The sequence below is a fragment of the Aplidium turbinatum genome, chromosome 6, assembly GCF_918807975.1.
Source record: "Aplidium turbinatum chromosome 6, kaAplTurb1.1, whole genome shotgun sequence".
Taxonomy (NCBI): domain Eukaryota; kingdom Metazoa; phylum Chordata; class Ascidiacea; order Aplousobranchia; family Polyclinidae; genus Aplidium; species Aplidium turbinatum.
In genome coordinates, this window is record NC_137477.1 from 35935687 (window position 1) to 36007775 (window position 72089).

Genomic DNA, 72089 nt, shown 5'->3' on the forward strand with positions numbered 1-72089 from the left:
GCCATTATTAATGAACATTAAAAAAAATTCAATGTGTGCAATTTGCAATGAAATGTCTCAGGAAAATTTTTTAGTGGTTTCCACATGACTGGCACCCTATTATTAATGAACAAAGAAAATTATTTTGCACTGTATGGAATGTCTTAGAAAAATTTTTGAAAATTTTTTTTGAAAAGACAATTTTTTTTAATAATGTTCACTTTTAGTACGTAAAACAACTTTCTTAGACAATTTTTAATGACATTAGTTTCAAACAAAAAGAATTGGAAAGCTTCGGAAAAAAATTTTTTTTCACTGTTTGAAATGACCATGTAATGTCTTGGAAAAGTTTTTGAAAAAGATTTTCGAAAAAAATTTTTTTTCTTGATAATCGAAACTTTTTTTGTAGGATAAAACATCTTAGGCCATTTACAATAACTTTAGTCAAAAAAAATAATGAGAGTGTGACTTTAACTTAAAATATACGCTATCTCCTTAAATAAAACAGCTGCACAGCTCTCAATGCAGGTATAACCAATTCAATGAACTTTTGTTCATTGAATACTTTTTAACTTGAAACCAAGTTTTAGCGGTGCTAACACGTTTTGGAATGATAAAACATTATTACTGAACATAAAAATAAACTTTTGCAGTATGAAAAAAATTTTGAAAAATTTTGAAAAATATTCTTGTTTAATGTGTGCAATGAGTTATGAAATGTCTTATAAAAAATTTTGCAAACAATTTTTGATTTTTTCAATAATGTTCACTTTTAGTACGTAAAACAACTTTCTTAGACAATTTTTTATGACGTTAGTTTCAAACAAAAAGAATTGGATACTTTAGCAAAAAAAAATTATTTTTCACTGTATGAAATGTCTTAGAAAAATTTTTGAAAATTTTTTTTGAAAACACAATTTTTTTCAATAATGTCCACTTTTTGTACGTAAAACAACTTTCTTAGACAATTTTTAATGACGTTAGTTTCAAACAAAAATAATTGGAAAGCTTCGGAATAAATTTTGTTTTCACTGTATGAAATGACAATGTAATGTCTTGAAAAAATTTTTGAAAAAGATTTTCGAAAAAATTTTTTTTCTTGATAATCGAAACTTTTTGTGTAGGATAAAATATCTTAGGCCATTTACAATAACTTTAGTCAAAAAAAATAATTAGAGTGTGACTTTAACTTAAAATATACGCTATCTCCTTAAATAAAGCAGCTGCACAGCTCTCAATGCAGGTATAAGCAATTCAATGAACTTTTGTTCATTGACAACTTTTTAACTTTAAACCAAGTTTTAGCGGTGCTAACACGTTTTGGAATAATAAAACAATATTACTGAACATCAAAATAAACTTTTGCAGTATGAAGGAAATTTTGAAAAATTTTCGTGTAAGTCGTCAGTTCGTGTAAGTCGTCACTTTTTCTGTTTCTCCTGGGGTGACGTTATCCAAGTTCTACTGTAGCTTTAGTGGTGCTAACATGTTTTGGAATGATAAAACAATATTACTGAACATAAAAATAAACTTTTGAAGTATGAAAAGAACTTTGAAATATTTTGAAAAAATTCTTGTTCAATGTGTGCATTTTGCAATAAAATGTCTCAGGAAAATTTTTCAGTGGTTTCCACATGACTGGCTACCATTATTAATGAACATAAAAAAAAAACTTTAATGTGTGCACTTTGCAATGAAATGTCTCTGTCTCAGGAAAATTTTTCAGTGGTTTCCAGATGACTGGCTGCCGTTATTAATGAACATATAAAAAAACTTTAATGTGTGCAATTTGCAATGAAATGTCTCAGGAAAATTTTTCAGTGGTTTCCACATGACTGGCTGCCATTATTAATGAACATAAAAAAAAACTTTAATGTGTGCAATTTGCAATGAAATGTCTCAGGAAAATTTTTCAGTGGTTTCCACATGACTGGCTGCCATTATTAATGAACATAAAAAATAACTTTAATGTGTGCAATTTGCAATGAAATGTCTCAGGAAATCTTTTCAGTGGTTTCCACATGACTGGCTGCCATTATTAATGAACATAAAAAAAAACTTTAATGTGTGCAATTTGCAATGAAATATCTCAGGAAAATTTTTCAGTGGTTTCCACATGACTGGCTGCCATTATTTATGAACATAAAAAAAAACTTTAATGTGTGCAATTTGCAATGAAATGTCTCAGGGAAATTTTTCAGTGGTTTCCACATGACTGGCTGCCATTATTAATGAACATAAAAAAAAACTTTAATGTGTGCAATTTGCAATGAAATGTCTCAGGAAAATTTTTCAGTGGTTTCCACATGACTGGCTGCCATTATTAATGAACATAAAAAAAAACTTTAATGTGTGCAATTTGCAATGAAATGTCTCAGGAAAATTTTTCAGTGGTTTCCACATGACTGGCTGCCATTATTAATGAAAATAAAAATTAACTTTAATGTGTGCAATTTGCAATGAAATGTCTCAGGAAATCTTTTCAGTGGTTTCCACATGACTGGCTGCCATTATTAATGAACATAAAAAAAAACTTTAATGTGTGCAATTTGCAATGAAATATCTCAGGAAAATTTTTCAGTGGTTTCCACATGACTGGCTGCCATTATTTATGAACATAAAAAAAAACTTTAATGTGTGCAATTTGCAATGAAATGTCTCAGGGAAATTTTTCAGTGGTTTCCACATGACTGGCTGCCATTATTAATGAACATAAAAAAAAGACTTTAATGTGTGCAATTTGCAATGAAATGTCTCAGCAAAATTTTTCAGTGGTTTCCACATGACTGGCTGCCATTATTAATGAACATAAAAAAAAAATTCAATGTGTGCAATTTGCAATGAAATGTCTCAGGAAAATTTTTTAGTGGTTTCCACATGACTGGCACCCTATTATTAATGAACAAAAAAAATTATTTTACACTGTATGAAATGTCTTAGAAAAATTTTTGAAAATTTTTTTTGAAAAGACAATTTTTTTTAATAATGTTCACTTTTAGTACGTAAAACAACTTTCTTAGACAATTTTTAATGACATTAGTTTCAAACAAAAAGAATTGGAAAGCTTCGGAAAAAAATTTTTTTTCACTGTTTGAAATGACCATGTAATGTCTTGGAAAAATTTTTGAAAAAGATTTTCGAAAAAAATTTTTTTTCTTGATAATCGAAACTTTTTTTGTAGGATAAAACATCTTAGGCCATTTACAATAACTTTAGTCAAAAAAAATAATTAGAGTGTGACTTTAACTTAAAATATACGCTATCTCCTTAAATAAAGCAGCTGCACAGCTCTCAATGCAGGTATAAGCAATTCAATGAACTTTTGTTCATTGACAACTTTTTAACTTTAAACCAAGTTTTAGCGGTGCTAACACGTTTTGGAATAATAAAACAATATTACTGAACATCAAAATAAACTTTTGCAGATTGAAGGAAATTTTGAAAAATTTTCGTGTAAGTCGTCAGTTCGTGTAAGTCGTCACTTTTTCTGTTTCTCCTGGGGTGACGTTTTCCAAGTTCTACTGCAGCTTTAGTGGTGCTAACATGTTTTGGAATGATAAAACAATATTACTGAACATAAAAATAAACTTTTGAAGTATGAAAAGAACTTTGAAAAATTTTGAAAAAATTCTTGTTCAATGTGTGCATTTTGCAATAAAATGTCTCAGGAAAATTTTTCAGTGGTTTCCACATGACTGGCTACCATTATTAATGAACATAAAAAAAAAACTTTAATGTGTGCACTTTGCAATGAAATGTCTCAGGAAATTTTTTCAGTGGTTTCCACATGACTGGCTGCCGTTATTAATGAACATAAAAACAAACTTTGATGTGTGCAATTTGCAATGAAATGTCTCAGGAAAATTTTTCAGTGGTTTCCACATGACTGGCTGCCATTATTAATGAACATAAAAAAAAACTTTAATGTGTGCAATTTGCAATGAAATGTCTCAGGAAAATTTTTCAGTGGTTTCCACATGACTGGCTGCCATTATTAATGAACATAAAAAATAACTTTAATGTGTGCAATTTGCAATGAAATGTCTCAGGAAATCTTTTCAGTGGTTTCCACATGACTGGCTGCCATTATTAATGAACATAAAAAAAAACTTTAATGTGTGCAATTTGCAATGAAATATCTCAGGAAAATTTTTCAGTGGTTTCCACATGACTGGCTGCCATTATTTATGAACATAAAAAAAAACTTTAATGTGTGCAATTTGCAATGAAATGTCTCAGGGAAATTTTTCAGTGGTTTCCACATGACTGGCTGCCATTATTAATGAACATAAAAAAAAACTTTAATGTGTGCAATTTGCAATGAAATGTCTCAGCAAAATTTTTCAGTGGTTTCCACATGACTGGCTGCCATTATTAATGAACATTAAAAAAAATTCAATGTGTGCAATTTGCAATGAAATGTCTCAGGAAAATTTTTTAGTGGTTTCCACATGACTGGCACCCTATTATTAATGAACAAAGAAAATTATTTTGCACTGTATGGAATGTCTTAGAAAAATTTTTGAAAATTTTTTTTGAAAAGACAATTTTTTTTAATAATGTTCACTTTTAGTACGTAAAACAACTTTCTTAGACAATTTTTAATGACATTAGTTTCAAACAAAAAGAATTGGAAAGCTTCGGAAAAAAATTTTTTTTCACTGTTTGAAATGACCATGTAATGTCTTGGAAAAGTTTTTGAAAAAGATTTTCGAAAAAAATTTTTTTTCTTGATAATCGAAACTTTTTTTGTAGGATAAAACATCTTAGGCCATTTACAATAACTTTAGTCAAAAAAAATAATGAGAGTGTGACTTTAACTTAAAATATACGCTATCTCCTTAAATAAAACAGCTGCACAGCTCTCAATGCAGGTATAACCAATTCAATGAACTTTTGTTCATTGAATACTTTTTAACTTGAAACCAAGTTTTAGCGGTGCTAACACGTTTTGGAATGATAAAACATTATTACTGAACATAAAAATAAACTTTTGCAGTATGAAAAAAATTTTGAAAAATTTTGAAAAATATTCTTGTTTAATGTGTGCAATGAGTTATGAAATGTCTTATAAAAAATTTTGCAAACAATTTTTGATTTTTTCAATAATGTTCACTTTTAGTACGTAAAACAACTTTCTTAGACAATTTTTTATGACGTTAGTTTCAAACAAAAAGAATTGGATACTTTAGCAAAAAAAAATTATTTTTCACTGTATGAAATGTCTTAGAAAAATTTTTGAAAATTTTTTTTGAAAACACAATTTTTTTCAATAATGTCCACTTTTTGTACGTAAAACAACTTTCTTAGACAATTTTTAATGACGTTAGTTTCAAACAAAAATAATTGGAAAGCTTCGGAATAAATTTTGTTTTCACTGTATGAAATGACAATGTAATGTCTTGAAAAAATTTTTGAAAAAGATTTTCGAAAAAATTTTTTTTCTTGATAATCGAAACTTTTTGTGTAGGATAAAATATCTTAGGCCATTTACAATAACTTTAGTCAAAAAAAATAATTAGAGTGTGACTTTAACTTAAAATATACGCTATCTCCTTAAATAAAGCAGCTGCACAGCTCTCAATGCAGGTATAAGCAATTCAATGAACTTTTGTTCATTGACAACTTTTTAACTTTAAACCAAGTTTTAGCGGTGCTAACACGTTTTGGAATAATAAAACAATATTACTGAACATCAAAATAAACTTTTGCAGTATGAAGGAAATTTTGAAAAATTTTCGTGTAAGTCGTCAGTTCGTGTAAGTCGTCACTTTTTCTGTTTCTCCTGGGGTGACGTTATCCAAGTTCTACTGTAGCTTTAGTGGTGCTAACATGTTTTGGAATGATAAAACAATATTACTGAACATAAAAATAAACTTTTGAAGTATGAAAAGAACTTTGAAAAATTTTGAAAAGATTCTTGTTCAATGTGTGCATTTTGCAATAAAATGTCTCAGGAAAATTTTTCAGTGGTTTCCACATGACTGGCTACCAGTATTAATGAACATAAAAAAAAAACTTTAATGTGTGCAGTTTGCAATGAAATGTCTCAGGAAAATTTTTCAGTGGTTTCCACATGACTGGCTGCCGTTATTAATGAACATAAAAAAAAACTTTAATGTGTGCAATTTGCAATGAAATGTCTCAGCAAAATTTTTCAGTGGTTTTCACATGACTGGCTGCCATTATTAATGAACATAAAAAAAAACTTTAATGTGTGCAATTTGCAATGAAATGTCTCAGGAAAATTTTTCAGTTGTTTCCACATGACTGGCTGCCATTATTAATGAACATAAAAAATAACTTTAATGTGTGCAATTTGCAATGAAATGTCTCAGGAAATCTTTTCAGTGGTTTCCACATGACTGGCTGCCATTATTAATGAACATAAAAAAAAACTTTAATGTGTGCAATTTGCAATGAAATGTCTCAGGGAAATTTTTCAATGGTTTCCACATGACTGGCTGCCATTATTTATGAACATAAAAAATAACTTTAATGTGTGCAATTTGCAATGAAATATCTCAGGAAAATTTTTCAGTGGTTTCCACATGACTGGCTGCCATTATTTATGAACATAAAAAAAAACTTTAATGTGTGCAATTTGCAATGAAATGTCTCAGGGAAATTTTTCAGTGGTTTCCACATGACTGGCTGCCATTATTAATGAACATAAAAAAAAAACTTTAATGTGTGCAATTTGCAATGAAATGTTTCAGCAAAATTTTTCAGTGGTTTCCACATGACTGGCTGCCATTATTAATGAACATAAAAAAAAAATTCAATGTGTGCAATTTGCAATGAAATGTCTCAGGAAAATTTTTTAGTGGTTTCCACTTGACTGGCACCCTATTATTAATGAACAAAAAAAATTATTTTGCACTGTATGAAATGTCTTAGAAAAATTTTTGAAAATTTTTTTTGAAAAGACAATTTTTTTCAATAATTGTCACTTTTAGTACGTAAAACAACTTTCTTAGACAATTTTTAATGACGTTAGTTTCAAACAAAAAGAATTGGAAAGCTTCGAAAAAAATTTTTTTTTTCACTGTATGAAATGACAATGTAATGTCTTGGAAAAATTTTTGAAAAAGATTTTCGAAAAAAATTTTTTTTCTTGATAATCGAAACTTTTTTTGTAGGATAAAACATCTTAGGCCATTTACAATAACTTTAGTCAAAAAAAATAATTAGAGTGCGACTTTAATTTAAAATATACGCTACCCAGCTAGAAAGCTACGTATATTACACGTTGATTTTTGGTTGATTTTAGGTAGTATGGTATCTTAGGTAGAATTCAGGTGTTATTAAGGAGTTTGTGTACACCAACACAAATTCACTTGTTTAAAAAACATTTTTTTAAAGACATATTTTAGCTATCATTTAGTATGACTAGTTTGTAAATATGATTCTAGAAGTTTTATCAGGGATTATTTTTTGAATATAACGCTTGCAAAAATAACACGTGTTTTCCACGTATATTACACGTGTTCAAAATCCTATGATTATTTGACTAATTTTTAAGGTATATAAGGTAAAATCACACCCAGAAGAGGGCATACAAAAGAGAAAAAATGTTTACCCGAGCAGAAGGATGTTTTACCGGGATTTTTTGTATTTTGATTATATGTTGTTTCCACGTGTATTGCACGTTTCCATCTGTTGAAAAGTAACACGTATTTTCCATGTATATTAAACGTGTTGAAGTTCTTTCGTTCATTTGGGCAATTTTTAATCTGTGTTAGGTAAAACTACCTCCCAAGGACGGTATAAACAGAAAGAATTCTCCACTCAAGTGGATTGGTGTCAACCACGCTCCTCCGCATTTTTTAGGATATAAGTTAGATTATGTGTTTTTGTAGGTGTCTTTACACGTTTTTATTACGTTATGTAAAAAGGAAACTTCATGACATTTTTTAGTCGCAAATTAATGTGATCTTTTAACGATAGTTCTTAGTGTAAATTTAAGTGGTCTCGCTTACTGATATTAAACAATTACTTACTAAGGTTTGGTACGGTAGCCACTTTAACAAGTCGAAATTCTGCCACTAAAAATGACTAGAATGAAACCGCCAACCAATCATAAGCCCGGTTTAAGTGACGTAAAAATGACGAAAAGAAGATGATAGAAAGCAAATTAAGTGATGGATTTTTTGTCAGCTGGTTGGTTTAGGGGTTTTGTCAGCTGGTTGGCTTTCATTGACGCGGGTTCGATTCCCACCACTGCTATTGCTCTTTTTCTTCTCTAATTCCAAATAAAGTTCAAAACAAGCGTTAACTCTCCGAATGAGTGCTAGAAGGGTCACAATTGGACAGTAGCCTCTTATACCAATATGTGTTATACAAATGTGTTAAATAAATACAAATGTGTTAAATTGTTGATTTCAGATACGGTACGCGGAAATTAGGTAGAATGTGGGTGTAAAAACACGTAAAATCCACCACCAAATATACGAGTAATACACGTGAAATAGTGTCAACACTTATACGTGTATTATACGTGAAAATTAACGTATAATACACGACCCAAGGAACATAGAATCTACGTGTCAGATACGAGGAAATTAGGTGTAATGCGGGTGTAAAACACGTAAAATCCACCACCAGATATACGTGTAATACACGTGAAATAGTGTCTACACATATGCGTGTAGTATACGTGAAAATTAACGTATAATACACGACCCAAGGTACATAGAATCTACGTGTCAGATACGAGGAAATTAGGTGTAATGCGGGTGTACAACACGTAGAATCCACCACCAAATATACGTGGAAAACACGTGTATTAGTGTTGTCAGATACGAGGAAATTAGGTGTAATGCGGGCGTAAAACACGTAAAATCCACCACCAAATATACGTGTAATGCACGTGAAATAGTGTCTACACATATGCGTGTATTATACGTGAAAATTAACGTATAATACACGACCCAAGGTACGTAGAATCTACGTGTCAGATATGAGGAAATTAGGTGTAATGCGGGTGTAAAACACGTAAAATCCACCACCAAATATACGTGGAAAACACGTGTATTAGTGTTGTCAGATACGAGGAAATTAGGTGTAATGCGGGCGTAAAACACGTAAAATCCACCACCAAATACACGTGTAATGCACGTGAAATAGTGTCTACACATATGCGTGTATTATACGTGAAAATTAACGTATAATACACGACCCAAGGTACGTAGAATCTACGTGTAATACACGTGAAATTTCTAGCTGGGTAATGTCTTGGAAAAATTTTTGAAAAAGATTTTCGAAAAAATTTTTTTTCTTGATAATAGAAATTTTTTTTGTAGGATAAAACATCTTAGGCCATTTACAATAACTTTAGTCAAAAAAAATAATTAGAGTGCGACTTTAACTTAAAATATACGCTATCTCCTTAAATAAAGCTAGCTCTCAATGCAGGTATAAGCAATTCAATGAATTTTTGGTAATTGACAACTTTTTAACTTGAAACTAAGTTTTAGTGGTGCTAACATGTTTTGGAATGATAAAACAATATTACTGAACATAAAAATAAACTTTTGCAGTAGGAAAAAAATTTTGAAAAACTTTGAAAAAAATTCTTGTTCAATGTGTGCAATGAGTTATGAAATGTCTTATAAAAAATTTTGCAAACAATTTTTGATTTTTTCAATAATGTTCACATTTAGTACGTAAAACAACTTTCTTAGACAATTTTTTATGACGTTAGTTTCAAACAAAAAGAATTGGATACTTTCGCAAAAAAATTTATTTTTCACTGTATGAAATAACTAAGAAAAATTTTTGAAAATTTTTTTTGAAAAGACAATTTTTTTCAATAATTGTCACTTTTAGTACGTAAAACAACTTTCTTAGACAATTTTTAATGACGTTAGTTTCAAACAAAAATAATTGGAAAGCTTCGGAATAAATTTTTTTTTCACTGCATGAAATGACAATGTAATGTCTTAAAAAAATTTTTGAAAAAGATTTTCGAAAAAATTTTTTTTCTTGATAATCGAAACTTTTTGTGTAGGATAAAATATCTTAGGCCATTTACAATAACTTTAGTCAAAAAAAATAATTAGAGTGTGACTTTAACTTAAAATATACGCTATCTCCTTAAATAAAGCAGCTGCACAGCTCTCAATGCAGGTATAAGCAATTCAATGAACTTTTGTTCATTGACAACTTTTTAACTTTAAACCAAGTTTTAGCGGTGCTAACACGTTTTGGAATAATAAAACAATATTACTGAACATCAAAATAAACTTTTGCAGTATGAAGGAAATTTTGAAAAATTTTCGTGTAAGTCGTCAGTTCGTGTAAGTCGTCACTTTTTCTGTTTCTCCTGGGGTGACGTTATCCAAGTTCTACTGCAGCTTTAGTGGTGCTAACATGTTTTGGAATGATAAAACAATATTACTGAACATAAAAATAAACTTTTGAAGTATGAAAAGAACTTTGAAAAATTTTGAAAAAATTCTTGTTCAATGTGTGCATTTTGCAATAAAATGTCTCAGGAAAATTTTTCAGTGGTTTCCACATGACTGGCTACCATTATTAATGAACATAAAAAAAAAACTTTAATGTGTGCACTTTGCAATGAAATGTCTCTGTCTCAGGAAAATTTTTCAGTGGTTTCCAGATGACTGGCTGCCGTTATTAATGAACATATAAAAAAACTTTAATGTGTGCAATTTGCAATGAAATATCTCAGGAAAATTTTTCAGTGGTTTCCACATGACTGGCTGCCATTATTTATGAACATAAAAAAAAACTTTAATGTGTGCAATTTGCAATGAAATGTCTCAGGGAAATTTTTCAGTGGTTTCCACATGACTGGCTGCCATTATTAATGAACATAAAAAAAAAACTTTAATGTGTGCAATTTGCAATGAAATGTCTCAGGAAAATTTTTCAGTGGTTTCCACATGACTGGCTGCCATTATTAATGAACATAAAAAAAAACTTTAATGTGTGCAATTTGCAATGAAATGTCTCAGGAAAATTTTTCAGTGGTTTCCACATGACTGGCTGCCATTATTAATGAACATAAAAATTAACTTTAATGTGTGCAATTTGCAATGAAATATCTCAGGAAATCTTTTCAGTGGTTTCCACATGACTGGCTGCCATTATTAATGAACATAAAAAAAAACTTTAATGTGTGCAATTTGCAATGAAATATCTCAGGAAAATTTTTCAGTGGTTTCCACATGACTGGCTGCCATTATTTATGAACATAAAAAAAAAACTTTAATGTGTGCAATTTGCAATGAAATGTCTCAGGGAAATTTTTCAGTGGTTTCCACATGACTGGCTGCCATTATTAATGAACATAAAAAAAAGACTTTAATGTGTGCAATTTGCAATGAAATGTCTCAGCAAAATTTTTCAGTGGTTTCCACATGACTGGCTGCCATTATTAATGAACATAAAAAAAAATTTCAATGTGTGCAATTTGCAATGAAATGTCTCAGGAAAATTTTTTAGTGGTTTCCACATGACTGGCACCCTATTATTAATGAACAAAAAAAATTATTTTACACTGTATGAAATGTCTTAGAAAAATTTTTGAAAATTTTTTTTGAAAAGACAATTTTTTTTAATAATGTTCACTTTTAGTACGTAAAACAACTTTCTTAGACAATTTTTAATGACATTAGTTTCAAACAAAAAGAATTGGAAAGCTTCGGAAAAAAATTTTTTTTCACTGTTTGAAATGACCATGTAATGTCTTGGAAAAATTTTTGAAAAAGATTTTCGAAAAAAATTTTTTTTCTTGATAATCGAAACTTTTTTTGTAGGATAAAACATCTTAGGCCATTTACAATAACTTTAGTCAAAAAAAATAATTAGAGTGTGACTTTAACTTAAAATATACGCTATCTCCTTAAATAAAGCAGCTGCACAGCTCTCAATGCAGGTATAAGCAATTCAATGAACTTTTGTTCATTGACAACTTTTTAACTTTAAACCAAGTTTTAGCGGTGCTAACACGTTTTGGAATAATAAAACAATATTACTGAACATCAAAATAAACTTTTGCAGATTGAAGGAAATTTTGAAAAATTTTCGTGTAAGTCGTCAGTTCGTGTAAGTCGTCACTTTTTCTGCTTCTCCTGGGGTGACGTTTTCCAAGTTCTACTGCAGCTTTAGTGGTGCTAACATGTTTTGGAATGATAAAACAATATTACTGAACATAAAAATAAACTTTTGAAGTATGAAAAGAACTTTGAAAAATTTTGAAAAAATTCTTGTTCAATGTGTGCATTTTGCAATAAAATGTCTCAGGAAAATTTTTCAGTGGTTTCCACATGACTGGCTACCATTATTAATGAACATAAAAAAAAAACTTTAATGTGTGCACTTTGCAATGAAATGTCTCAGGAAATTTTTTCAGTGGTTTCCACATGACTGGCTGCCGTTATTAATGAACATAAAAACAAACTTTGATGTGTGCAATTTGCAATGAAATGTCTCAGGAAAATTTTTCAGTGGTTTCCACATGACTGGCTGCCATTATTAATGAACATAAAAAAAAACTTTAATGTGTGCAATTTGCAATGAAATGTCTCAGGAAAATTTTTCAGTGGTTTCCACATGACTGGCTGCCATTATTAATGAACATAAAAAATAACTTTAATGTGTGCAATTTGCAATGAAATGTCTCAGGAAATCTTTTCAGTGGTTTCCACATGACTGGCTGCCATTATTAATGAACATAAAAAAAAACTTTAATGTGTGCAATTTGCAATGAAATATCTCAGGAAAATTTTTCAGTGGTTTCCACATGACTGGCTGCCATTATTTATGAACATAAAAAAAAACTTTAATGTGTGCAATTTGCAATGAAATGTCTCAGGGAAATTTTTCAGTGGTTTCCACATGACTGGCTGCCATTATTAATGAACATAAAAAAAAACTTTAATGTGTGCAATTTGCAATGAAATGTCTCAGGAAAATTTTTCAGTGGTTTCCACATGACTGGCTGCCATTATTAATGAACATTAAAAAAAATTCAATGTGTGCAATTTGCAATGAAATGTCTCAGGAAAATTTTTTAGTGGTTTCCACATGACTGGCACCCTATTATTAATGAACAAAGAAAATTATTTTGCACTGTATGGAATGTCTTAGAAAAATTTTTGAAAATTTTTTTTGAAAAGACAATTTTTTTTAATAATGTTCACTTTTAGTACGTAAAACAACTTTCTTAGACAATTTTTAATGACATTAGTTTCAAACAAAAAGAATTGGAAAGCTTCGGAAAAAAATTTTTTTTCACTGTTTGAAATGACCATGTAATGTCTTGGAAAAGTTTTTGAAAAAGATTTTCGAAAAAAATTTTTTTTCTTGATAATCGAAACTTTTTTTGTAGGATAAAACATCTTAGGCCATTTACAATAACTTTAGTCAAAAAAAATAATGAGAGTGTGACTTTAACTTAAAATATACGCTATCTCCTTAAATAAAACAGCTGCACAGCTCTCAATGCAGGTATAACCAATTCAATGAACTTTTGTTCATTGAATACTTTTTAACTTGAAACCAAGTTTTAGCGGTGCTAACACGTTTTGGAATGATAAAACATTATTACTGAACATAAAAATAAACTTTTGCAGTATGAAAAAAATTTTGAAAAATTTTGAAAAATATTCTTGTTTAATGTGTGCAATGAGTTATGAAATGTCTTATAAAAAATTTTGCAAACAATTTTTGATTTTTTCAATAATGTTCACTTTTAGTACGTAAAACAACTTTCTTAGACAATTTTTTATGACGTTAGTTTCAAACAAAAAGAATTGGATACTTTAGCAAAAAAAAATTATTTTTCACTGTATGAAATGTCTTAGAAAAATTTTTGAAAATTTTTTTTGAAAACACAATTTTTTTCAATAATGTCCACTTTTTGTACGTAAAACAACTTTCTTAGACAATTTTTAATGACGTTAGTTTCAAACAAAAATAATTGGAAAGCTTCGGAATAAATTTTGTTTTCACTGTATGAAATGACAATGTAATGTCTTGAAAAAATTTTTGAAAAAGATTTTCGAAAAAATTTTTTTTCTTGATAATCGAAACTTTTTGTGTAGGATAAAATATCTTAGGCCATTTACAATAACTTTAGTCAAAAAAAATAATTAGAGTGTGACTTTAACTTAAAATATACGCTATCTCCTTAAATAAAGCAGCTGCACAGCTCTCAATGCAGGTATAAGCAATTCAATGAACTTTTGTTCATTGACAACTTTTTAACTTTAAACCAAGTTTTAGCGGTGCTAACACGTTTTGGAATAATAAAACAATATTACTGAACATCAAAATAAACTTTTGCAGTATGAAGGAAATTTTGAAAAATTTTCGTGTAAGTCGTCAGTTCGTGTAAGTCGTCACTTTTTCTGTTTCTCCTGGGGTGACGTTATCCAAGTTCTACTGTAGCTTTAGTGGTGCTAACATGTTTTGGAATGATAAAACAATATTACTGAACATAAAAATAAACTTTTGAAGTATGAAAAGAACTTTGAAATATTTTGAAAAAATTCTTGTTCAATGTGTGCATTTTGCAATAAAATGTCTCAGGAAAATTTTTCAGTGGTTTCCACATGACTGGCTACCATTATTAATGAACATAAAAAAAAAACTTTAATGTGTGCACTTTGCAATGAAATGTCTCTGTCTCAGGAAAATTTTTCAGTGGTTTCCAGATGACTGGCTGCCGTTATTAATGAACATATAAAAAAACTTTAATGTGTGCAATTTGCAATGAAATGTCTCAGGAAAATTTTTCAGTGGTTTCCACATGACTGGCTGCCATTATTAATGAACATAAAAAAAAACTTTAATGTGTGCAATTTGCAATGAAATGTCTCAGGAAAATTTTTCAGTGGTTTCCACATGACTGGCTGCCATTATTAATGAACATAAAAAATAACTTTAATGTGTGCAATTTGCAATGAAATGTCTCAGGAAATCTTTTCAGTGGTTTCCACATGACTGGCTGCCATTATTAATGAACATAAAAAAAAACTTTAATGTGTGCAATTTGCAATGAAATATCTCAGGAAAATTTTTCAGTGGTTTCCACATGACTGGCTGCCATTATTTATGAACATAAAAAAAAACTTTAATGTGTGCAATTTGCAATGAAATGTCTCAGGGAAATTTTTCAGTGGTTTCCACATGACTGGCTGCCATTATTAATGAACATAAAAAAAAAACTTTAATGTGTGCAATTTGCAATGAAATGTCTCAGGAAAATTTTTCAGTGGTTTCCACATGACTGGCTGCCATTATTAATGAACATAAAAAAAAACTTTAATGTGTGCAATTTGCAATGAAATGTCTCAGGAAAATTTTTCAGTGGTTTCCACATGACTGGCTGCCATTATTAATGAACATAAAAATTAACTTTAATGTGTGCAATTTGCAATGAAATGTCTCAGGAAATCTTTTCAGTGGTTTCCACATGACTGGCTGCCATTATTAATGAACATAAAAAAAAACTTTAATGTGTGCAATTTGCAATGAAATCTCTCAGGAAAAATTTTCAGTGGTTTCCACATGACTGGCTGCCATTATTTATGAACATAAAAAAAAACTTTAATGTGTGCAATTTGCAATGAAATGTCTCAGGGAAATTTTTCAGTGGTTCCACATGACTGGCTGCCATTATTAATGAACATAAAAAAAAAGACTTTAATGTGTGCAATTTGCAATGAAATGTCTCAGCAAAATTTTTCAGTGGTTTCCACATGACTGGCTGCCATTATTAATGAACATAAAAAAAAAATTCAATGTGTGCAATTTGCAATGAAATGTCTCAGGAAAATTTTTTAGTGGTTTCCACATGACTGGCACCCTATTATTAATGAACAAAAAAAATTATTTTACACTGTATGAAATGTCTTAGAAAAATTTTTGAAAATTTTTTTTGAAAAGACAATTTTTTTTAATAATGTTCACTTTTAGTACGTAAAACAACTTTCTTAGACAATTTTTAATGACATTAGTTTCAAACAAAAAGAATTGGAAAGCTTCGGAAAAAAATTTTTTTTCACTGTTTGAAATGACCATGTAATGTCTTGGAAAAATTTTTGAAAAAGATTTTCGAAAAAAATTTTTTTTCTTGATAATCGAAACTTTTTTTGTAGGATAAAACATCTTAGGCCATTTACAATAACTTTAGTCAAAAAAAATAATTAGAGTGTGACTTTAACTTAAAATATACGCTATCTCCTTAAATAAAGCAGCTGCACAGCTCTCAATGCAGGTATAAGCAATTCAATGAACTTTTGTTCATTGACAACTTTTTAACTTTAAACCAAGTTTTAGCGGTGCTAACACGTTTTGGAATAATAAAACAATATTACTGAACATCAAAATAAACTTTTGCAGATTGAAGGAAATTTTGAAAAATTTTCGTGTAAGTCGTCAGTTCGTGTCAGTCGTCACTTTTTCTGTTTCTCCTGGGGTGACGTTTTCCAAGTTCTACTGCAGCTTTAGTGGTGCTAACATGTTTTGGAATGATAAAACAATATTACTGAACATAAAAATAAACTTTTGAAGTATGAAAAGAACTTTGAAAAATTTTGAAAAAATTCTTGTTTAATGTGTGCATTTTGCAATAAAATGTCTCAGGAAAATTTTTCAGTGGTTTCCACATGACTGGCTACCATTATTAATGAACATAAAAAAAAAACTTTAATGTGTGCACTTTGCAATGAAATGTCTCAGGAAATTTTTTCAGTGGTTTCCACATGACTGGCTGCCGTTATTAATGAACATAAAAACAAACTTTGATGTGTGCAATTTGCAATGAAATGTCTCAGGAAAATTTTTCAGTGGTTTCCACATGACTGGCTGCCATTATTAATGAACATAAAAAAAAACTTTAATGTGTGCAATTTGCAATGAAATGTCTCAGGGAAATTTTTCAGTGGTTTCCACATGACTGGCTGCCATTATTAATGAACATAAAAAAAAACTTTAATGTGTGCAATTTGCAATGAAATGTCTCAGCAAAATTTTTCAGTGGTTTCCACATGACTGGCTGCCATTATTAATGAACATTAAAAAAAATTCAATGTGTGCAATTTGCAATGAAATGTCTCAGGAAAATTTTTTAGTGGTTTCCACATGACTGGCACCCTATTATTAATGAACAAAGAAAATTATTTTGCACTGTATGGAATGTCTTAGAAAAATTTTTGAAAATTTTTTTTGAAAAGACAATTTTTTTTAATAATGTTCACTTTTAGTACGTAAAACAACTTTCTTAGACAATTTTTAATGACATTAGTTTCAAACAAAAAGAATTGGAAAGCTTCGGAAAAAAATTTTTTTTCACTGTTTGAAATGACCATGTAATGTCTTGGAAAAGTTTTTGAAAAAGATTTTCGAAAAAAATTTTTTTTCTTGATGATCGAAACTTTTTTTGTAGGATAAAACATCTTAGGCCATTTACAATAACTTTAGTCAAAAAAAATAATGAGAGTGTGACTTTAACTTAAAATATACGCTATCTCCTTAAATAAAACAGCTGCACAGCTCTCAATGCAGGTATAACCAATTCAATGAACTTTTGTTCATTGAATACTTTTTAACTTGAAACCAAGTTTTAGCGGTGCTAACACGTTTTGGAATGATAAAACATTATTACTGAACATAAAAATAAACTTTTGCAGTATGAAAAAAATTTTGAAAAATTTTGAAAAATATTCTTGTTTAATGTGTGCAATGAGTTATGAAATGTCTTATAAAAAATTTTGCAAACAATTTTTGATTTTTTCAATAATGTTCACTTTTAGTACGTAAAACAACTTTCTTAGACAATTTTTTATGACGTTAGTTTCAAACAAAAAGAATTGGATACTTTAGCAAAAAAAAATTATTTTTCACTGTATGAAATGTCTTAGAAAAATTTTTGAAATTTTTTTTGAAAACACAATTTTTTTCAATAATGTCCACTTTTTGTACGTAAAACAACTTTCTTAGACAATTTTTAATGACGTTAGTTTCAAACAAAAATAATTGGAAAGCTTCGGAATAAATTTTGTTTTCACTGTATGAAATGACAATGTAATGTCTTGAAAAAATTTTTGAAAAAGATTTTCGAAAAAATTTTTTTTCTTGATAATCGAAACTTTTTGTGTAGGATAAAATATCTTAGGCCATTTACAATAACTTTAGTCAAAAAAAATAATTAGAGTGTGACTTTAACTTAAAATATACGCTATCTCCTTAAATAAAGCAGCTGCACAGCTCTCAATGCAGGTATAAGCAATTCAATGAACTTTTGTTCATTGACAACTTTTTAACTTTAAACCAAGTTTTAGCGGTGCTAACACGTTTTGGAATAATAAAACAATATTACTGAACATCAAAATAAACTTTTGCAGTATGAAGGAAATTTTGAAAAATTTTCGTGTAAGTCGTCAGTTCGTGTAAGTCGTCACTTTTTCTGTTTCTCCTGGGGTGACGTTATCCAAGTTCTACTGTAGCTTTAGTGGTGCTAACATGTTTTGGAATGATAAAACAATATTACTGAACATAAAAATAAACTTTTGAAGTATGAAAAGAACTTTGAAAAATTTTGAAAAGATTCTTGTTCAATGTGTGCATTTTGCAATAAAATGTCTCAGGAAAATTTTTCAGTGGTTTCCACATGACTGGCTACCAGTATTAATGAACATAAAAAAAAAACTTTAATGTGTGCAGTTTGCAATGAAATGTCTCAGGAAAATTTTTCAGTGGTTTCCACATGACTGGCTGCCGTTATTAATGAACATAAAAAAAAACTTTAATGTGTGCAATTTGCAATGAAATGTCTCAGGAAAATTTTTCAGTGGTTTTCACATGACTGGCTGCCATTATTAATGAACATAAAAAAAAACTTTAATGTGTGCAATTTGCAATGAAATGTCTCAGGAAAATTTTTCAGTTGTTTCCACATGACTGGCTGCCATTATTAATGAACATAAAAAATAACTTTAATGTGTGCAATTTGCAATGAAATGTCTCAGGAAATCTTTTCAGTGGTTTCCACATGACTGGCTGCCATTATTAATGAACATAAAAAAAAACTTTAATGTGTGCAATTTGCAATGAAATGTCTCAGGGAAATTTTTCAATGGTTTCCACATGACTGGCTGCCATTATTTATGAACATAAAAAATAACTTTAATGTGTGCAATTTGCAATGAAATATCTCAGGAAAATTTTTCAGTGGTTTCCACATGACTGGCTGCCATTATTTATGAACATAAAAAAAAACTTTAATGTGTGCAATTTGCAATGAAATGTCTCAGGGAAATTTTTCAGTGGTTTCCACATGACTGGCTGCCATTATTAATGAACATAAAAAAAAAACTTTAATGTGTGCAATTTGCAATGAAATGTTTCAGCAAAATTTTTCAGTGGTTTCCACATGACTGGCTGCCATTATTTATGAACATAAAAAAAAAATTCAATGTGTGCAATTTGCAATGAAATGTCTCAGGAAAATTTTTTAGTGGTTTCCACTTGACTGGCACCCTATTATTAATGAACAAAAAAAATTATTTTGCACTGTATGAAATGTCTTAGAAAAATTTTTGAAAATTTTTTTTGAAAAGACAATTTTTTTCAATAATTGTCACTTTTAGTACGTAAAACAACTTTCTTAGACAATTTTTAATGACGTTAGTTTCAAACAAAAAGAATTGGAAAGCTTCGAAAAAAATTTTTTTTTTCACTGTATGAAATGACAATGTAATGTCTTGGAAAAATTTTTGAAAAAGATTTTCGAAAAAAATTTTTTTTCTTGATAATCGAAACTTTTTTTGTAGGATAAAACATCTTAGGCCATTTACAATAACTTTAGTCAAAAAAAATAATTAGGGTGCGACTTTAATTTAAAATATACGCTACCCAGCTAGAAAGCTACGTATATTACACGTTGATTTTTGGTTGATTTTAGGTAGTATGGTATCTTAGGTAGAATTCAGGTGTTATTAAGGAGTTTGTGTACACCAACACAAATTCACTTGTTTAAAAAACATTTTTTTAGAGACATGTTTTAGCTATCATTTAGTATGACTAGTTTGTAAATATGATTCTAGAAGTTTTATCAGGGATTATTTTTTGAATATAACGCTTGCAAAAATAACACGTGTTTTCCACGTATATTACACGTGTTCAAAATCCTATGATTATTTGACTAATTTTTAAGGTATATAAGGTAAAATCACACCCAGAAGAGGGCATACAAAAGAGAAAAAATGTTTACCCGAGCAGAAGGATGTTTTACCGGGATTTTTTGTATTTTGATTATATGTTGTTTCCACGTGTATTGCACGTTTCCATCTGTTGAAAAGTAACACGTATTTTCCATGTATATTAAACGTGTTGAAGTTCTTTCGTTCATTTGGGCAATTTTTAATCTGTGTTAGGTAAAACTACCTCCCAAGGACGGTATAAACAGAAAGAATTCTCCACTCAAGTGGATTGGTGTCAACCACGCTCCTCCGCATTTTTTAGGATATAAGTTAGATTATGTGTTTTTGTAGGTGTCTTTACACGTTTTTATTACGTTATGTAAAAAGGAAACTTCATGACATTTTTTAGTCGCAAATTAATGTGATCTTTTAACGATAGTTCTTAGTGTAAATTTAAGTGGTCTCGCTTACTGATATTAAACAATTACTTACTAAGGTTTGGTACGGTAGCCACTTTAACAAGTCGAAATTCTGCCACTAAAAATGACTAGAATGAAACCGCCAACCAATCATAAGCCCGGTTTAAGTGACGTAAAAATGACGAAAAGAAGATGATAGAAAGCAAATTAAGTGATGGATTTTTTGTCAGCTGGTTGGTTTAGGGGTTTTGTCAGCTGGTTGGCTTTCATTGACGCGGGTTCGATTCCCACCACTGCTATTGCTCTTTTTCTTCTCTAATTCCAAATAAAGTTCAAAACAAGCGTTAACTCTCCGAATGAGTGCTAGAAGGGTCACAATTGGACAGTAGCCTCTTATACCAATATGTGTTATACAAATGTGTTAAATAAATACAAATGTGTTAAATTGTTGATTTCAGATACGGTACGCGGAAATTAGGTAGAATGTGGGTGTAAAAACACGTAAAATCCACCACCAAATATACGAGTAATACACGTGAAATAGTGTCAACACTTATACGTGTATTATACGTGAAAATTAACGTATAATACACGACCCAAGGAACATAGAATCTACGTGTCAGATACGAGGAAATTAGGTGTAATGCGGGTGTAAAACACGTAAAATCCACCACCAGATATACGTGTAATACACGTGAAATAGTGTCTACACATATGCGTGTAGTATACGTGAAAATTAACGTATAATACACGACCCAAGGTACATAGAATCTACGTGTCAGATACGAGGAAATTAGGTGTAATGCGGGTGTACAACACGTAGAATCCACCACCAAATATACGTGGAAAACACGTGTATTAGTGTTGTCAGATACGAGGAAATTAGGTGTAATGCGGGCGTAAAACACGTAAAATCCACCACCAAATATACGTGTAATGCACGTGAAATAGTGTCTACACATATGCGTGTATTATACGTGAAAATTAACGTATAATACACGACCCAAGGTACGTAGAATCTACGTGTCAGATACGAGGAAATTAGGTGTAATGCGGGTGTAAAACACGTAAAATCCACCACCAAATATACGTGGAAAACACGTGTATTAGTGTTGTCAGATACGAGGAAATTAGGTGTAATGCGGGCGTAAAACACGTAAAATCCACCACCAAATACACGTGTAATGCACGTGAAATAGTGTCTACACATATGCGTGTATTATACGTGAAAATTAACGTATAATACACGACCCAAGGTACGTAGAATCTACGTGTAATACACGTGAAATTTCTAGCTGGGTAATGTCTTGGAAAAATTTTTGAAAAAGATTTTCGAAAAAATTTTTTTTCTTGATAATAGAAATTTTTTTTGTAGGATAAAACATCTTAGGCCATTTACAATAACTTTAGTCAAAAAAAATAATTAGAGTGCGACTTTAACTTAAAATATACGCTATCTCCTTAAATAAAGCTAGCTCTCAATGCAGGTATAAGCAATTCAATGAATTTTTGGTAATTGACAACTTTTTAACTTGAAACTAAGTTTTAGTGGTGCTAACATGTTTTGGAATGATAAAACAATATTACTGAACATAAAAATAAACTTTTGCAGTAGGAAAAAAATTTTGAAAAACTTTGAAAAAAATTCTTGTTCAATGTGTGCAATGAGTTATGAAATGTCTTATAAAAAATTTTGCAAACAATTTTTGATTTTTTCAATAATGTTCACATTTAGTACGTAAAACAACTTTCTTAGACAATTTTTTATGACGTTAGTTTCAAACAAAAAGAATTGGATACTTTCGCAAAAAAATTTATTTTTCACTGTATGAAATAACTAAGAAAAATTTTTGAAAATTTTTTTTGAAAAGACAATTTTTTTCAATAATTGTCACTTTTAGTACGTAAAACAACTTTCTTAGACAATTTTTAATGACGTTAGTTTCAAACAAAAATAATTGGAAAGCTTCGGAATAAATTTTTTTTTCACTGTATGAAATGACAATGTAATGTCTTAAAAAAATTTTTGAAAAAGATTTTCGAAAAAATTTTTTTTCTTGATAATCGAAACTTTTTGTGTAGGATAAAATATCTTAGGCCATTTACAATAACTTTAGTCAAAAAAAATAATTAGAGTGTGACTTTAACTTAAAATATACGCTATCTCCTTAAATAAAGCAGCTGCACAGCTCTCAATGCAGGTATAAGCAATTCAATGAACTTTTGTTCATTGACAACTTTTTAACTTTAAACCAAGTTTTAGCGGTGCTAACACGTTTTGGAATAATAAAACAATATTACTGAACATCAAAATAAACTTTTGCAGTATGAAGGAAATTTTGAAAAATTTTCGTGTAAGTCGTCAGTTCGTGTAAGTCGTCACTTTTTCTGTTTCTCCTGGGGTGACGTTATCCAAGTTCTACTGCAGCTTTAGTGGTGCTAACATGTTTTGGAATGATAAAACAATATTACTGAACATAAAAATAAACTTTTGAAGTATGAAAAGAACTTTGAAAAATTTTGAAAAAATTCTTGTTCAATGTGTGCATTTTGCAATAAAATGTCTCAGGAAAATTTTTCAGTGGTTTCCACATGACTGGCTACCATTATTAATGAACATAAAAAAAAAACTTTAATGTGTGCACTTTGCAATGAAATGTCTCAGGAAATTTTTTCAGTGGTTTCCACATGACTGGCTGCCGTTATTAATGAACATAAAAACAAACTTTGATGTGTGCAATTTGCAATGAAATGTCTCAGGAAAATTTTTCAGTGGTTTCCACATGACTGGCTGCCATTATTAATGAACATAAAAAAAAACTTTAATGTGTGCAATTTGCAATGAAATGTCTCAGGAAAATTTTTCAGTGGTTTCCACATGACTGGCTGCCATTATTAATGAACATAAAAAATAACTTTAATGTGTGCAATTTGCAATGAAATGTCTCAGGAAATCTTTTCAGTGGTTTCCACATGACTGGCTGCCATTATTAATGAACATAAAAAAAAACTTTAATGTGTGCAATTTGCAATGAAATATCTCAGGAAAATTTTTTAGTGGTTTCCACATGACTGGCTGCCATTATTTATGAACATAAAAAGAAACTTTAATGTGTGCAATTTGCAATGAATTGTCTCAGGGAAATTTTTCAGTGGTTTCCACATGACTGGCTGCCATTATTAATGAACATAAAAAAAAGACTTTAATGTGTGCAATTTGCAATGAAATGTCTCAGCAAAATTTTTCAGTGGTTTCCACATGACTGGCTGCCATTATTAATGAACATAAAAAAAAAATTCAATGTGTGTAATTTGCAATGAAATGTCTCAGGAAAATTTTTTAGTGGTTTCCACATGACTGGCACCCTATTATTAATGAACAAAAAAAATTATTTTGCACTGTATGAAATGTCTTAGAAAAATTTTTGAAAATTTTTTTTGAAAAGACAATTTTTTTTAATAATGTTCACTTTTAGTACGTAAAACAACTTTCTTAGACAATTTTTAATGACATTAGTTTCAAACAAAAAGAATTGGAAAGCTTCGGAAAAAAATTTTTTTTCACTGTTTGAAATGACCATGTAATGTCTTGGAAAAATTTTTGAAAAAGATTTTCGAAAAAAATTTTTTTTCTTGATAATCGAAACTTTTTTTGTAGGATAAAACATCTTAGGCCATTTACAATAACTTTAGTCAAAAAAAATAATTAGAGTGTGACTTTAACTTAAAATATACGCTATCTCCTTAAATAAAACAGCTGCACAGCTCTCAATGCAGGTATAACCAATTCAATGAACTTTTGTTCATTGAATACTTTTTAACTTGAAACCAAGTTTTAGCGGTGCTAACACGTTTTGGAATGATAAAACATTATTACTGAACATAAAAATAAACTTTTGCAGTATGAAAAAAATTTTGAAAAATTTTGAAAAATATACTTGTTCAATGTGTGCAATGAGTTATGAAATGTCTTATAAAAAATTTTGCAAACAATTTTTGATTTTTTCAATAATGTTCACATTTAGTACGTAAAACAACTTTCTTAGACAATTTTTAATGACGTTAGTTTCAAACAAAAAGAATTGGATAGTTTCGCAAAAAAATTTATTTTTCACTGTATGAAATAACTAAGAAAAATTTTTGAAAATTTTTTTTGAAAAGACAATTTTTTTCAATAATTGTCACTTTTAGTACGTAAAACAACTTTCTTAGACAATTTTTAATGACGTTAGTTTCAAACAAAAAGAATTGGAAAGCTTCGAAAAAAATTTTTTTTTTCACTGTATGAAATGACAATGTAATGTCTTGGAAAAATTTTGAAAAAGATTTTCGAAAAAAAATTTTTTTCTTGATAATCGAAATTTTTTGTGTAGGATAAAATATCTTAGGCCATTTACAATAACTTTAGTCAAAAAAAATAATTAGAGTGCAACTTTAACTTAAAATATACGCTATCTCCTTAAATAAAGCTGCTGTGCAGCTCTCAATGCAGGTATAAGCAATTCAATGAACTTTTGGTAATTGACAACTTTTTAACTTGAAACTAAGTTTTAGTGGTGCTAACATGTTTTGGAATGATAAAACAATATTACTGAACATAAAAATAAACTTTTGCAGTAGGAAAAAAATTTTGAAAAACTTTGAAAAAAATTCTTGTTCAATGTGTGCAATGAGTTATGAAATGTCTTATAAAAAATTTTGCAAACAATTTTTGATTTTTTCAATAATGTTCACTTTTAGTACGTAAAACAACTTTCTTAGACAATTTTTTATGACGTTAGTTTCAAACAAAAATAATTGGAAAGCTTCGGAATAAATTTTTTTTTCACTGTATGAAATGACAATGTAATGTCTTAAAAAAATTTTTGAAAAAGATTTTCGAAAAAATTTTTTTTCTTGATAATCGAAACTTTTTGTGTAGGATAAAATATCTTAGGCCATTTACAATAACTTTAGTCAAAAAAAATAATTAGAGTGTGACTTTAACTTAAAATATACGCTATCTCCTTAAATAAAGCAGCTGCACAGCTCTCAATGCAGGTATAAGCAATTCAATGAACTTTTGTTCATTGACAACTTTTTAACTTTAAACCAAGTTTTAGCGGTGCTAACACGTTTTGGAATAATAAAACAATATTACTGAACATCAAAATAAACTTTTGCAGTATGAAGGAAATTTTGAAAAATTTTCGTGTAAGTCGTCAGTTCGTGTAAGTCGTCACTTTTTCTGTTTCTCCTGGGGTGACGTTATCCAAGTTCTACTGCAGCTTTAGTGGTGCTAACATGTTTTGGAATGATAAAACAATATTACTGAACATAAAAATAAACTTTTGAAGTATGAAAAGAACTTTGAAAAATTTGGAAAAATTCTTGTTCAATGTGTGCATTTTGCAATAAAATGTCTCAGGAAATTTTTCAGTGGTTTCCACATGACTGGCTACCATTATTAATGAACATAAAAAAAAAACTTTAATGTGTGCACTTTGCAATGAAAAGTCTCAGGAAATTTTTTCAGTGGTTTCCACATGACTGGCTGCCGTTATTAATGAACATAAAAACAAACTTTGATGTGTGCAATTTGCAATGAAATGTCTCAGGAAAATTTTTCAGTGGTTTCCACATGACTGGCTGCCATTATTAATGAACATAAAAAAAAACTTTAATGTGTGCAATTTGCAATGAAATGTCTCAGGAAAATTTTTCAGTGGTTTCCACATGACTGGCTGCCATTATTAATGAACATAAAAAATAACTTTAATGTGTGCAATTTGCAATGAAATGTCTCAGGAAATCTTTTCAGTGGTTTCCACATGACTGGCTGCCATTATTAATGAACATAAAAAAAAACTTTAATGTGTGCAATTTGCAATGAAATATCTCAGGAAAATTTTTCAGTGGTTTCCACATGACTGGCTGCCATTATTTATGAACATAAAAAAAAACTTTAATGTGTGCAATTTGCAATGAAATGTCTCAGGGAAATTTTTCAGTGGTTTCCACATGACTGGCTGCCATTATTAATGAACATAAAAAAAAACTTTAATGTGTGCAATTTGCAATGAAATGTCTCAGCAAAATTTTTCAGTGGTTTCCACATGACTGGCTGCCATTATTAATGAACATTAAAAAAAATTCAATGTGTGCAATTTGCAATGAAATGTCTCAGGAAAATTTTTCAGTGGTTTCCACATGACTGGCACCCTATTATTAATGAACAAAGAAAATTATTTTGCACTGTATGGAATGTCTTAGAAAAATTTTTGAAAATTTTTTTTGAAAAGACAATTTTTTTTAATAATGTTCACTTTTAGTACGTAAAACAACTTTCTTAGACAATTTTTAATGACATTAGTTTCAAACAAAAAGAATTGGAAAGCTTCGGAAAAAAATTTTTTTTCACTGTTTGAAATGACCATGTAATGTCTTGGAAAAATTTTTGAAAAAGATTTTCGAAAAAAATTTTTTTTCTTGATAATCGAAACTTTTTTTGTAGGATAAAACATCTTAGGCCATTTACAATAACTTTAGTCAAAAAAAATAATGAGAGTGTGACTTTAACTTAAAATATACGCTATCTCCTTAAATAAAACAGCTGCACAGCTCTCAATGCAGGTATAACCAATTCAATGAACTTTTGTTCATTGAATACTTTTTAACTTGAAACCAAGTTTTAGCGGTGCTAACACGTTTTGGAATGATAAAACATTATTACTGAACATAAAAATAAACTTTTGCAGTATGAAAAAAACTTTGAAAAACTTTGAAAAATATACTTGTTCAATGTGTGCAATGAGTTATGAAATGTCTTATAAAAAATTTTGCAAACAATTTTTGATTTTTTCAATAATGTTCACATTTAGTACGTAAAACAACTTTCTTAGACAATTTTTAATGACGTTAGTTTCAAACAAAAAGAATTGGATAGTTTCGCAAAAAAATTTATTTTTCACTGTATGAAATAACTAAGAAAAATTTTTGAAAATTTTTTTTGAAAAGACAATTTTTTTCAATAATTGTCACTTTTAGTACGTAAAACAACTTTCTTAGACAATTTTTAATGACGTTAGTTTCAAACAAAAAGAATTGGAAAGCTTCGAAAAAATTTTTTTTTTTCAATGTATGAAATGACAATGTAATGTCTTGGAAAAATTTTGAAAAAAATTTTCGAAAAAAAATTTTTTTCTTGATAATCGAAATTTTTTTGTGTAGGATAAAATATCTTAGGCCATTTACAATAACTTTAGTCAAAAAAAATAATTAGAGTGCAACTTTAACTTAAAATATACGCTATCTCCTTAAATAAAGCTGCTGTGCAGCTCTCAATGCAGGTATAAGCAATTCAATGAACTTTTGGTATTTGACAACTTTTTAACTTGAAACTAAGTTTTAGTGGTGCTAACATGTTTTGGAATGATAAAACAATATTACTGAACATAAAAATAAACTTTTGCAGTAGGAAAAAAATTTTGAAAAACTTTGAAAAAAATTCTTGTTCAATGTGTGCAATGAGTTATGAAATGTCTTATAAAAAATTTTGCAAACAATTTTTGATTTTTTCAATAATGTTCACTTTTAGTACGTAAAACAACTTTCTTAGACAATTTTTTATGACGTTAGTTTCAAACAAAAAGAATTGGATACTTTAGCAAAAAAAAATTATTTTTCACTGTATGAAATGTCTTAGAAAAATTTTTGAAAATTTTTTTTGAAAACACAATTTTTTTCAATAATGTCCACTTTTTGTACGTAAAACAACTTTCTTAGACAATTTTTAATGACGTTAGTTTCAAACAAAAATAATTGGAAAGCTTCGGAATAAATTTTGTTTTCACTGTATGAAATGACAATGTAATGTCTTGAAAAAATTTATGAAAAAGATTTTCGAAAAAATTTTTTTTCTTGATAATCGAAACTTTTTGTGTAGGATAAAATATCTTAGGCCATTTACAATAACTTTAGTCAAAAAAAATAATTAGAGTGTGACTTTAACTTAAAATATACGCTATCTCCTTAAATAAAGCAGCTGCACAGCTCTCAATGCAGGTATAAGCAATTCAATGAACTTTTGTTCATTGACAACTTTTTAACTTTAAACCAAGTTTTAGCGGTGCTAACACGTTTTGGAATAATAAAACAATATTACTGAACATCAAAATAAACTTTTGCAGTATGAAGGAAATTTTGAAAAATTTTCGTGTAAGTCGTCAGTTCGTGTAAGTCGTCACTTTTTCTGTTTCTCCTGGGGTGACGTTATCCAAGTTCTACTGCAGCTTTAGTGGTGCTAACATGTTTTGGAATGATAAAACAATATTACTGAACATAAAAATAAACTTTTGAAGTATGAAAAGAACTTTGAAAAATTTGGAAAAATTCTTGTTCAATGTGTGCATTTTGCAATAAAATGTCTCAGGAAATTTTTCAGTGGTTTCCACATGACTGGCTACCATTATTAATGAACATAAAAAAAAAACTTTAATGTGTGCACTTTGCAATGAAAAGTCTCAGGAAATTTTTTCAGTGGTTTCCACATGACTGGCTGCCGTTATTAATGAACATAAAAACAAACTTTGATGTGTGCAATTTGCAATGAAATGTCTCAGGAAAATTTTTCAGTGGTTTCCACATGACTGGCTGCCATTATTAATGAACATAAAAAAAAACTTTAATGTGTGCAATTTGCAATGAAATGTCTCAGGAAAATTTTTCAGTGGTTTCCACATGACTGGCTGCCATTATTAATGAACATAAAAAATAACTTTAATGTGTGCAATTTGCAATGAAATGTCTCAGGAAATCTTTTCAGTGGTTTCCACATGACTGGCTGCCATTATTAATGAACATAAAAAAAAACTTTAATGTGTGCAATTTGCAATGAAATATCTCAGGAAAATTTTTCAGTGGTTTCCACATGACTGGCTGCCATTATTTATGAACATAAAAAAAAACTTTAATGTGTGCAATTTGCAATGAAATGTCTCAGGGAAATTTTTCAGTGGTTTCCACATGACTGGCTGCCATTATTAATGAACATAAAAAAAAACTTTAATGTGTGCAATTTGCAATGAAATGTCTCAGCAAAATTTTTCAGTGGTTTCCACATGACTGGCTGCCATTATTAATGAACATTAAAAAAAATTCAATGTGTGCAATTTGCAATGAAATGTCTCAGGAAAATTTTTCAGTGGTTTCCACATGACTGGCACCCTATTATTAATGAACAAAGAAAATTATTTTGCACTGTATGGAATGTCTTAGAAAAATTTTTGAAAATTTTTTTTGAAAAGACAATTTTTTTTAATAATGTTCACTTTTAGTACGTAAAACAACTTTCTTAGACAATTTTTAATGACATTAGTTTCAAATAAAAAGAATTGGAAAGCTTCGGAAAAAAATTTTTTTTCACTGTTTGAAATGACCATGTAATGTCTTGGAAAAATTTTTGAAAAAGATTTTCGAAAAAAATTTTTTTTCTTGATAATCGAAACTTTTTTTGTAGGATAAAACATCTTAGGCCATTTACAATAACTTTAGTCAAAAAAAATAATGAGAGTGTGACTTTAACTTAAAATATACGCTATCTCCTTAAATAAAACAGCTGCACAGCTCTCAATGCAGGTATAACCAATTCAATGAACTTTTGTTCATTGAATACTTTTTAACTTGAAACCAAGTTTTAGCGGTGCTAACACGTTTTGGAATGATAAAACATTATTACTGAACATAAAAATAAACTTTTGCAGTATGAAAAAAACTTTGAAAAACTTTGAAAAATATACTTGTTCAATGTGTGCAATGAGTTATGAAATGTCTTATAAAAAATTTTGCAAACAATTTTTGATTTTTTCAATAATGTTCACATTTAGTACGTAAAACAACTTTCTTAGACAATTTTTAATGACGTTAGTTTCAAACAAAAAGAATTGGATAGTTTCGCAAAAAAATTTATTTTTCACTGTATGAAATAACTAAGAAAAATTTTTGAAAATTTTTTTTGAAAAGACAATTTTTTTCAATAATTGTCACTTTTAGTACGTAAAACAACTTTCTTAGACAATTTTTAATGACGTTAGTTTCAAACAAAAAGAATTGGAAAGCTTCGAAAAAATTTTTTTTTTTCAATGTATGAAATGACAATGTAATGTCTTGGAAAAATTTTGAAAAAAATTTTCGAAAAAAAATTTTTTTCTTGATAATCGAAATTTTTTTGTGTAGGATAAAATATCTTAGGCCATTTACAATAACTTTAGTCAAAAAAAATAATTAGAGTGCAACTTTAACTTAAAATATACGCTATCTCCTTAAATAAAGCTGCTGTGCAGCTCTCAATGCAGGTATAAGCAATTCAATGAACTTTTGGTATTTGACAACTTTTTAACTTGAAACTAAGTTTTAGTGGTGCTAACATGTTTTGGAATGATAAAACAATATTACTGAACATAAAAATAAACTTTTGCAGTAGGAAAAAAATTTTGAAAAACTTTGAAAAAAATTCTTGTTCAATGTGTGCAATGAGTTATGAAATGTCTTATAAAAAATTTTGCAAACAATTTTTGATTTTTTCAATAATGTTCACTTTTAGTACGTAAAACAACTTTCTTAGACAATTTTTTATGACGTTAGTTTCAAACAAAAAGAATTGGATACTTTAGCAAAAAAAAATTATTTTTCACTGTATGAAATGTCTTAGAAAAATTTTTGAAAATTTTTTTTGAAAACACAATTTTTTTCAATAATGTCCACTTTTTGTACGTAAAACAACTTTCTTAGACAATTTTTAATGACGTTAGTTTCAAACAAAAATAATTGGAAAGCTTCGGAATAAATTTTGTTTTCACTGTATGAAATGACAATGTAATGTCTTGAAAAAATTTATGAAAAAGATTTTCGAAAAAATTTTTTTTCTTGATAATCGAAACTTTTTGTGTAGGATAAAATATCTTAGGCCATTTACAATAACTTTAGTCAAAAAAAATAATTAGAGTGTGACTTTAACTTAAAATATACGCTATCTCCTTAAATAAAGCAGCTGCACAGCTCTCAATGCAGGTATAAGCAATTCAATGAACTTTTGTTCATTGACAACTTTTTAACTTTAAACCAAGTTTTAGCGGTGCTAACACGTTTTGGAATAATAAAACAATATTACTGAACATCAAAATAAACTTTTGCAGTATGAAGGAAATTTTGAAAAATTTTCGTGTAAGTCGTCAGTTCGTGTAAGTCGTCACTTTTTCTGTTTCTCCTGGGGTGACGTTATCCAAGTTCTACTGTAGCTTTAGTGGTGCTAACATGTTTTGGAATGATAAAACAATATTACTGAACATAAAAATAAACTTTTGAAGTATGAAAAGAACTTTGAAAAATTTTGAAAAAATTCTTGTTCAATGTGTGCATTTTGCAATAAAATGTCTCAGGAAAATTTTTCAGTGGTTTCCACATGACTGGCTACCAGTATTAATGAACATAAAAAAAAAACTTTAATGTGTGCACTTTGCAATGAAATGTCTCAGGAAAATTTTTCAGTGGTTTCCACATGACTGGCTGCCGTTATTAATGAACATAAAAAAAAACTTTAATGTGTGCAATTTGCAATGAAATGTCTCAGGAAAATTTTTCAGTGGTTTTCACATGACTGGCTGCCATTATTAATGAACATAAAAAAAAACTTTAATGTGTGCAATTTGCAATGAAATGTCTCAGGAAAATTTTTCAGTTGTTTCCACATGACTGGCTGCCATTATTAATGAACATAAAAAATAACTTTAATGTGTGCAATTTGCAATGAAATGTCTCAGGAAATCTTTTCAGTGGTTTCCACATGACTGGCTGCCATTATTAATGAACATAAAAAAAAACTTTAATGTGTGCAATTTGCAATGAAATGTCTCAGGGAAATTTTTCAATGGTTTCCACATGACTGGCTGCCATTATTTATGAACATAAAAAATAACTTTAATGTGTGCAATTTGCAATGAAATATCTCAGGAAAATTTTTCAGTGGTTTCCACATGACTGGCTGCCATTATTTATGAACATAAAAAAAAACTTTAATGTGTGCAATTTGCAATGAAATGTCTCAGGGAAATTTTTCAGTGGTTTCCACATGACTGGCTGCCATTATTAATGAACATAAAAAAAAAACTTTAATGTGTGCAATTTGCAATGAAATGTTTCAGCAAAATTTTTCAGTGGTTTCCACATGACTGGCTGCCATTATTAATGAACATAAAAAAAAAATTCAATGTGTGCAATTTGCAATGAAATGTTTCAGGAAAATTTTTTAGTGGTTTCCACTTGACTGGCACCCTATTATTAATGAACAAAAAAAATTATTTTGCACTGTATGAAATGTCTTAGAAAAATTTTTGAAAATTTTTTTTGAAAAGACAATTTTTTTCAATAATTGTCACTTTTAGTACGTAAAACAACTTTCTTAGACAATTTTTAATGACGTTAGTTTCAAACAAAAAGAATTGGAAAGCTTCGAAAAAATTTTTTTTTTCACTGTATGAAATGGCAATGTAATGTCTTGGAAAAATTTTTGAAAAAGATTTTCGAAAAAAATTTTTTTTCTTGATAATCGAAACTTTTTTTGTAGGATAAAACATCTTAGGCCATTTACAATAACTTTAGTCAAAAAAAATAATTAGAGTGCGACTTTAATTTAAAATATACGCTACCCAGCTAGAAAGCTACGTATATTACACGTTGATTTTTGGTTGATTTTAGGTAGTATGGTATCTTAGGTAGAATTCAGGTGTTATTAAGGAGTTTGTGTACACCAACACAAATTCACTTGTTTAAAAAACATTTTTTTAGAGACATATTTTAGCTATCATTTAGTATGACTAGTTTGTAAATATGATTCTAGAAGTTTTATCAGGGATTATTTTTTGAATATAACGCTTGCAAAAATAACACGTGTTTTCCACGTATATTACACGTGTTCAAAATCCTATGATTATTTGACTAATTTTTAAGGTATATAAGGTAAAATCACACCCAGAAGAGGGCATACAAAAGAGAAAAAATGTTTACCCGAGCAGAAGGATGTTTTACCGGGATTTTTTGTATTTTGATTATATGTTGTTTCCACGTGTATTGCACGTTTCCATCTGTTGAAAAGTAACACGTATTTTCCATGTATATTAAACGTGTTGAAGTTCTTTCGTTCATTTGGGCAATTTTTAATCTGTGTTAGGTAAAACTACCTCCCAAGGACGGTATAAACAGAAAGAATTCTCCACTCAAGTGGATTGGTGTCAACCACGCTCCTCCGCATTTTTTAGGATATAAGTTAGATTATGTGTTTTTGTAGGTGTCTTTACACGTTTTTATTACGTTATGTAAAAAGGAAACTTCATGACATTTTTTAGTCGCAAATTAATGTGATCTTTTAACGATAGTTCTTAGTGTAAATTTAAGTGGTCTCGCTTACTGATATTAAACAATTACTTACTAAGGTTTGGTACGGTAGCCACTTTAACAAGTCGAAATTCTGCCACTAAAAATGACTAGAATGAAACCGCCAACCAATCATAAGCCCGGTTTAAGTGACGTAAAAATGACGAAAAGAAGATGATAGAAAGCAAATTAAGTGATGGATTTTTTGTCAGCTGGTTGGTTTAGGGGTTTTGTCAGCTGGTTGGCTTTCATTGACGCGGGTTCGATTCCCACCACTGCTATTGCTCTTTTTCTTCTCTAATTCCAAATAAAGTTCAAAACAAGCGTTAACTCTCCGAATGAGTGCTAGAAGGGTCACAATTGGACAGTAGCCTCTTATACCAATATGTGTTATACAAATGTGTTAAATAAATACAAATGTGTTAAATTGTTGATTTCAGATACGGTACGCGGAAATTAGGTAGAATGTGGGTGTAAAAACACGTAAAATCCACCACCAAATATACGAGTAATACACGTGAAATAGTGTCAACACTTATACGTGTATTATACGTGAAAATTAACGTATAATACACGACCCAAGGAACATAGAATCTACGTGTCAGATACGAGGAAATTAGGTGTAATGCGGGTGTAAAACACGTAAAATCCACCACCAGATATACGTGTAATACACGTGAAATAGTGTCTACACATATGCGTGTAGTATACGTGAAAATTAACGTATAATACACGACCCAAGGTACATAGAATCTACGTGTCAGATACGAGGAAATTAGGTGTAATGCGGGTGTACAACACGTAGAATCCACCACCAAATATACGTGGAAAACACGTGTATTAGTGTTGTCAGATACGAGGAAATTAGGTGTAATGCGGGCGTAAAACACGTAAAATCCACCACCAAATATACGTGTAATGCACGTGAAATAGTGTCTACACATATGCATGTATTATACGTGAAAATTAACGTATAATACACGACCCAAGGTACGTAGAATCTACGTGTCAGATACGAGGAAATTAGGTGTAATGCGGGTGTAAAACATGTAAAATCCACCACCAAATATACGTGGAAAACACGTGTATTAGTGTTGTCAGATACGAGGAAATTAGGTGTAATGCGGGCGTAAAACACGTAAAATCCACCACCAAATACACGTGTAATGCACGTGAAATAGTGTCTACACATATGCGTGTATTATACGTGAAAATTAACGTATAATACACGACCCAAGGTACGTAGAATCTACGTGTAATACACGTGAAATTTCTAGCTGGGTAATGTCTTGGAAAAATTTTTGAAAAAGATTTTCGAAAAAATTTTTTTTCTTGATAATAGAAACTTTTTTTGTAGGATAAAACATCTTAGGCCATTTACAATAACTTTAGTCAAAAAAAATAATTAGAGTGCGACTTTAACTTAAAATATACGCTATCTCCTTAAATAAAGCTAGCTCTCAATGCAGGTATAAGCAATTCAATGAATTTTTGGTAATTGACAACTTTTTAACTTGAAACTAAGTTTTAGTGGTGCTAACATGTTTTGGAATGATAAAACAATATTACTGAACATAAAAATAAACTTTTGCAGTAGGAAAAAAATTTTGAAAAACTTTGAAAAAAATTCTTGTTCAATGTGTGCAATGAGTTATGAAATGTCTTATAAAAAATTTTGCAAACAATTTTTGATTTTTTCAATAATGTTCACTTTTAGTACGTAAAACAACTTTCTTAGACAATTTTTTATGACGTTAGTTTCAAACAAAAAGAATTGGATACTTTAGAAAAAAAAATTATTTTTCACTGTATGAAATGTCTTAGAAAAATTTTTGAAAATTTTTTTTGAAAACACAATTTTTTTCAATAATGTTCACTTTTTGTACGTAAAACAACTTTCTTAGACAATTTTTAATGACGTTAGTTTCAAACAAAAATAATTGGAAAGCTTCGGAATAAATTTTGTTTTCACTGTATGAAATGACAATGTAATGTCTTGAAAAAATTTTTGAAAAAGATTTTCGAAAAAATTTTTTTTCTTGATAATCGAAACTTTTTGTGTAGGATAAAACATCTTAGGCCATTTACAATAACTTTAGTCAAAAAAAATAATTAGAGTGTGACTTTAACTTAAAATATACGCTATCTCCTTAAATAAAGCAGCTGCACAGCTCTCAATGCAGGTATAAGCAATTCAATGAACTTTTGTTCATTGACAACTTTTTAACTTTAAACCAAGTTTTAGCGGTGCTAACACGTTTTGGAATAATAAAACAATATTACTGAACATCAAAATAAACTTTTGCAGTATGAAGGAAATTTTGAAAAATTTTCGTGTAAGTCGTCAGTTCGTGTAAGTCGTCACTTTTTCTGTTTCTCCTGGGGTGACGTTATCCAAGTTCTACTGTAGCTTTAGTGGTGCTAACATGTTTTGGAATGATAAAACAATATTACTGAACATAAAAATAAACTTTTGAAGTATGAAAAGAACTTTGAAAAATTTTGAAAAAATTCTTGTTCAATGTGTGCATTTTGCAATAAAATGTCTCAGGAAAATTTTTCAGTGGTTTCCACATGACTGGCTACCATTATTAATGAACATAAAAAAAAAACTTTAATGTGTGCACTTTGCAATGAAATGTCTCTGTCTCAGGAAAATTTTTCAGTGGTTTCCAGATGACTGGCTGCCGTTATTAATGAACATATAAAAAAACTTTAATGTGTGCAATTTGCAATGAAATGTCTCAGGAAAATTTTTCAGTGGTTTCCACATGACTGGCTGCCATTATTAATGAACATAAAAAAAAACTTTAATGTGTGCAATTTGCAATGAAATGTCTCAGGAAAAGTTTTCAGTGGTTTCCACATGACTGGCTGCCATTATTAATGAACATAAAAAAAAACTTTAATGTGTGCAATTTGCAATGAAATGTCTCAGGAAATCTTTTCAGTGGTTTCCACATGACTGGCTGCCATTATTAATGAACATAAAAAAAAACTTTAATGTGTGCAATTTGCAATGAAATATCTCAGGAAAATTTTTCAGTGGTTTCCACATGACTGGCTGCCATTATTTATGAACATAAAAAAAAACTTTAATGTGTGCAATTTGCAATGAAATGTCTCAGGGAAATTTTTCAGTGGTTTCCACATGACTGGCTGCCATTATTAATGAACATAAAAAAAAAACTTTAATGTGTGCAATTTGCAATGAAATGTCTCAGGAAAATTTTTCAGTGGTTTCCACATGACTGGCTGCCATTATTAATGAACATAAAAAAAAACTTTAATGTGTGCAATTTGCAATGAAATGTCTCAGGAAAATTTTTCAGTGGTTTCCACATGACTGGCTGCCATTATTAATGAACATAAAAATTAACTTTAATGTGTGCAATTTGCAATGAAATGTCTCAGGAAATCTTTTCAGTGGTTTCCACATGACTGGCTGCCATTATTAATGAACATAAAAAAAAACTTTAATGTGTGCAATTTGCAATGAAATATCTCAGGAAAATTTTTCAGTGGTTTCCACATGACTGGCTGCCATTATTTATGAACATAAAAAAAAACTTTAATGTGTGCAATTTGCAATGAAATGTCTCAGGGAAATTTTTCAGTGGTTTCCACATGACTGGCTGCCATTATTAATGAACATAAAAAAAAGACTTTAATGTGTGCAATTTGCAATGAAATGTCTCAGCAAAATTTTTCAGTGGTTTCCACATGACTGGCTGCCATTATTAATGAACATAAAAAAAAAATTCAATGTGTGCAATTTGCAATGAAATGTCTCAGGAAAATTTTTTAGTGGTTTCCACATGACTGGCACCCTATTATTAATGAACAAAAAAAATTATTTTACACTGTATGAAATGTCTTAGAAAAATTTTTGAAAATTTTATTTGAAAAGACAATTTTTTTTAATAATGTTCACTTTTAGTACGTAAAACAACTTTCTTAGACAATTTTTAATGACATTAGTTTCAAACAAAAAGAATTGGAAAGCTTCGGAAAAAAATTTTTTTTCACTGTTTGAAATGACCATGTAATGTCTTTGAAAAATTTTTGAAAAAGATTTTCGAAAAAAATTTTTTTTCTTGATAATCGAAACTTTTTTTGTAGGATAAAACATCTTAGGCCATTTACAATAACTTTAGTCAAAAAAAATAATTAGAGTGTGACTTTAACTTAAAATATACGCTATCTCCTTAAATAAAACAGCTGCACAGCTCTCAATGCAGGTATAACCAATTCAATGAACTTTTGTTCATTGAATACTTTTTAACTTGAAACCAAGTTTTAGCGGTGCTAACACGTTTTGGAATGATAAAACATTATTACTGAACATAAAAATAAACTTTTGCAGTATGAAAAAAATTTTGAAAAATTTTGAAAAATATACTTGTTCAATGTGTGCAATGAGTTATGAAATGTCTTATAAAAAATTTTGCAAACAATTTTTGATTTTTTCAATAATGTTCACATTTAGTACGTAAAACAACTTTCTTAGACAATTTTTAATGACGTTAGTTTCAAACAAAAAGAATTGGATAGTTTCGCAAAAAAATTTATTTTTCACTGTATGAAATAACTAAGAAAAATTTTTGAAAATTTTTTTTGAAAAGACAATTTTTTTCAATAATTGTCACTTTTAGTACGTAAAACAACTTTCTTAGACAATTTTTAATGACGTTAGTTTCAAACAAAAAGAATTGGAAAGCTTCGAAAAAATTTTTTTTTTTCAATGTATGAAATGACAATGTAATGTCTTGGAAAAATTTTGAAAAAGATTTTCGAAAAAATATTTTTTTCTTGATAATCGAAATTTTTTGTGTAGGATAAAATATCTTAGGCCATTTACAATAACTTTAGTCAAAAAAAATAATTAGAGTGCAACTTTAACTTAAAATATACGCTATCTCCTTAAATAAAGCTGCTGCGCAGCTCTCAATGCAGGTATAAGCAATTCAATGAACTTTTGTTCATTGACAACTTTTTAACTTTAAACCAAGTTTTAGCGGTGCTAACACGTTTTGGAATAATAAAACAATATTACTGAACATCAAAATAAACTTTTGCAGTATGAAGGAAATTTTGAAAAATTTTCGTGTAAGTCGTCAGTTCGTGTAAGTCGTCACTTTTTCTGTTTCTCCTGGGGTGACGTTATCCAAGTTCTACTGCAGCTTTAGTGGTGCTAACATGTTTTGGAATGATAAAACAATATTACTGAACATAAAAATAAACTTTTGAAGTATGAAAAGAACTTTGAAAAATTTTGAAAAAATTCTTGTTCAATGTGTGCATTTTGCAATAAAATGTCTCAGGAAAATTTTTCAGTGGTTTCCACATGACTGGCTACCATTATTAATGAACATAAAAAAAAAACTTTAATGTGTGCACTTTGCAATGAAATGTCTCAGGAAAATTTTTCAGTGGTTTCCACATGACTGGCTGCCGTTATTAATGAACATAAAAACAAACTTTGATGTGTGCAATTTGCAATGAAATGTCTCAGGAAAATTTTTCAGTGGTTTCCACATGACTGGCTGCCATTATTAATGAACATAAAAAAAAACTTTAATGTGTGCAATTTGCAATGAAATGTCTCAGGAAAATTTTTCAGTGGTTTCCACATGACTGGCTGCCATTATTAATGAACATAAAAAATAACTTTAATGTGTGCAATTTGCAATGAAATGTCTCAGGAAATCTTTTCAGTGGTTTCCACATGACTGGCTGCCATTATTAATGAACATAAAAAATAACTTTAATGTGTGCAATTTGCAATGAAATGTCTCAGGAAATCTTTTCAGTGGTTTCCACATGACTGGCTGCCATTATTAATGAACATAAAAAAAAACTTTAATGTGTGCAATTTGCAATGAAATATCTCAGGAAAATTTTTTAGTGGTTTCCACATGACTGGCTGCCATTATTTATGAACATAAAAAAAAACTTTAATGTGTGCAATTTGCAATGAATTGTCTCAGGGAAATTTTTCAGTGGTTTCCACATGACTGGCTGCCATTATTAATGAACATAAAAAAAAGACTTTAATGTGTGCAATTTGCAATGAAATGTCTCAGCAAAATTTTTCAGTGGTTTCCACATGACTGGCTGCCATTATTAATGAACATAAAAAAAAAATTCAATGTGTGCAATTTGCAATGAAATGTCTCAGGAAAATTTTTTAGTGGTTTCCACATGACTGGCACCCTATTATTAATGAACAAAGAAAATTATTTTGCACTGTATGGAATGTCTTAGAAAAATTTTTGAAAATTTTTTTTGAAAAGACAATTTTTTTTAATAATGTTCACTTTTAGTACGTAAAACAACTTTCTTAGACAATTTTTAATGACATTAGTTTCAAACAAAAAGAATTGGAAAGCTTCGGAAAAAAATTTTTTTTCACTGTTTGAAATGACCATGTAATGTCTTGGAAAAATTTTTGAAAAAGATTTTCGAAAAAAATTTTTTTTCTTGATAATCGAAACTTTTTTTGTAGGATAAAACATCTTAGGCCATTTACAATAACTTTAGTCAAAAAAAATAATTAGAGTGTGACTTTAACTTAAAATATACGCTATCTCCTTAAATAAAACAGCTGCACAGCTCTCAATGCAGGTATAACCAATTCAATGAACTTTTGTTCATTGAATACTTTTTAACTTGAAACCAAGTTTTAGCGGTGCTAACACGTTTTGGAATGATAAAACATTATTACTGAACATAAAAATAAACTTTTGCAGTATGAAAAAAATTTTGAAAAATATACTTGTTCAATGTGTGCAATGAGTTATGAAATGTCTTATAAAAAATTTTGCAAACAATTTTTGATTTTTTCAATAATGTTCACATTTAGTACGTAAAACAACTTTCTTAGACAATTTTTAATGACGTTAGTTTCAAACAAAAAGAATTGGATAGTTTCGCAAAAAAAATTATTTTTCACTGTATGAAATAACTAAGAAAAATTTTTGAAAATTTTTTTTGAAAAGACAATTTTTTTCAATAATTGTCACTTTTAGTACGTAAAACAACTTTCTTAGACAATTTTTAATGACGTTAGTTTCAAAAAAAAGAATTGGAAAGCTTCGAAAAAAATTTTTTTTTTCACTGTATGAAATGACAATGTAATGTCTTGGAAAAATTTTGAAAAAGATTTTCGAAAAAAAATTTTTTTCTTGATAATCGAAATTTTTTGTGTAGGATAAAATATCTTAGGCCATTTACAATAACTTTAGTCAAAAAAAATAATTAGAGTGCAACTTTAACTTAAAATATACGCTATCTCCTTAAATAAAGCTGCTGTGCAGCTCTCAATGCAGGTATAAGCAATTCAATGAACTTTTGGTAATTGACAACTTTTTAACTTGAAACTAAGTTTTAGTGGTGCTAACATGTTTTGGAATGATAAAACAATATTACTGAACATAAAAATAAACTTTTGCAGTAGGAAAAAAATTTTGAAAAACTTTGAAAAAAATTCTTGTTCAATGTGTGCAATGAGTTATGAAATGTCTTATAAAAAATTTTGCAAACAATTTTTGATTTTTTCAATAATGTTCACTTTTAGTACGTAAAACAACTTTCTTAGACAATTTTTTATGACGTTAGTTTCAAACAAAAAGAATTGGATAGTTTCGCAAAAAAATTTATTTTTCACTGTATGAAATAACTAAGAAAAATTTTTGAAAATTTTTTTTGAAAAGACAATTTTTTTCAATAATTGTCACTTTTAGTACGTAAAACAACTTTCTTAGACAATTTTTAATGACGTTAGTTTCAAACAAAAAGAATTGGAAAGCTTCGAAAAAATTTTTTTTTTTCAATGTATGAAATGACAATGTAATGTCTTGGAAAAATTTTGAAAAAGATTTTCGAAAAAATATTTTTTTCTTGATAATCGAAATTTTTTGTGTAGGATAAAATATCTTAGGCCATTTACAATAACTTTAGTCAAAAAAAATAATTAGAGTGCAACTTTAACTTAAAATATACGCTATCTCCTTAAATAAAGCTGCTGCGCAGCTCTCAATGCAGGTATAAGCAATTCAATGAACTTTTGTTCATTGACAACTTTTTAACTTTAAACCAAGTTTTAGCGGTGCTAACACGTTTTGGAATAATAAAACAATATTACTGAACATCAAAATAAACTTTTGCAGTATGAAGGAAATTTTGAAAAATTTTCGTGTAAGTCGTCAGTTCGTGTAAGTCGTCACTTTTTCTGTTTCTCCTGGGGTGACGTTATCCAAGTTCTACTGCAGCTTTAGTGGTGCTAACATGTTTTGGAATGATAAAACAATATTACTGAACATAAAAATAAACTTTTGAAGTATGAAAAGAACTTTGAAAAATTTTGAAAAAATTCTTGTTCAATGTGTGCATTTTGCAATAAAATGTCTCAGGAAAATTTTTCAGTGGTTTCCACATGACTGGCTACCATTATTAATGAACATAAAAAAAAAACTTTAATGTGTGCACTTTGCAATGAAATGTCTCAGGAAAATTTTTCAGTGGTTTCCACATGACTGGCTGCCGTTATTAATGAACATAAAAACAAACTTTGATGTGTGCAATTTGCAATGAAATGTCTCAGGAAAATTTTTCAGTGGTTTCCACATGACTGGCTGCCATTATTAATGAACATAAAAAAAAACTTTAATGTGTGCAATTTGCAATGAAATGTCTCAGGAAAATTTTTCAGTGGTTTCCACATGACTGGCTGCCATTATTAATGAACATAAAAAATAACTTTAATGTGTGCAATTTGCAATGAAATGTCTCAGGAAATCTTTTCAGTGGTTTCCACATGACTGGCTGCCATTATTAATGAACATAAAAAATAACTTTAATGTGTGCAATTTGCAATGAAATGTCTCAGGAAAAGTTTTCAGTGGTTTCCACATGACTGGCTGCCATTATTAATGAACATAAAAAAAAACTTTAATGTGTGCAATTTGCAATGAAATATCTCAGGAAAATTTTTTAGTGGTTTCCACATGACTGGCTGCCATTATTTATGAACATAAAAAAAAACTTTAATGTGTGCAATTTGCAATGAATTGTCTCAGGGAAATTTTTCAGTGGTTTCCACATGACTGGCTGCCATTATTAATGAACATAAAAAAAAGACTTTAATGTGTGCAATTTGCAATGAAATGTCTCAGCAAAATTTTTCAGTGGTTTCCACATGACTGGCTGCCATTATTAATGAACATAAAAAAAAAATTCAATGTGTGCAATTTGCAATGAAATGTCTCAGGAAAATTTTTTAGTGGTTTCCACATGACTGGCACCCTATTATTAATGAACAAAGAAAATTATTTTGCACTGTATGGAATGTCTTAGAAAAATTTTTGAAAATTTTTTTTGAAAAGACAATTTTTTTTAATAATGTTCACTTTTAGTACGTAAAACAACTTTCTTAGACAATTTTTAATGACATTAGTTTCAAACAAAAAGAATTGGAAAGCTTCGGAAAAAAATTTTTTTTCACTGTTTGAAATGACCATGTAATGTCTTGGAAAAATTTTTGAAAAAGATTTTCGAAAAAAATTTTTTTTCTTGATAATCGAAACTTTTTTTGTAGGATAAAACATCTTAGGCCATTTACAATAACTTTAGTCAAAAAAAATAATTAGAGTGTGACTTTAACTTAAAATATACGCTATCTCCTTAAATAAAACAGCTGCACAGCTCTCAATGCAGGTATAACCAATTCAATGAACTTTTGTTCATTGAATACTTTTTAACTTGAAACCAAGTTTTAGCGGTGCTAACACGTTTTGGAATGATAAAACATTATTACTGAACATAAAAATAAACTTTTGCAGTATGAAAAAAATTTTGAAAAATATACTTGTTCAGTGTGTGCAATGAGTTATGAAATGTCTTATAAAAAATTTTGCAAACAATTTTTGATTTTTTCAATAATGTTCACATTTAGTACGTAAAACAACTTTCTTAGACAATTTTTAATGACGTTAGTTTCAAACAAAAAGAATTGGATAGTTTCGCAAAAAAATTTATTTTTCACTGTATGAAATAACTAAGAAAAATTTTTGAAAATTTTTTTTGAAAAGACAATTTTTTTCAATAATTGTCACTTTTAGTACGTAAAACAACTTTCTTAGACAATTTTTAATGACGTTAGTTTCAAAAAAAAGAATTGGAAAGCTTCGAAAAAAATTTTTTTTTTCACTGTATGAAATGACAATGTAATGTCTTGGAAAAATTTTGAAAAAGATTTTCGAAAAAAATTTTTTTTCTTGATAATCGAAATTTTTTGTGTAGGATAAAATATCTTAGGCCATTTACAATAACTTTAGTCAAAAAAAATAATTAGAGTGCAACTTTAACTTAAAATATACGCTATCTCCTTAAATAAAGCTGCTGTGCAGCTCTCAATGCAGGTATAAGCAATTCAATGAACTTTTGGTAATTGACAACTTTTTAACTTGAAACTAAGTTTTAGTGGTGCTAACATGTTTTGGAATGATAAAACAATATTACTGAACATAAAAATAAACTTTTGCAGTAGGAAAAAAATTTTGAAAAACTTTGAAAAAAATTCTTGTTCAATGTGTGCAATGAGTTATGAAATGTCTTATAAAAAATTTTGCAAACAATTTTTGATTTTTTCAATAATGTTCACTTTTAGTACGTAAAACAACTTTCTTAGACAATTTTTTATGACGTTAGTTTCAAACAAAAATAATTGGAAAGCTTCGGAATAAATTTTTTTTTCACTGTATGAAATGACAATGTAATGTCTTAAAAAAATTTTTGAAAAAGATTTTCGAAAAAATTTTTTTTCTTGATAATCGAAACTTTTTGTGTAGGATAAAATATCTTAGGCCATTTACAATAACTTTAGTCAAAAAAAATAATTAGAGTGTGACTTTAACTTAAAATATACGCTATCTCCTTAAATAAAGCAGCTGCACAGCTCTCAATGCAGGTATAAGCAATTCAATGAACTTTTGTTCATTGACAACTTTTTAACTTTAAACCAAGTTTTAGCGGTGCTAACACGTTTTGGAATAATAAAACAATATTACTGAACATCAAAATAAACTTTTGCAGTATGAAGGAAATTTTGAAAAATTTTCGTGTAAGTCGTCAGTTCGTGTAAGTCGTCACTTTTTCTGTTTCTCCTGGGGTGACGTTATCCAAGTTCTACTGCAGCTTTAGTGGTGCTAACATGTTTTGGAATGATAAAACAATATTACTGAACATAAAAATAAACTTTTGAAGTATGAAAAGAACTTTGAAAAATTTTGAAAAAATTCTTGTTCAATGTGTGCATTTTGCAATAAAATGTCTCAGGAAAATTTTTCAGTGGTTTCCACATGACTGGCTACCATTATTAATGAACATAAAAAAAAAACTTTAATGTGTGCACTTTGCAATGAAATGTCTCAGGAAATTTTTTCAGTGGTTTCCACATGACTGGCTGCCGTTATTAATGAACATAAAAACAAACTTTGATGTGTGCAATTTGCAATGAAATGTCTCAGGAAAATTTTTCAGTGGTTTCCACATGACTGGCTGCCATTATTAATGAACATAAAAAAAAACTTTAATGTGTGCAATTTGCAATGAAATGTCTCAGGAAAATTTTTCAGTGGTTTCCACATGACTGGCTGCCATTATTAATGAACATAAAAAATAACTTTAATGTGTGCAATTTGCAATGAAATGTCTCAGGAAATCTTTTCAGTGGTTTCCACATGACTGGCTGCCATTATTAATGAACATAAAAAAAAACTTTAATGTGTGCAATTTGCAATGAAATATCTCAGGAAAATTTTTCAGTGGTTTCCACATGACTGGCTGCCATTATTTATGAACATAAAAAAAAACTTTAATGTGTGCAATTTGCAATGAAATGTCTCAGGAAAATTTTTCAGTGGTTTCCACATGACTGGCTGCCATTATTAATGAACATAAAAAATAACTTTAATGTGTGCAATTTGCAATGAAATGTCTCAGGAAATCTTTTCAGTGGTTTCCACATGACTGGCTGCCATTATTAATGAACATAAAAAAAAACTTTAATGTGTGCAATTTGCAATGAAATTTCTCAGGAAAATTTTTCAGTGGTTTCCACATGACTGGCTGCCATTATTTATGAACATAAAAAAAAACTTTAATGTGTGCAATTTGCAATGAAATGTCTCAGGGAAATTTTTCAGTGGTTTCCACATGACTGGCTGCCATTATTAATGAACATAAAAAAAAACTTTAATGTGTGCAATTTGCAATGAAATGTCTCAGCAAAATTTTTCAGTGGTTTCCACATGACTGGCTGCCATTATTAATGAACATTAAAAAAAATTCAATGTGTGCAATTTGCAATGAAATGTCTCAGGAAAATTTTTTAGTGGTTTCCACATGACTGGCACCCTATTATTAATGAACAAAGAAAATTATTTTGCACTGTATGGAATGTCTTAGAAAAATTTTTGAAAATTTTTTTTGAAAAGACAATTTTTTTTAATAATGTTCACTTTTAGTACGTAAAACAACTTTCTTAGACAATTTTTAATGACATTAGTTTCAAACAAAAAGAATTGGAAAGCTTCGGAAAAAAATTTTTTTTCACTGTTTGAAATGACCATGTTTTGGACATGTTTTGGAATGATAAAACAATATTACTGAACATAAAAATAAACTTTTGCAGTAGGAAAAAAATTTTGAAAAACTTTGAAAAAAATTCTTGTTCAATGTGTGCAATGAGTTATGAAATGTCTTATAAAAAATTTTGCAAACAATTTTTGATTTTTTCAATAATGTTCACTTTTAGTACGTAAAACAACTTTCTTAGACAATTTTTTATGACGTTAGTTTCAAACAAAAATTGTCTTGGAAAAATTTTTGAAAAAGATTTTCGAAAAAAATTTTTTTTCTTGATAATCGAAACTTTTTTTGTAGGATAAAACATCTTAGGCCATTTACAATAACTTTAGTCAAAAAAAATAATGAGAGTGTGACTTTAACTTAAAATATACGCTATCTCCTTAAATAAAACAGCTGCACAGCTCTCAATGCAGGTATAACCAATTCAATGAACTTTTGTTCATTGAATACTTTTTAACTTGAAACCAAGTTTTAGCGGTGCTAACACGTTTTGGAATGATAAAACATTATTACTGAACATAAAAATAAACTTTTGCAGTATGAAAAAAACTTTGAAAAATATACTTGTTCAATGTGTGCAATGAGTTATGAAATGTCTTATAAAAAATTTTGCAAACAATTTTTGATTTTTTCAATAATGTTCACATTTAGTACGTAAAACAACTTTCTTAGACAATTTTTAATGACGTTAGTTTCAAACAAAAAGAATTGGATAGTTTCGCAAAAAAATTTATTTTTCACTGTATGAAATAACTAAGAAAAATTTTTGAAAATTTTTTTTGAAAAGACAATTTTTTTCAATAATTGTCACTTTTAGTACGTAAAACAACTTTCTTAGACAATTTTTAATGACGTTAGTTTCAAACAAAAAGAATTGGAAAGCTTCGAAAAAAATTTTTTTTTTCACTGTATGAAATGACAATGTAATGTCTTGGAAAAATTTTGAAAAAGATTTTCGGAAAAAAATTTTTTTCTTGATAATCGAAATTTTTTGTGTAGGATAAAATATCTTAGGCCATTTACAATAACTTTAGTCAAAAAAAATAATTAGAGTGCAACTTTAACTTAAAATATACTCTATCTCCTTAAATAAAGCTGCTGTGCAGCTCTCAATGCAGGTATAAGCAATTCAATGAACTTTTGGTAATTGACAACTTTTTAACTTGAAACTAAGTTTTAGTGGTGCTAACATGTTTTGGAATGATAAAACAATATTACTGAACATAAAAATAAACTTTTGCAGTAGGAAAAAAATTTTGAAAAACTTTGAAAAAAATTGTTGTTCAATGTGTGCAATGAGTTATGAAATGTCTTATAAAAAATTTTGCAAACAATTTTTGATTTTTTCAATAATGTTCACTTTTAGTACGTAAAACAACTTTCTTAGACAATTTTTTATGACGTTAGTTTCAAACAAAAATAATTGGAAAGCTTCGGAATAAATTTTTTTTTCACTGTATGAAATGACAATGTAATGTCTTAAAAAAATTTTTGAAAAAGATTTTCGAAAAAATTTTTTTTCTTGATAATCGAAACTTTTTGTGTAGGATAAAATATCTTAGGCCATTTACAATAACTTTAGTCAAAAAAAATAATTAGAGTGTGAATTTGACTTAAAATATACGCTATCTCCTTAAATAAAGCAGCTGCACAGCTCTCAATGCAGGTATAAGCAATTCAATGAACTTTTGTTCATTGACAACTTTTTAACTTTAAACCAAGTTTTAGCGGTGCTAACACGTTTTGGAATAATAAAACAATATTACTGAACATCAAAATAAACTTTTGCAGTATGAAGGAAATTTTGAAAAATTTTCGTGTAAGTCGTCAGTTCGTGTAAGTCGTCACTTTTTCTGATTCTCCTGGGGTGACGTTATCCAAGTTCTACTGCAGCTTTAGTGGTGCTAACATGTTTTGGAATGATAAAACAATATTACTGAACATAAAAATAAACTTTTGAAGTATGAAAAGAACTTTGAAAAATTTTGAAAAAATTCTTGTTCAATGTGTGCATTTTGCAATAAAATGTCTCAGGAAAATTTTTCAGTGGTTTCCACATGACTGGCTACCATTATTAATGAACATAAAAAAAAAACTTTAATGTGTGCACTTTGCAATGAAATGTCTCAGGAAATTTTTTCAGTGGTTTCCACATGACTGGCTGCCGTTATTAATGAACATAAAAACAAACTTTGATGTGTGCAATTTGCAATGAAATGTCTCAGGAAAATTTTTCAGTGGTTTCCACATGACTGGCTGCCATTATTAATGAACATAAAAAAAAACTTTAATGTGTGCAATTTGCAATGAAATATCTCAGGAAAATTTTTCAGTGGTTTCCACATGACTGGCTGCCATTATTAATGAACATAAAAAATAACTTTAATGTGTGCAATTTGCAATGAAATGTCTCAGGAAATCTTTTCAGTGGTTTCCACATGACTGGCTGCCATTATTAATGAACATAAAAAAAAACTTTAATGTGTGCAATTTGCAATGAAATATCTCAGGAAAATTTTTCAGTGGTTTCCACATGACTGGCTGCCATTATTTATGAACATAAAAAAAAACTTTAATGTGTGCAATTTGCAATGAAATGTCTCAGGGAAATTTTTCAGTGGTTTCCACATGACTGGCTGCCATTATTAATGAACATTAAAAAAAATTCAATGTGTGCAATTTGCAATGAAATGTCTCAGAAAAATTTTTTAGTGGTTTCCACATGACTGGCACCCTATTATTAATGAACAAAGAAAATTATTTTGCACTGTATGGAATGTCTTAGAAAAATTTTTGAAAATTTTTTTTGAAAAGCAATTTTTTTTAATAATGTTCACTTTTAGTACAAAAAACAACTTTCTTAGACAATTTTTAATGACATTAGTTTCAAACAAAAAGAATTGGAAAGCTTCGGAAAAAAATTTTTTTTCACTGTTTGAAATGACCATGTAATGTCTTGGAAAAATTTTTGAAAAAGATTTTCGAAAAAAATTTTTTTTCTTGATAATCGAAACTTTTTTTGTAGGATAAAACATCTTAGGCCATTTACAATAACTTTAGTCAAAAAAAATAATGAGAGTGTGACTTTAACTTAAAATATACGCTATCTCCTTAAATAAAACAGCTGCACAGCTCTCAATGCAGGTATAACCAATTCAATGAACTTTTGTTCATTGAATACTTTTTAACTTGAAACCAAGTTTTAGCGGTGCTAACACGTTTTGGAATGATAAAACATTATTACTGAACATAAAAATAAACTTTTGCAGTATGAAAAAAACTTTGAAAAATATACTTGTTCAATGTGTGCAATGAGTTATGAAATGTCTTATAAAAAATTTTGCAAACAATTTTTGATTTTTTCAATAATGTTCACATTTAGTACGTGAAACAACTTTCTTAGACAATTTTTAATGACGTTAGTTTCAAACAAAAAGAATTGGATAGTTTCGCAAAAAAATTTATTTTTCACTGTATGAAATAACTAAGAAAAATTTTTGAAAATTTTTTTTGAAAAGACAATTTTTTTCAATAATTGTCACTTTTAGTACGTAAAACAACTTTCTTAGACAATTTTTAATGACGTTAGTTTCAAACAAAAAGAATTGGAAAGCTTCGAAAAAAATTTTTTTTTTCACTGTATGAAATGACAATGTAATGTCTTGGAAAAATTTTGAAAAAGATTTTCGGAAAAAAATTTTTTTCTTGATAATCGAAATTTTTTGTGTAGGATAAAATATCTTAGGCCATTTACAATAACTTTAGTCAAAAAAAATAATTAGAGTGCAACTTTAACTTAAAATATACTCTATCTCCTTAAATAAAGCTGCTGTGCAGCTCTCAATGCAGGTATAAGCAATTCAATGAACTTTTGGTAATTGACAACTTTTTAACTTGAAACTAAGTTTTAGTGGTGCTAACATGTTTTGGAATGATAAAACAATATTACTGAACATAAAAATAAACTTTTGCAGTAGGAAAAAAATTTTGAAAAACTTTGAAAAAAATTCTTGTTCAATGTGTGCAATGAGTTATGAAATGTCTTATAAAAAATTTTGCAAACAATTTTTGATTTTTTCAATAATGTTCACTTTTAGTACGTAAAACAACTTTCTTAGACAATTTTTTATGACGTTAGTTTCAAACAAAAATAATTGGAAAGCTTCGGAATAAATTTTTTTTTCACTGTATGAAATGACAATGTAATGTCTTAAAAAAATTTTTGAAAAAGATTTTCGAAAAAATTTTTTTTCTTGATAATCGAAACTTTTTGTGTAGGATAAAATATCTTAGGCCATTTACAATAACTTTAGTCAAAAAAAATAATTAGAGTGTGACTTTGACTTAAAATATACGCTATCTCCTTAAATAAAGCAGCTGCACAGCTCTCAATGCAGGTATAAGCAATTCAATGAACTTTTGTTCATTGACAACTTTTTAACTTTAAACCAAGTTTTAGCGGTGCTAACACGTTTTGGAATAATAAAACAATATTACTGAACATCAAAATAAACTTTTGCAGTATGAAGGAAATTTTGAAAAATTTTCGTGTAAGTCGTCAGTTCGTGTAAGTCGTCACTTTTTCTGTTTCTCCTGGGGTGACGTTATCCAAGTTCTACTGCAGCTTTAGTGGTGCTAACATGTTTTGGAATGATAAAACAATATTACTGAACATAAAAATAAACTTTTGAAGTATGAAAAGAACTTTGAAAAATTTTGAAAAAATTCTTGTTCAATGTGTGCATTTTGCAATAAAATGTCTCAGGAAAATTTTTCAGTGGTTTCCACATGACTGGCTACCATTATTAATGAACATAAAAAAAAAACTTTAATGTGTGCACTTTGCAATGAAATGTCTCAGGAAATTTTTTCAGTGGTTTCCACATGACTGGCTGCCGTTATTAATAAACATAAAAACAAACTTTGATGTGTGCAATTTGCAATGAAATGTCTCAGGAAAATTTTTCAGTGGTTTCCACATGACTGGCTGCTATTATTAATGAACATAAAAAAAAACTTTAATGTGTGCAATTTGCAATGAAATGTCTCAGGAAAATTTTTCAGTGGTTTCCACATGACTGGCTGCCATTATTAATGAACATAAAAAATAACTTTAATGTGTGCAATTTGCAATGAAATGTCTCAGGAAATCTTTTCAGTGGTTTCCACATGACTGGCTGCCATTATTAATGAACATAAAAAAAAACTTTAATGTGTGCAATTTGCAATGAAATATCTCAGGAAAATTTTTCAGTGGTTTCCACATGACTGGCTGCCATTATTTATGAACATAAAAAAAAACTTTAATGTGTGCAATTTGCAATGAAATGTCTCAGGGAAATTTTTCAGTGGTTTCCACATGACTGGCTGCCATTATTAATGAACATAAAAAAAAACTTTAATGTGTGCAATGTGCAATGAAATGTCTCAGCAAAATTTTTCAGTGGTTTCCACATGACTGGCTGCCATTATTAATGAACATTAAAAAAAATTCAATGTGTGCAATTTGCAATGAAATGTCTCAGGAAAATTTTTTAGTGGTTTCCACATGACTGGCACCCTATTATTAATGAACAAAGAAAATTATTTTGCACTGTATGGAATGTCTTAGAAAAATTTTTGAAAATTTTTTTTGAAAAGACAATTTTTTTTAATAATGTTCACTTTTAGTACGTAAAACAACTTTCTTAGACAATTTTTAATGACATTAGTTTCAAACAAAAAGAATTGGAAAGCTTCGGAAAAAAATTTTTTTTCACTGTTTGAAATGACCATGTTTTGGACATGTTTTGGAATGATAAAACAATATTACTGAACATAAAAATAAACTTTTGCAGTAGGAAAAAAATTTTGAAAAACTTTGAAAAAAATTCTTTTTAATTGTTTTTTTAATAATGTTCACTTTTAGTACGTAAAACAACTTTCTTAGACAATTTTTAATGACTTTAGTTTCAAACAAAAAGAATTGGAAAGCTTCGGAAAAAAATTTTTTTTCACTGTTTGAAATGACCATGTTTTGGACATGTTTTGGAATGATAAAACAATATTACTGAACATAAAAATAAACTTTTGCAGTAGGAAAAAAATTTTGAAAAACTTTGAAAAAAATTCTTGTTCAATGTGTGCAATGAGTTATGAAATGTCTTATAAAAAATTTTGCAAACAATTTTTGATTTTTTCAATAATGTTCACTTTTAGTACGTAAAACAACTTTCTTAGACAATTTTTTATGACGTTAGTTTCAAACAAAAATTGTCTTGGAAAAATTTTTGAAAAAGATTTTCGAAAAAAATTTTTTTTCTTGATAATTGAAACTTTTTTTGTAGGATAAAACATCTTAGGCCATTTACAATAACTTTAGTCAAAAAAAATAATGAGAGTGTGACTTTAACTTAAAATATACGCTATCTCCTTAAATAAAACAGCTGCACAGCTCTCAATGCAGGTATAACCAATTCAATGAACTTTTGTTCATTGAATACTTTTTAACTTGAAACCAAGTTTTAGCGGTGCTAACACGTTTTGGAATGATAAAACATTATTACTGAATATAAAAATAAACTTTTGCAGTATGAAAAAAACTTTGAAAAATATACTTGTTCAATGTGTGCAATGAGTTATGAAATGTCTTATAAAAAATTTTGCAAACAATTTTTGATTTTTTCAATAATGTTCACATTTAGTACGTAAAACAACTTTCTTAGACAATTTTTAATGACGTTAGTTTCAAACAAAAAGAATTGGATAGTTTCGCAAAAAAATTTATTTTTCACTGTATGAAATAACTAAGAAAAATTTTTGAAAATTTTTTTTGAAAAGACAATTTTTTTCAATAATTGTCACTTTTAGTACGTAAAACAACTTTCTTAGACAATTTTTAATGACGTTAGTTTCAAACAAAAAGAATTGGAAAGCTTCGAAAAAAATTTTTTTTTTCACTGTATGAAATGACAATGTAATGTCTTGGAAAAATTTTGAAAAAGATTTTCGGAAAAAAATTTTTTTCTTGATAATCGAAATTTTTTGTGTAGGATAAAATATCTTAGGCCATTTGCAATAACTTTAGTCAAAAAAAATAATTAGAGTGCAACTTTAACTTAAAATATACTCTATCTCCTTAAATAAAGCTGCTGTGCAGCTCTCAATGCAGGTATAAGCAATTCAATGAACTTTTGGTAATTGACAACTTTTTAACTTGAAACTAAGTTTTAGTGGTGCTAACATGTTTTGGAATGATAAAACAATATTACTGAACATAAAAATAAACTTTTGCAGTAGGAAAAAAATTTTGAAAAACTTTGAAAAAAATTCTTGTTCAATGTGTGCAATGAGTTATGAAATGTCTTATAAAAAATTTTGCAAACAATTTTTGATTTTTTCAATAATGTTCACTTTTAGTACGTAAAACAACTTTCTTAGACAATTTTTTATGACGTTAGTTTCAAACAAAAATAATTGGAAAGCTTCGGAATAAATTTTTTTTTCACTGTATGAAATGACAATGTAATGTCTTAAAAAAATTTTTGAAAAAGATTTTCGAAAAAATTTTTTTTCTTGATAATCGAAACTTTTTGTGTAGGATAAAATATCTTAGGCCATTTACAATAACTTTAGTCAAAAAAAATAATTAGAGTGTGACTTTAACTTAAAATATACGCTATCTCCTTAAATAAAGCAGCTGCACAGCTCTCAATGCAGGTATAAGCAATTCAATGAACTTTTGTTCATTGACAACTTTTTAACTTTAAACCAAGTTTTAGCGGTGCTAACACGTTTTGGAATAATAAAACAATATTACTGAACATCAAAATAAACTTTTGCAGTATGAAGGAAATTTTGAAAAATTTTCGTGTAAGTCGTCAGTTCGTGTAAGTCGTCACTTTTTCTGTTTCTCCTGGGGTGACGTTATCCAAGTTCTACTGTAGCTTTAGTGGTGCTAACATGTTTTGGAATGATAAAACAATATTACTGAACATAAAAATAAACTTTTGAAGTATGAAAAAAATTTTGAAAAATTTTGAAAAAATTCTTGTTCAATGTGTGCATTTTGCAATAAAATGTCTCAGGAAAATTTTTCAGTGGTTTCCACATGACTGGCTACCATTATTAATGAACATAAAAAAAAAACTTTAATGTGTGCACTTTGCAATGAAATGTCTCAGGAAATATTTTCAGTGGTTTCCACATGACTGGCTGCCGTTATTAATGAACATAAAAACAAACTTTGATGTGTGCAATTTGCAATGAAATGTCTCAGGAAAATTTTTCAGTGGTTTCCACATGACTGGCTGCCATTATTAATGAACATAAAAAATAACTTTAATGTGTGCAATTTGCAATGAAATGTCTCAGGAAATCTTTTCAGTGGTTTCCACATGACTGGCTGCCATTATTAATGAACATAAAAAAAAACTTTAATGTGTGCAATTTGCAATGAAATATCTCAGGAAAATTTTTCAGTGGTTTCCACATGACTGGCTGCCATTATTTATGAACATAAAAAAAAACTTTAATGTGTGCAATTTGCAATGAAATGTCTCAGGGAAATTTTTCAGTGGTTTCCACATGACTGGCTGCCATTATTAATGAACATAAAAAAAAACTTTAATGTGTGCAATTTGCAATGAAATGTCTCAGCAAAATTTTTCAGTGGTTTCCACATGACTGGCTGCCATTATTAATGAACATTAAAAAAAATTCAATGTGTGCAATTTGCAATGAAATGTCTCAGGAAAATTTTTTAGTGGTTTCCACATGACTGGCACCCTATTATTAATGAACAAAGAAAATTATTTTGCACTGTATGGAATGTCTTAGAAAAATTTTTGAAAATTTTTTTTGAAAAGACAATTTTTTTTAATAATGTTCACTTTTAGTACGTAAAACAACTTTCTTAGACAATTTTTAATGACATTAGTTTCAAACAAAAAGAATTGGAAAGCTTCGGAAAAAAATTTTTTTTCCATGTTTGAAATGACCATGTAATGTCTTGGAAAAATTTTTGAAAAATATTTTCGAAAAAAATTTTTTTTCTTGATAATCGAAACTTTTTTTGTAGGATAAAACATCTTAGGCCATTTACAATAACTTTAGTCAAAAAAAATAATGAGAGTGTGACTTTAACTTAAAATATACGCTATCTCCTTAAATAAAACAGCTGCACAGCTCTCAATGCAGGTATAACCAATTCAATGAACTTTTGTTCATTGAATACTTTTTAACTTGAAACCAAGTTTTAGCGGTGCTAACACGTTTTGGAATGATAAAACATTATTACTGAACATAAAATAAACTTTTGCAGTATGAAAAAAACTTTGAAAAATATACTTGTTCAATGTGTGCAATGAGTTATGAAATGTCTTATAAAAAATTTTGCAAACAATTTTTGATTTTTTCAATAATGTTCACATTTAGTACGTAAAACAACTTTCTTAGACAATTTTTAATGACGTTAGTTTCAAACAAAAAGAATTGGATAGTTTCGCAAAAAAATTTATTTTTCACTGTATGAAATAACTAAGAAAAATTTTTGAAAATTTTTATTGAAAAGACAATTTTTTTCAATAATTGTCACTTTTAGTACGTAAAACAACTTTCTTAGACAATTTTTAATGACGTTAGTTTCAAACAAAAAGAATTGGAAAGCTTCGAAAAAAATTTTTTTTTTCACTGTATGAAATGACAATGTAATGTCTTGGAAAAATTTTGAAAAAGATTTTCGAAAAAAAATTTTTTTCTTGATAATCGAAATTTTTTGTGTAGGATAAAATATCTTAGGCCATTTACAATAACTTTAGTCAAAAAAAATAATTAGAGTGCAACTTTAACTTAAAATATACGTTATCTCCTTAAATAAAGCTGCTGCGCAGCTCTCAATGCAGGTATAAGCAATTCAATGAACTTTTGGTAATTGACAACTTTTTAACTTGAAACTAAGTTTTAGTGGTGCTAACATGTTTTGGAATGATAAAACAATATTACTGAACATAAAAATAAACTTTTGCAGTAGGAAAAAAATTTTGAAAAACTTTGAAAAAAATTCTTGTTCAATGTGTGCAATGAGTTATGAAATGTCTTATAAAAAATTTTGCAAACAATTTTTGATTTTTTCAATAATGTTCACTTTTAGTACGTAAAACAACTTTCTTAGACAATTTTTTATGACGTTAGTTTCAAACAAAAATAATTGGAAAGCTTCGGAATAAATTTTTTTTTCACTGTATGAAATGACAATGTAATGTCTTAAAAAAATTTTTGAAAAAGATTTTCGAAAAAATTTTTTTTCTTGATAATCGAAACTTTTTGTGTAGGATAAAATATCTTAGGCCATTTACAATAACTTTAGTCAAAAAAAATAATTAGAGTGTGACTTTAACTTAAAATATACGCTATCTCCTTAAATAAAGCAGCTGCACAGCTCTCAATGCAGGTATAAGCAATTCAATGATATTTTGTTCATTGACAACTTTTTAACTTTAAACCAAGTTTTAGCGGTGCTAACACGTTTTGGAATAATAAAACAATATTACTGAACATCAAAATAAACTTTTGCAGTATGAAGGAAATTTTGAAAAATTTTCGTGTAAGTCGTCAGTTCGTGTAATCGTCACTTTTTCTGTTTCTCCTGGGGTGACGTTATCCAAGTTCTACTGCAGCTTTAGTGGTGCTAACATGTTTTGGAATGATAAAACAATATTACTGAACATAAAAATAAACTTTTGAAGTATGAAAAGAACTTTGAAAAACTTTGAAAAAATTCTTGTTCAATGTGTGCATTTTGCAATAAAATGTCTCAGGAAAATTTTTCAGTAGTTTCCACATGACTGGCTACCATTATTAATGAACATAAAAAAAAAACTTTAATGTGTGCACTTTGCAATGAAATGTCTCAGGAAATTGTTTCAGTGGTTTCCACATGACTGGCTGCTGTTATTAATGAACATAAAAAAAAACTTTGATGTGTGCAATTTGCAATGAAATGTCTCAGGAAAATTTTTCAGTGGTTTCCACATGACTGGCTGCCATTATTAATGAACATAAAAAAAAACTTTAATGTGTGCAATTTGCAATGAAATGTCTCAGGAAAATTTTTCAGTGGTTTCCACATGACTGGCTGCCATTATTAATGAACATAAAAAATAACTTTAATGTGTGCAATTTGCAATGAAATGTCTCAGGAAATCTTTTCAGTGGTTTCCACATGACTGGCTGCCATTATTAATGAACATAAAAAAAAACTTTAATGTGTGCAATTTGCAATGAAATGTCTCAGGAAAATTTTTCAGTGGTTTCCACATGACTGGCTGCCATTATTAATGAACATAAAAAAAAACTTTAAGGTGTGCAATTTGCAATGAAATGTCTCAGGAAAATTTTTCAGTGGTTTCCACATGACTGGCTGCCATTATTAATGAACATAAAAAAAAAATTCAATGTGTGCAATTTGCAATGAAATGTCTCAGGAAAATGTTTTAGTGGTTTCCACATGACTGGCACCCTATTATTAATGAACAAAAAAAATTATTTTGCACTGTATGAAATGTCTTAGAAAAATTTTTGAAAATTTTTTTTGAAAAGACAATTTTTTTTAATAATGTTCACTTTTAGTACGTAAAACAACTTTCTTAGACAATTTTTAATGACATTAGTTTCAAACAAAAAGAATTGGAAAGCTTCGGAAAAAAATTTTTTTTCACTGTTTGAAATGACCATGTAATGTCTTGGAAAAATTTTTGAAAAAGATTTTCGAAAAAAATTTTTTTTCTTGATAATCGAAACTTTTTTTGTAGGATAAAACATCTTAGGCCATTTACAATAACTTTAGTCAAAAAAAATAATTAGAGTGTGACTTTAACTTAAAATATACGCTATCTCCTTAAATAAAACAGCTGCACAGCTCTCAATGCAGGTATAACCAATTCAATGAACTTTTGTTCATTGAATACTTTTTAACTTGAAACCAAGTTTTAGCGGTGCTAACACGTTTTGGAATGATAAAACATTATTACTGAACATAAAAATAAACTTTTGCAGAAGGAAAAAAATTTTGAAAAATTTTGAAAAATATTCTTGTTTAATGTGTGCAATGAGTTATGAAATGTCTTATAAAAAATTTTGCAAACAATTTTTGATTTTTTCAATAATGTTCACATTTAGTACGTAAAACAACTTTCTTAGACAATTTTTAATGACGTTAGTTTCAAACAAAAAGAATTGGATAGTTTCGCAAAAAAATTTATTTTTCACTGTATGAAATAACTAAGAAAAATTTTTGAAAATTTTTTTTGAAAAGACAATTTTTTTCAATAATTGTCACTTTTAGTACGTAAAACAACTTTCTTAGACAATTTTTAATGACGTTAGTTTCAAACAAAAAGAATTGGAAAGCTTCGAAAAAAATTTTTTTTTTCACTGTATGAAATGACAATGTAATGTCTTGGAAAAATTTTTGAAAAAGATTTTCGAAAAAAATTTTTTTTCTTGATAATCGAAACTTTTTTTGTAGGATAAAACATCTTAGGCCATTTACAATAACTTTAGTCAAAAAAAATAATTAGAGTGCGACTTTAACTTAAAATATACGCTATCTCCTTAAATAAAGCTGCTGCGCAGCTCTCAATGCAGGTATAAGCAATTCAATGAATTTTTGGTAATTGACAACTTTTTAACTTGAAACTAAGTTTTAGTGGTGCTAACATGTTTTGGAATGATAAAACAATATTACTGAACATAAAAATAAACTTTTGCAGTAGGAAAAAAATTTTGAAAAACTTTGAAAAAAATTCTTGTTCAATGTGTGCAATGAGTTATGAAATGTCTTATAAAAAATTTTGCAAACAATTTTTGATTTTTTCAATAATGTTCACTTTTAGTACGTAAAACAACTTTCTTAGACAATTTTATATGACGTTAGTTTCAAACAAAAAGAATTGGATACTTTAGCAAAAAAAAATTATTTTTCACTGTATGAAATGTCTTAGAAAAATTTTTGAAAATATTTTTTGAAAACACAATTTTTTTCAATAATGTTAACTTTTTGTACGTAAAACAACTTTCTTAGACAATTTTTAATGACGTTAGTTTCAAACAAAAAGAATTGGAAAGCTTCGGAATAAATTTTGTTTTCACTGTATGAAATGACAATGTAATGTCTTGAAAAAATTTTTGAAAAAGATTTTCGAAAAAATTTTTTTTCTTGATAATCGAAACTTTTTGTGTAGGATAAAATATCTTAGGCCATTTACAATAGCTTTAGTCAAAAAAAATAATTAGAGTGTGACTTTAACTTAAAATATACGCTATCTCCTTAAATAAAGCAGCTGCACAGCTCTCAATGCAGGTATAAGCAATTCAATGAACTTTTGTTCATTGACAACTTTTTAACTTTAAACCAAGTTTTAGCGGTGCTAACACGTTTTGGAATAATAAAACAATATTACTGAACATCAAAATAAACTTTTGCAGTATGAAGGAAATTTTGAAAAATTTTCGGGTAAGTCGTCAGTTCGTGTAAGTCGTCACTTTTTCTGTTTCTCCTGGGGTGACGTTATCCAAGTTCTACTGTAGCTTTAGTGGTGCTAACATGTTTTGGAATGATAAAACAATATTACTGAACATAAAAATAAACTTTTGAAGTATGAAAAGAACTTTGAAAAATTTTGAAAAAATTCTTGTTCAATGTGTGCATTTTGCAATAAAATGTCTCAGGAAAATTTTTCAGTGGTTTCCACATGACTGGCTACCATTATTAATGAACATAAAAAAAAAACTTTAATGTGTGCACTTTGCAATGAAATGTCTCAGGAAAATTTTTCAGTGGTTTCCAGATGACTGGCTGCCGTTATTAATGAACATAAAAAAAAACTTTAATGTGTGCAATTTGCAATGAAATGTCTCAGGAAAATTTTTCAGTGGTTTTCACATGACTGGCTGCCATTATTAATGAACATAAAAAAAAACTTTAATGTGTGCAATTTGCAATGAAATGTCTCAGGAAAATTTTTCAGTGGTTTCCACATGACTGGCTGCCATTATTAATGAACATAAAAAATAACTTTAATGTGTGCAATTTGCAATGAAATGTCTCAGGAAATCTTTTCAGTGGTTTCCACATGACTGGCTGCCATTATTAATGAACATAAAAAAAAACTTTAATGTGTGCAATTTGCAATGAAATATCTCAGGAAAATTTTTCAGTGGTTTCCACATGACTGGCTGCCATTATTTATGAACATAAAAAAAAACTTTAATGTGTGCAATTTGCAATGAATTGTCTCAGGGAAATTTTTCAGTGGTTTCCACATGACTGGCTGCCATTATTAATGAACATAAAAAAAAAACTTTAATGTGTGCAATTTGCAATGAAATGTCTCAGCAAAATTTTTCAGTGGTTTCCACATGACTGGCTGCCATTACACTGGTCTACAAATTTCAACTTTTTTTTTCAGGTTTGGGTTTTGACAACTGATTTTGGCTAATTTTGGGGCGCTGAATCCGAAAATGAACTCAGATTTTCTCTATCACATCAAGTTTTCTTTCTATCGTTGCCATTATTTTGTGAAATTGACCAATTTTTGCCCTTTTTAGTGCAGTAAAATGTCAAATATAATTATTTTCTGACAGCTATAAACTTTCAAACATAGAGATATTTTTACACTAAATTTATAAATTGGTTCAGATTTCCTCTAAAGTAAAAAAAATTCCTGTTATGATAATCGTAATAGGACATAGTAGAGATTGGTAGCGTTGAGTTTTTCCATGCTGGCTTGAACTCTCTGTCTTGGCTTCTCAGGCGTTATCTGTGGGTCAGCTGCTAGCTCTGTGCACTGTGCAGATGGAATATCGTAGGAAGACAGCTGGTGGGAGTAGATTTGACTTAGTAATAAATTCTTGCTTAGTAAGGAAGATTTATTTAGAAGTTTCATAAAGCACATGTACATTGTACAGACCAACATCAGAGTTCAAGCTGAAAAGTGGTTTGTAGAAGGAAAAGGTATTTTCATACTTTATAAGTTTGAGTTCAAGTCGGTTAGAGTTTTTGGTATAGTGGTGTTTCTGTGGAAAAACTTGCTCTTAGAAAACTACTAACAAAGAAAGGTTATATTTGATCTCAAGCTATGTCTGCTTCCAGCATAAGAAGAAAGTGTTGTAATGATCCGGATATATTTTGTTACATTTGTGGATGCTTCATGTTGAAGTCTCAACAATGCAATATTACCACGTTTGTAAAAAGGGCATATCTTGCTTACTTTAAAGTCAAGTTGGGGGACCAGGACAAAAGCTGGGCTCCTCATAAAGTGTGCAAGACCTGAGTTGAATGTCTGAGAAGTTGGTCGCAAGAAAAGGTTCACAAATGAAATTTGAAATACCCATGATTTGGCGAGAGCAACAAAATCATTTTGACGATTGTTATTTTTGTCTTGTTGGTGTGAAAGGGTATAACAAAAAGAGTAAACATCGTTTGAAATATCCAAATCTGGATTCGGCATTGCGCCCAGTTCCTCACAGTGATGAAAAGCCACTGCCAGTATTTACATCACTTCCAGAACTACACGAAGAGGCTATTTCTTCTTCAGAAGCATCGTTTAGTGAAGGAGAAAGTGAAAATTTTCAACCAGCACCCGAGGATCTGTCAGACAAGCCTTCCCAGTTTAATCAGATGGAATTAAATGATTTAGTGAGAGATTTGTATTTGCCTAAGCAATCTGCGGAGTTATTGGCATCAAGGCTACAGGAAAGGAAACTTCTCAAAGCTGGTACAAGCGTGACATTTTATCGCAAACGAGAAGAACTGGAGACAAAAATATCATACGTGATCAGTTAGTTGATATCAAAAAGATCCTCTTGCCTCCTCTTCACATCAAACTTGGTCTCATGAAACAATATGTAAAAGCTTTGGATCATGAAGGAGAGTGTTTTAAGTATATATGTTACGCTTTTCCTGGTCTCAGTGAAGAGAAAAAAAGAGCTGGGATTTTCAATGGACCACAAATCAGGCAATTGTTAAAAGATGAAAATTTTGTAAAATCAATGTTGCCATTCGAGGCTAGAGCTTGGAATGCTTTCGGTGCTGTTGTGAGAAATTTTTTGGGAAACAGAAAAGCAGAAAATTATAAAGATCTCTTAAGGGAGCTACTGCTTAGTTTTGAAGATTTGGGATACAGGATGAGCATCAAAGTTCACTATTTGAAGAGCCATACGGATGAGTTTCCAGAAAACCTTGGGAAAGTTAATGAAGAACAAGGTGAACGTTTCCACCAGGATATTAAAATTATGGAGGAACGTTATCAAGGTCGGTGGGATTGTCATATGATGGCCAACTATTGCTGGAGTTTTAAAAGAGAAATTCCAGATGCTGCTCATAAAAGAAAGTCCCTCAAAAGAGCATTTTTAAGCTTATTAGTGAAGAATTCATATTTTATGAAAGCTCTTTTTTTGACTGTTTCTGAACTCGCCCTGCCCAAGTCCCTTTGAGTCAATCTTTATTTTGGCACTTTGCTATTTCTGTGTGTGTCTTCAGAATTTCTGCACTCCATTGGAATGTCTGTGTGCATATTGTGTGAACTGTAGGCTATAATTCAGATAATACCTTGTCACTGTCCTATCGACATGTTCGTCAGCATAATGTAGCGTTTGATGTTATTATGGTTGCTCTTTTGCATGCCTATTTTTTATTCCAAGGCATGAAATTTTAATAAAGACAACGCAAATTTGTGTGAATATAATATAGAATGCTTGTTTGCTAATTAAAGCTAGATTATTGCAGATAAAACAGTGTTTATTGCATCAGAATTCCTTGTTTTGACAACAGAAGGGGGGTAAAAATTGATTTTTTTCAAAAATTAGGGATATTTCATATCTCAAAAACGTGATGTGATAGAGAAAATCTGAGTTCATTTTCGGATTCAGCACCCCAAAATTAGCTAAAATGAGTTGTCAAAACCCAAACCTGAAATTTTGTGTAGACCAGTGTTATTAATGAACATAAAAAAAAAATTCAATGTGTGCAATTTGCAATGAAATGTCTCAGGAAAATTTTTTAGTGGTTTCCACATGACTGGCACCCTATTATTAATGAACAAAAAAAATTATTTTGCACTGTATGAAATGTCTTAGAAAAATTTTTGAAAATTTTTTTTGAAAAGACAATTTTTTTTAATAATGTTCACTTTTAGTACGTAAAACAACTTTCTTAGACAATTTTTAATGACATTAGTTTCAAACAAAAAGAATTGGAAAGCTTCGGAAAAAAATTTTTTTTCACTGTTTGAAATGACCATGTAATGTCTTGGAAAAATTTTTGAAAAAGATTTTCGAAAAAAATTTTTTTTCTTGATAATCGAAAATTTTTTTGTAGGATAAAACATCTTAGGCCATTTACAATAACTTTAGTCAAAAAAAATAATTAGAGTGCGACTTTAACTTAAAATATACGCTATCTCCTTAAATAAAGCTGCTGCGCAGCTCTCAATGCAGGTATAAGCAATTCAATGAGATTTTGGTAATTGACAACTTTTTAACTTGAAACTAAGTTTTAGTGGTGCTAACATGTTTTGGAATGATAAAACAATATTACTGAACATAAAAATAAACTTTTGCAGTAGGAAAAAAATTTTGAAAAACTTTGAAAAAAATTCTTGTTCAATGTGTGCAATGAGTTATGAAATGTCTTATAAAAAATTTTGCAAACAATTTTTGATTTTTTCAATAATGTTCACTTTTAGTACGTAAAACAACTTTCTTAGACAATTTTTTATGACATTAGTTTCAAACAAAAAGAATTGGATACTTTAGCAAAAAAAAATTATTTTTTACTGTATGAAATGTCTTAGAAAAATTTTTGAAAGTTTTTTTTGAAAACACAATTTTTTTCAATAATGTTCACTTTTTGTACGTAAAACAACTTTCTTAGACAATTTTTAATGACGTTAGTTTCAAACAAAAATAATTGGAAAGCTTCGGAATAAATTTTGTTTTCACTGTATGAAATGACAATGTAATGTCTTGAAAAAAATTTTGAAAAAGATTTTCGAAAAAATTTTTTTTCTTGATAATCGAAACTTTTTGTGTAGGATAAAATATCTTAGGCCATTTACAATAACTTTAGTCAAAAAAAATAATTAGAGTGTGACTTTAACTTAAAATATACGCTATCTCCTTAAATAAAGCAGCTGCACAGCTCTCAATGCAGGTATAAGCAATTCAATGAACTTTTGTTCATTGACAACTTTTTAACTTTAAACCAAGTTTTAGCGGTGCTAACACGTTTTGGAATAATAAAACAATATTACTGAACATCAAAATAAACTTTTGCAGTATGAAAGAAATTTTGAAAAATTTTCGTGTAAGTCGTCAGTTCGTGTAAGTCGTCACTTTTTCTGTTTCTCCTGGGGTGACGTTATCCAAGTTCTACTGTAGCTTTAGTGGTGCTAACATGTTTTGGAATGATAAAACAATATTACTGAACATAAAAATAAACTTTTGAAGTATGAAAAGAACTTTGAAAAATTTTTAAAAAAATTCTTGTTCAATGTGTGCATTTTGCAATAAAATGTCTCAGGAAAATTTTTCAGTGGTTTCCACATGACTGGCTGCCATTATTAATGAACATAAAAAAAAACTTTAATGTGTGCAATTTGCAATGAAATATCTCAGGAAAATTTTTCAGTGGTTTCCACATGACTGGCTGCCATTATTAATGAACATAAAAAAAAACTTTAATGTGTGCAATTTGCAATAAAATGTCTCAGGAAAATTTTTCAGTGGTTTCCACATGACTGGCTGCCATTATTAATGAACATAAAAAATAACTTTAATGTGTGCAATTTGCAATGAAATGTCTCAGGAAAATTTTTCAGTGGTTTCCACATGACTGGCTGCCATTATTAATGAACATAAAAAAAAACTTTAATGTGTGCAATTTGCAATAAAATATCTCAGGAAAATTTTTCAGTGGTTTCCACATGACTGGCTGCCATTATTTATGAACATAAAAAAAAACTTTAATGTGTGCAATTTGCAATGAAATGTCTCAGGGAAATTTTTCAGTGGTTTCCACATGACTGGCTGCCATTATTAATGAACATAAAAAAAAACTTTATTGTGTGCAATTTGCAATGAAATGTCTCAGCAAAATTTTTCAGTGGTTTCCACATGACTGGCTGCCATTATTAATGAACATTAAAAAAAATTCAATGTGTGCAATTTGCAATGAAATGTCTCAGGAAAATTTTTTAGTGGTTTCCACATGACTGGCACCCTATTATTAATGAACAAAGAAAATTATTTTGCACTGTATGGAATGTCTTAGAAAAATTTTTGAAAATTTTTTTTGAAAAGACAATTTTTTTTAATAATGTTCACTTTTAGTACGTAAAACAACTTTCTTAGACAATTTTTAATGACATTAGTTTCAAACAAAAAGAATTGGAAAGCTTCGGAAAAAAATTTTTTTTCACTGTTTGAAATGACCATGTAATGTCTTGGAAAAATTTTTGAAAAAGATTTTCGAAAAAAATTTTTTTTCTTGATAATCGAAACTTTTTTTGTAGGATAAAACATCTTAGGCCATTTACAATAACTTTAGTCAAAAAAAATAATTAGAGTGTGACTTTAACTTAAAATATACGCTATCTCCTTAAATAAAACAGCTGCACAGCTCTCAATGCAGGTATAACCAATTCAATGAACTTTTGTTCATTGAATACTTTTTAACTTGAAACCAAGTTTTAGCGGTGCTAACACGTTTTGGAATGATAAAACATTATTACTGAACATAAAAATAAACTTTTGCAGTATGAAAAAAATTTTGAAAAATTTTGAAAAATATACTTGTTCAATGTGTGCAATGAGTTATGAAATGTCTTATAAAAAATTTTGCAAACAATTTTTGATTTTTTCAATAATGTTCACATTTAGTACGTAAAACAACTTTCTTAGACAATTTTTAATGACGTTAGTTTCAAACAAAAAGAATTGGATAGTTTCGCAAAAAAATTTATTTTTCACTGTATGAAATAACTAAGAAAAATTTTTGAAAATTTTTTTTGAAAAGACAATTTTTTTCAATAATTGTCACTTTTAGTACGTAAAACAACTTTCTTAGACAATTTTTAATGACGTTAGTTTCAAACAAAAAGAATTGGAAAGCTTCGAAAAAATTTTTTTTTTTCAATGTATGAAATGACAATGTAATGTCTTGGAAAAATTTTGAAAAAAATTTTCGAAAAAAAATTTTTTTCTTGATAATCGAAATTTTTTGTGTAGGATAAAATATCTTAGGCCATTTACAATAACTTTAGTCAAAAAAAATAATTAGAGTGTGACTTTAACTTAAAATATACGCTATCTCCTTAAATAAAGCTGCTGCGCAGCTCTCAATGCAGGTATAAGCAATTCAATGAACTTTTGGTAATTGACAACTTTTTAACTTGAAACTAAGTTTTAGTGGTGCTAACATGTTTTGGAATGATAAAACAATATTACTGAACATAAAAATAAACTTTTGCAGTAGGAAAAAAATTTTGAAAAACTTTGAAAAAAATTCTTGTTCAATGTGTGCAATGAGTTATGAAATGTCTTATAAAAAATTTTGCAAACAATTTTTGATTTTTTCAATAATGTTCACTTTTAGTACGTAAAACAACTTTCTTAGACAATTTTTTATGACGTTAGTTTCAAACAAAAATAATTGGAAATCTTCGGAATAAATTTTTTTTTCACTGTATGAAATGACAATGTAATGTCTTAACAAAATTTTTGAAAAAGATTTTCGAAAAAATTTTTTTTCTTGATAATCGAAACTTTTTGTGTAAGATAAAATATCTTAGGCCATTTACAATAACTTTAGTCAAAAAAAATAATTAGAGTGTGACTTTAACTTAAAATATACGCTATCTCCTTAAATAAAGCAGCTGCACAGCTCTCAATGCAGGTATAAGCAATTCAATGAACTTTTGTTCATTGACAACTTTTTAACTTTAAACCAAGTTTTAGCGGTGCTAACACGTTTTGGAATAATAAAACAATATTACTGAACATCAAAATAAACTTTTGCAGTATGAAGAAAATTTTGAAAAATTTTCGTGTAAGTCGTCAGTTCGTGTAAGTCGTCACTTTTTCTGTTTCTCCTGGGGTGACGTTATCCAAGTTCTACTGTAGCTTTAGTGGTGCTAACATGTTTTGGAATGATAAAACAATATTACTGAACATAAAAATAAACTTTTGAAGTATGAAAAGAACTTTGAAAAATTTTGAAAAAATTCTTGTTCAATGTGTGCATTTTGCAATAAAATGTCTCAGGAAAATTTTTCAGTGGTTTCCACATGACTGGCTGCCATTATTAATGAACATAAAAAATAACTTTAATGTGTGCAATTTGCAATGAAATGTCTCAGGAAATCTTTTCAGTGGTTTCCACATGACTGGCTGCCATTATTAATGAACATAAAAAAAAACTTTAATGTGTGCAATTTGCAATGAAATGTCTCAGGGAAATTTTTCAATGGTTTCCACATGACTGGCTGCCATTATTTATGAACATAAAAAATAACTTTAATGTGTGCAATTTGCAATGAAATATCTCAGGAAAATTTTTCAGTGGTTTCCACATGACTGGCTGCCATTATTTATGAACATAAAAAAAAACTTTAATGTGTGCAATTTGCAATGAAATGTCTCAGGGAAATTTTTCAGTGGTTTCCACATGACTGGCTGCCATTATTAATGAACATAAAAAAAAAACTTCAATGTGTGCAATTTGCAATGAAATGTTTCAGCAAAATTTTTCAGTGGTTTCCACATGACTGGCTGCCATTATTAATGAACATAAAAAAAAAATTCAATGTGTGCAATTTGCAATGAAATGTCTCAGGAAAATTTTTTAGTGGTTTCCACTTGACTGGCACCCTATTATTAATGAACAAAAAAAATTATTTTGCACTGTATGAAATGTCTTAGAAAAATTATTGAAAATTTTTTTTGAAAAGACAATTTTTTTCAATAATTGTCACTTTTAGTACGTAAAACAACTTTCTTAGACAATTTTTAATGACGTTAGTTTCAAACAAAAAGAATTGGAAAGCTTCGAAAAAAATTTTTTTTTTCACTGCATGAAATGACAATGTAATGTCTTGGAAAAATTTTTGAAAATGATTTTCGAAAAAAATTTTTTTTCTTGATAATCGAAACTTTTTTTGTAGGATAAAACATCTTAGGCCATTTACAATAACTTTAGTCAAAAAAAATAATTAGAGTGCGACTTTAACTTAAAATATACGCTATCTCCTTAAATAAAGCTAGCTCTCAATGCAGGTATAAGCAATTCAATGAATTTTTGGTAATTGACAACTTTTTAACTTGAAACTAAGTTTTAGTGGTGCTAACATGTTTTGGAATGATAAAACAATATTACTGAACATAAAAATAAACTTTTGCAGTAGGAAAAAAATTTTGAAAAACTTTGAAAAAAATTCTTGTTCAATGTGTGCAATGAGTTATGAAATGTCTTATAAAAAATTTTGCAAACAATTTTTGATTTTTTCAATAATGTTCACTTTTAGTACGTAAAACAACTTTCTTAGACAATTTTTAATGACGTTAGTTTCAAACAAAAAGAATTGGATACTTTAGAAAAAAAAATTATTTTTCACTGTATGAAATGTCTTAGAAAAATTTTTGAAAATTTTTTTTGAAAACACAATTTTTTTCAATAATGTTCACTTTTTGTACGTAAAACAACTTTCTTAGACAATTTTTAATGACGTTAGTTTCAAACAAAAATAATTGGAAAGCTTCGGAATAAATTTTGTTTTCACTGTATGAAATGACAATGTAATGTCTTGAAAAAATTTTTGAAAAAGATTTTCGAAAAAATTTTTTTTCTTGATAATCGAAACTTTTTGTGTAGGATAAAACATCTTAGGCCATTTACAATAACTTTAGTCAAAAAAAATAATTAGAGTGTGACTTTAACTTAAAATATACGCTATCTCCTTAAATAAAGCAGCTGCACAGCTCTCAATGCAGGTATAAGCAATTCAATGAACTTTTGTTCATTGACAACTTTTTAACTTTAAACCAAGTTTTAGCGGTGCTAACACGTTTTGGAATAATAAAACAATATTACTGAACATCAAAATAAACTTTTGCAGTATGAAGGAAATTTTGAAAAATTTTCGTGTAAGTCGTCAGTTCGTGTAAGTCGTCACTTTTTCTGTTTCTCCTGGGGTGACGTTATCCAAGTTCTACTGTAGCTTTAGTGGTGATAACATGTTTTGGAATGATAAAACAATATTACTGAACATAAAAATAAACTTTTGAAGTATGAAAAGAACTTTGAAAAATTTTGAAAAAATTCTTGTTCAATGTGTGCATTTTGCAATAAAATGTCTCAGGAAAATTTTTCAGTGGTTTCCACATGACTGGCTACCATTATTAATGAACATAAAAAAAAAACTTTAATGTGTGCACTTTGCAATGAAATGTCTCTGTCTCAGGAAAATTTTTCAGTGGTTTCCAGATGACTGGCTGCCGTTATTAATGAACATATAAAAAAACTTTAATGTGTGCAATTTGCAATGAAATGTCTCAGGAAAATTTTTCAGTGGTTTCCACATGACTGGCTGCCATTATTAATGAACATAAAAAAAAACTTTAATGTGTGCAATTTGCAATGAAATGTCTCAGGAAAATTTTTCAGTGGTTTCCACATGACTGGCTGCCATTATTAATGAACATAAAAAATAACTTTAATGTGTGCAATTTGCAATGAAATGTCTCAGGAAATCTTTTCAGTGGTTTCCACATGACTGGCTGCCATTATTAATGAACATAAAAAAAAACTTTAATGTGTGCAATTTGCAATGAAATATCTCAGGAAAATTTTTCAGTGGTTTCCACATGACTGGCTGCCATTATTCATGAACATAAAAAAAAACTTTAATGTGTGCAATTTGCAATGAAATGTCTCAGGGAAATTTTTCAGTGGTTTCCACATGACTGGCTGCCATTATTAATGAACATAAAAAAAAAACTTTAATGTGTGCAATTTGCAATGAAATGTCTCAGGAAAATTTTTCAGTGGTTTCCACATGACTGGCTGCCATTATTAATGAACATAAAAAAAAACTTTAATGTGTGCAATTTGCAATGAAATGTCTCAGGAAAATTTTTCAGTGGTTTCCACATGACTGGCTGCCATTATTAATGAACATAAAAATTAACTTTAATGTGTGCAATTTGCAATGAAATGTCTCAGGAAATCTTTTCAGTGGTTTCCACATGACTGGCTGCCATTATTAATGAACATAAAAAAAAACTTTAATGTGTGCAATTTGCAATGAAATATCTCAGGAAAATTTTTCAGTGGTTTCCACATGACTGGCTGCCATTATTTATGAACATAAAAAAAAACTTTAATGTGTGCAATTTGCAATGAAATGTCTCAGGGAAATTTTTCAGTGGTTTCCACATGACTGGCTGCCATTATTAATGAACATAAAAAAAAGACTTTAATGTGTGCAATTTGCAATGAAATGTCTCAGCAAAATTTTTCAGTGGTTTCCACATGACTGGCTGCCATTATTAATGAACATAAAAAAAAAATTCAATGTGTGCAATTTGCAATGAAATGTCTCAGGAAAATTTTTTAGTGGTTTCCACATGACTGGCACCCTATTATTAATGAACAAAAAAAATTATTTTACACTGTATGAAATGTCTTAGAAAAATTTTTGAAAATTTTTTTTGAAAAGACAATTTTTTTTAATAATGTTCACTTTTAGTACGTAAAACAACTTTCTTAGACAATTTTTAATGACATTAGTTTCAAACAAAAAGAATTGGAAAGCTTCGGAAAAAAATTTTTTTTCACTGTTTGAAATGACCATGTAATGTCTTGGAAAAATTTTTGAAAAAGATTTTCGAAAAAAATTTTTTTTCTTGATAATCGAAACTTTTTTTGTAGGATAAAACATCTTAGGCCATTTACAATAACTTTAGTCAAAAAAAATAATTAGAGTGTGACTTTAACTTAAAATATACGCTATCTCCTTAAATAAAACAGCTGCACAGCTCTCAATGCAGGTATAACCAATTCAATGAACTTTTGTTCATTGAATACTTTTTAACTTGAAACCAAGTTTTAGCGGTGCTAACACGTTTTGGAATGATAAAACATTATTACTGAACATAAAAATAAACTTTTGCAGTATGAAAAAAATTTTGAAAAATATACTTGTTCAATGTGTGCAATGAGTTATGAAATGTCTTATAAAAAATTTTGCAAACAATTTTTGATTTTTTCAATAATGTTCACATTTAGTACGTAAAACAACTTTCTTAGACAATTTTTAATGACGTTAGTTTCAAACAAAAAGAATTGGATAGTTTCGCAAAAAAATTTATTTTTCACTGTATGAAATAACTAAGAAAAATTTTTGAAAATTTTTTTTGAAAAGAC